At 40.7% G+C, this 60948-nt stretch overlaps 8 protein-coding genes, 1 non-coding gene and 1 pseudogene across 15 annotated transcripts; 4 read left to right on the forward strand and 6 right to left on the reverse strand.

Annotated features, from left to right (window-relative positions):
• Positions 1-9612: 9612 nt before the first annotated feature.
• LOC115740181 (benzoate transport protein-like) lies at positions 9613-13452 on the forward strand. Of its 2 annotated transcripts, XR_004015335.2 has the most exons (5): positions 9613-9950; positions 11088-11711; positions 11849-12021; positions 12372-13050; positions 13250-13452. XR_004015335.2 is itself a non-coding variant. In XM_030673625.2 (4 exons), exons 1-4 carry the CDS (start codon positions 9874-9876, stop codon positions 12968-12970), a joined length of 1473 nt encoding a protein of 490 aa, XP_030529485.1. In that variant the 5' UTR covers positions 9613-9873; the 3' UTR covers positions 12971-13452. The 2 variants fall into 2 exon arrangements, 1 of the variants encoding a protein (XP_030529485.1); XM_030673625.2 differs by having other exon boundaries at positions 12372-13452.
• A 440-nt stretch (positions 13453-13892) lies between these two features.
• Positions 13893-18085, reverse strand: LOC115740182 (NEDD8-conjugating enzyme Ubc12). Of its 3 annotated transcripts, none has more exons than XM_048274255.1 (6): positions 17867-18085; positions 16493-16606; positions 14845-14953; positions 14598-14676; positions 14399-14515; positions 13893-14299 (listed from the first exon to the last, which is right to left on the reverse strand). In XM_048274255.1, exons 2-6 carry the CDS (start codon positions 16599-16601, stop codon positions 14162-14164), a joined length of 552 nt encoding a protein of 183 aa, XP_048130212.1. In that variant the 5' UTR covers positions 16602-16606; positions 17867-18085; the 3' UTR covers positions 13893-14161. The 3 variants fall into 3 exon arrangements, with proteins under 3 accessions (XP_048130212.1, XP_030529486.1, XP_030529487.1); XM_030673626.2 differs by having other exon boundaries at positions 17816-18084; XM_030673627.2 differs by having other exon boundaries at positions 17769-18083.
• An 8290-nt stretch (positions 18086-26375) lies between these two features.
• Positions 26376-29089, forward strand: LOC115740158 (geranylgeranyl pyrophosphate synthase, chloroplastic-like). 2 transcript variants are annotated; one of them, XM_030673578.2, is made up of 3 exons: positions 26376-27333; positions 27830-28416; positions 28823-29089. In XM_030673578.2, exons 1-2 carry the CDS (start codon positions 26815-26817, stop codon positions 28409-28411), a joined length of 1101 nt encoding a protein of 366 aa, XP_030529438.1. In that variant the 5' UTR covers positions 26376-26814; the 3' UTR covers positions 28412-28416; positions 28823-29089. The 2 variants fall into 2 exon arrangements, with proteins under 2 accessions (XP_030529438.1, XP_048130208.1); XM_048274251.1 differs by having other exon boundaries at positions 28859-29089.
• A 5954-nt stretch (positions 29090-35043) lies between these two features.
• TRNAD-GUC lies at positions 35044-35115 on the reverse strand. Its single transcript has one exon. It is a non-coding gene; the product is annotated as a tRNA-Asp (tRNA).
• A 2647-nt stretch (positions 35116-37762) lies between these two features.
• Positions 37763-39846, forward strand: LOC115740190 (UPF0496 protein At2g18630-like). 2 transcript variants are annotated; one of them, XM_030673640.2, is made up of 2 exons: positions 37763-38307; positions 38339-39846. In XM_030673640.2, the coding sequence occupies exon 2, from the start codon at positions 38394-38396 to the stop codon at positions 39525-39527; it is 1134 nt and encodes a 377-aa protein (XP_030529500.1). In that variant the 5' UTR covers positions 37763-38307; positions 38339-38393; the 3' UTR covers positions 39528-39846. The 2 variants fall into 2 exon arrangements, with proteins under 2 accessions (XP_030529500.1, XP_048141136.1); XM_048285179.1 differs by having other exon boundaries at positions 37763-38300; positions 38332-39846.
• Positions 39847-40816: 970 nt separating this feature from the next.
• Positions 40817-43635, reverse strand: LOC115740152. 2 transcript variants are annotated; one of them, XM_048279997.1, is made up of 3 exons: positions 43433-43635; positions 42766-42991; positions 40817-41386 (listed from the first exon to the last, which is right to left on the reverse strand). In XM_048279997.1, exons 2-3 carry the CDS (start codon positions 42946-42948, stop codon positions 41111-41113), a joined length of 459 nt encoding a protein of 152 aa, XP_048135954.1. In that variant the 5' UTR covers positions 42949-42991; positions 43433-43635; the 3' UTR covers positions 40817-41110. The 2 variants fall into 2 exon arrangements, with proteins under 2 accessions (XP_048135954.1, XP_030529430.1); XM_030673570.2 differs by having other exon boundaries at positions 42766-42996; positions 43433-43634.
• Positions 43636-46192: 2557 nt separating this feature from the next.
• LOC115740301 lies at positions 46193-47086 on the reverse strand (annotated as a pseudogene).
• A 546-nt stretch (positions 47087-47632) lies between these two features.
• Positions 47633-49665, forward strand: LOC115740153 (60S ribosomal protein L6, mitochondrial-like). Its single transcript, XM_030673571.2, has 2 exons — positions 47633-47897; positions 49176-49665. Exon 2 carries the CDS (start codon positions 49210-49212, stop codon positions 49516-49518), a length of 309 nt encoding a protein of 102 aa, XP_030529431.1. The 5' UTR covers positions 47633-47897; positions 49176-49209; the 3' UTR covers positions 49519-49665.
• Positions 49666-50476: 811 nt separating this feature from the next.
• On the reverse strand, positions 50477-51725 carry LOC115740302 (putative F-box protein At1g67623). Its single transcript, XM_030673781.2, has 3 exons — positions 51622-51725; positions 50975-51137; positions 50477-50878 (listed from the first exon to the last, which is right to left on the reverse strand). Exons 1-3 carry the CDS (start codon positions 51723-51725, stop codon positions 50477-50479), a joined length of 669 nt encoding a protein of 222 aa, XP_030529641.2.
• Positions 51726-56659: 4934 nt separating this feature from the next.
• On the reverse strand, positions 56660-57945 carry LOC115740151 (elongation of fatty acids protein 3-like). The gene has a single exon (XM_030673569.2). The coding sequence runs from the start codon at positions 57714-57716 to the stop codon at positions 56745-56747; it is 972 nt and encodes a 323-aa protein (XP_030529429.1). The 5' UTR covers positions 57717-57945; the 3' UTR covers positions 56660-56744.
• Positions 57946-60948: the final 3003 nt, after the last annotated feature.

Here is a 60948-nt window from a genome sequence, read left to right on the forward strand (position 1 = left end):
TTCATTGTGGTATTTGACTCATCCAGATCTTAAGAGTCAAAACGCTACTCCTCGGTACTGATCATCGCCGTCAGTCACCTCTACCATCGCACAACCAAGCTCTGTTGTGCATTGTTTTTTGATCGAGAGAGCACGAATAGCTCGGGCTTTGCTCGAGACCTCTTCACTGACCAAGATCACCAGCGACAAGACCTCGGGAATCTCCTATTATTTTCCATCAGTCGCTTCTACCGTCACACAACCAACCAAGCTCTGTTTGTGATCGGTTTCTAATCGGAAGAGCACGAATAGCTCATACTTCGCTTGAGACCTCTTCATTGGCCAAGTTCACCAGCGACAAGACCTCCGAAATCACCTATCGTTGATTCACTCAAAGTTCGCAACTGTTAATCACGTCTTTAAGGTGAGATCCGCACGATCTGTCTCCGTTCGCTTTAATTAAAAACGTAGAACTCTTTTCTAAAAGAAGTGGTGCATGTATTGTCGAGATTGAAACAAAACAACAAATCACAGGATCCCAAGCAGGCCATAGAAGATTTCAAAATATGATGGATATGTTTCGGGCTTCTAAAATTAGAGAATCAATTCTAATGACGAGAGTTTTAGATTCAAAATAAAATCTGAACCGATTCTGAAATCGCGGACCCTTAATAGCAAACATCATCTAATCCGTTCGATTTATGCACGCGTGGAGAATCAGGTGCTCGGTTGAAATTTCTCTAATTGTGCATCTGTGACCCAACGTGGATCCCATCCCACGTGAGGAGAAGATCAGCCCCACGCGAGTCTTTCCCACTCAGAGCGACCGATTATCGTTTCCTTTGCTCTCTCACGGAGAGAGACGAGGAAACACAATCCCAGCCCTCAACCGCGTAGACACTACGGCCAGCGTGGATCGGACGGGCGAGAAGCGGGGACCGCGCGGTCCACCGTATCCGCGACGCACCCACGCGAGTCCCAGGCGCTGATGATGCTTTTGCCCAAGAAAGATGCTCTGCTCTGCCCTGCTCTGCCGCCTCCGGTAATTGGGGGTTTTCTGTTTCGGCCTGACGTGGATGTTCAGTTTGAACGGTCAGGATACGGCCAAACAGAGTGCGGGCCCCACCCCCACGCGAAGCCGCAGAGGTCTCTCGCATGTCCCTGTCGGCTCCACACGTGCGACCATTCTTTTTTCCAGGATAAGACACTACCCACATTTTTTTTTTCTCGCTTTTCGATTCCACGTCTCGGCATAATCAAAATAATTATCAAAATGCACACATCACATGCCTGCATTGAAATTCGAGTAAATAAAATTTTGGCGAAATAATAATAATAGATATCGCATTTTGAGGTAAGTATAATTTATTTCGAGTGACGTGGGATTTGAAACTAATACTTTAAGACAGAGCGGAGGAGGAGAAGCGGGACAACACAACATGTGAATGTGGTCCCCACCGGTCTCTCCCTTCCCTCTCCTCTTGCGTTTCTTATCGAACGACATATTGTTGGATTTCTTTTTGTTACCAAGTGAAATCCAATTTTGAAAATATGCGTCCCCTAAGGAAATTACTATTTACTAATAAGGTGAAAGTAAAAAAAATGTAGGCAGCGTTCCTCTGCCGAACTTTTGCTACGGTTTTCGTTAGGCAAGGTCGGCATGCCGGCGACCCATGTGTTGGAAATCCCCACCTAACTCCATTGAAACAGAACCTGCAAAAGGGATTTGATTTTCACTTCCATCCCAAATGATTGTTAGACTAGTTTCGTCGAGGAAAATAATGCCGATGATCCATCAACGTTTTTGGTCCGATGTGCACTGTGGCTCCCGACCTTTTGTTATGTGTTCAAATTAATCGTCGAGCTATACGAAAATGTTCATTGACGTCGTTCTTGACCTCGAGGGAAAAAAAATTGGAAGGACGACGTATAACTAAAGGGCTGCATTGATATTGACCAGATTCAAAGTCTAGGAACCGTATTGCACATCGGGTTAAAAGGTCAACGATGGTATCGAAAACATTAAAAATTTAGGGAGCACGTCGCATTTCGGATCAAAATTCAGGGATTAATTTGTGTCATTATCTCTTTCACCGATGTCCATAGTACAATGACCGATTGCCCCAGCGAATTGCCCGAGCATGTCGTCCAATGTCCAGCCTTTAATCCAGGAACACATCGTGCCGCTTCCGATGGCGATCGTGCCGTTGATGCTGTTAATCATGAGAAGAGACAGAAATCAGCCCAAATTAGCTGTGCGTGCTGGGAGGAAAACATGAAAGGACAGAGCATGTGCAGTGTGGAATGCCAGACCCCCGGTTTTTTTTTTGGGTCATTGGAATTGGCCCATGATCGAGCTCGACGCACGCACGCCATGCATTTGCATCCAGCTAAGATGGAAAGGGACGCCAAAACTAGCTGGCCAAGCCAAGCGGCAATGCTGGATTTATTATTATTATTATTAAACGATTCTTCATTAGACATACTAAAAAAATTAGATAAATAAACACTCCACGAGCGGAAGTATACGCGTTTAGGCTCCGTTGATTTCGCGAAAAACAAGTAATTTAAAAAATATTCTCCTAAAGATGGTTGCATATATCGCTTGGAATAATTAGTCGATGAAAAATATCGATATGGCCAATAATAATTTGTGTCCGAACATTTGGATAAACGATGGGAATATTTTCAGTTCATCCATTTTTTATAAGCGATATAAGCGATCATTTTTTTCGGAAAATACTTTCCGAATCTCTCCTTCTCTGCGAAATAAACGGAGCGACATTCTTTAGTTTCGACAACCGTATCTGTTTAGTGAGTAAATGATTATTTTCATGCCACGACCGCGTACGTAAAAGAAAATTTACACCAACGATGTTGAAATGGACCGGGCACGATAATTTCAATTTCATAGATAATAAGGCGTGATGGATTTACAAGGCGTTTCGGTGCTATTTCAACTTACCGGTGTTGTAGTTGTTGTCTCCATAAGGTGATGGTGCTGGAAACATCGAACTTAGGCGCGCACCAAACCTAGGCACACACTACCTTTTGGCAAAATCGTAGCTACTAAAAAAAAAAAAAATCTCGTCTTGCGTTCATCATCGATGTTGATGCGAGATTCGGCGATCGGTGCCGGTTGTGCTTTGATGCCACGACAAACCCCCTTTTTTTGAAATGAACGAATCTCTACAGGCTATACCAAGTTGATTTATCTTTAAAATTTACTTGTCTTGTTTGATTTGCATCTTTATCTTGCAATTATGTATCTCTTTGAAGTGAAATGAAAATTTTCCTTTCACCAAAAAAAAAAAAAAAAAGACCATGATGACAGCTGCACATAATTAGAGAAAGAAAACTGTCCATCGATGCTTGAACTTCTCGCATGTGCGAAATCACTCGTACATGTAAATCAAGGTTGCTATTGCTCTTAAGATGGTGTCAAACGGTCCCCCTTTTGTTTTATTATAACTTATCATAGCTTGAACATGTCGATAGGATTTTGGATTGGGAAAGACAGAAAGAGAAGTGAAAAGATCTCCTTTTGATTATGTTATCAACTAAGAAACCGAGGTCCCCTTATGGATTAGGCGCTGCTGGCGATCCAAAACTATGCAATCTTTTCTAAGTAGAGCGTCATCTAATATACCATCTCACGAGAATTTATTGTATGACCAGGATGACGAGGACCGATATTATCGAGAAAATTATCAAAAGAATCATAAACTTATTGCACTTGTGCCAATTCGGTCATAAACTTTTTAATTGTACTACTTGAGTCATAAATATTTTCATGTTTTGTCAATCGAGTTCATCCGCCAATTTTGACCTAAAATGGATGACATTGACGTCGATCGTCCTACGTGGCATAACTGGCACTAATGTGAATATTTTTAATAATATTTTAATATTTCTTTGAAATTTTTTTAATTTTTTTAATTTTCTTCATTCTTTTTCTTTCTTTTCCTCACTTTACTTTTTTTTTTTTTTGTACTTAGGGTCGGTGAGGGTTGTTGGCTGACCCTCGCCAACATACATTAGGTGAGGGTGTCACGACCCTTACCGGTCCTAGGCAAGGACGTGTCGGCCTTGCCCGATGCTTGCACGACGTCGACAAGGGCCACGATGCCCTCGCATAGTACCGACGAGGGTTGCCGGCCTTAATTAAAAAAATAAAATGAAAGAAAAAATAATTATAAATAAAAATTTCAAAAAATATTAAAGTGTTATTAAAAATATCTACATCGGCGTCAATCATGCCAAGTAAGACAGACGACATTCATGTCAATAATTTCCGATCAAAATTGACTTGATGAATTTAATCAAGAAAAAAAAAGAGAAGAGTTTAAAATTGAATTGGCACAAATACAATAGATTTAGAACTTTTTTGGTAATTTCCCCCTTTATTATATCAACGTTTATTTATCGGAGTAGGATTGGAGGGTTTATATGATCAACGGTAGAAATGGATGTGGTGCGCATGATTTGTTTACAAATCATGCAAATGAAGAAGATGAAGGTGTCTGCAGTTGCAATAGACATTGGGCTGGGGAGGGGAGGGGAGGGGAGGGGAAGAAGAAAAAAGAAAAGAAAAGAAAAGGGAAAGAGAAAAATAGAAAAAGAAAAAAAAAGTAAAAAAGTAAAAAGGTGAAAACGCCCTTCAGTCACGTCTTTCTTTGAAACAAAGAAAGAATCTTTAGACTTTCTTTGAAATAAAGTTCACTTCGACCTCTTATTTAAAAAAATAAAGATATTTCAGGCCTTTATTTATAATTTTTCCGTGGCCTTATTTTCTAGTTTAGGGACCACGGTAAGGCCCGGCTGGATGGGGACATGCTGATGAACGTGCGCATGTTCGGTATTTATTGTTGGAGCGGATTGATTTCATGGGTAGGGAGAGGAGCACGTGGGGTTTCAATCCGAGCAGGGAGGATTAATCCCTGGACAATTATGTTAGCAATACTAAACTCGATGATATTAAACAGATTGACTACACGGCGCGATATATTTTCTTTCGATTTTTTCCAAAAAAAAATCTCCTAATTTAAATAATCAGTCGCTACTTACCATACCATTTGATAAATCCATCCGATGCACAAGCCTCGATGTTCCGAAACATTACTCGGTTATTAGTCCTCTATCCATCCCTCTCTTTATGCCAAATGGTCCCCAAGGTCCTCTTCTCAAATCTCGCTTTCGTACCAATTGCGTTACCAGTGCATCATTCACCGAGCGAGACGGCAACGGACCGAATACTTCTCTACTTTCTCTCTATTTTGTCCCCATTTTTCCAGAACCACCACTTGGTTACTCTTTTCTTTTTTTCTTTTTTATTTCACCCCCACTTAGGTCAAAGGTTGTTTTTCCTTAAAAAAAAATCCGACATCTCCTCCTAGTATTTAATTACGAGAGTTGAGGATTGATTAAAGACTAATGCAACTAAAATTTGACCAATTCGTACAATTTTGTGGTCCTATCGTGGGAAAAAAAAAAAATACCCCTCTAAACATTGCTTTCTTCGCAAGCCAACGCGTGCTAACCCGACAAGGACCGGTCGCCCTATGCCTCACGTGGGTACGACTTTATACGAACGATGACGTATCCGATGACGATTTCGCAGGATGATTTTTGTTTTTCTTGCACTCGTGTACCCTTTTTTTTTTTTAATTGTAATTTTTTCATTTAATTTTCAGGATTACTGCTTTCGTATGTGTGTGTTGAGCAAAACTCACGTGTGTGCACAGTCGCACTCGGCTCTCGTGATTACTATTAAGTTCTAATTCCTTCGTGGAAATGACAAAATTAAGTTGATTAGGGTGTGGTGTTGGGAGTCGGCTCTTCCATGATAACTTACAAGATACTTCGGTGAATTATGGAGATTTTTATATTTTGTGATTCGAACGCTTGCCAACTTTTGGAAATGAGGCATTTCGAGTTTTGTATCGGCTTAAAAATGTTATATCAAGTGATTTATAAGTCAACATTCGCTCCCAAATGGTCAACACATTGTATTTTTTTCTCAAAATGTTCCATTTGGAGGTTTGGCTAGCGTGAAACAATCGAGTTATTACAACTTTTATCCAAATAAGACCTACTCTAATAGCCTAATAGGTACATGGTTCATGGATGGACTCGTTCCCTACCCGATCCAATGATGACAGAGAGCCATAAATTGATCGTTAGAACTGGAAAGCTCGGATAAGGTGTAACTCCTAGTATGCTTCTAAAATGGCGGAGGAGGTAAGAATAGACCGTACCCAACATGAATAGGATTGGCCAACGTGGACCAACATTGGCATGGATGTTGATTCTATGAGTAGGGAAGTTTGTGACGCTTCAAGCCCCATATTTTTGTTGGGAGAGGCCAAGTTAAGTGATTCATAAGTCCATCCGCTTCAAATGATCCCCTGCCATGTAATTAGTCAGATTATACGCGGAGCGGACCGGGTGAGTCGGTCCAAACGGCACATTAATAATAACTGTGGCATTGATTGATTAGTGATTCCTCAAACTTTCTAATTACTTGGTCATTTATTCTTAATCTGCTCTCTCGTCAGCCCAATGTTCTTAGACTAGATCCAAACCTTTTCCTGTCTTACCCAATGGAAGCCCAAGCAAGATTCCATGGCATTCACGAGAAATGGGCTTGGCCTAACAGGCCCATGACAACGAGCCCATTCGTGGCCCAAAATCAACTGCCGCTAGTTTTCTTTCGTTCTTTCTTTCTTTTTTGTCTTTTTTTAAACGTTCTTACCTGAATTTTGTTTTATGTCCTCGAGAAACCCCATTTGTCGCGTCTCTTGTTTTATTTTATTTTTCTATTTTAAATTTTGGCCTTTTTTATTTTTAACCGAGATTCTCTCGTCCCGACAAAATTTAGCATGTGGGAGCTTAATTATTGACTTAAGTACGCGATTATTAATCAACCGGTCCGTCGTGATGTGAACAAAGCTAACGTGCGAAGCCACACTTACCCACGTTCCAAAACTGTGCAATTTGATTTTTTTTTCTTTTTAATTTAATTTTACTTTGTTGTCCCCACAATAATTCAGCAAGCGGGGGCATAGCAGTCTTGCTAATAAACTGGCCTAGATGGGGAAATAATTATTACTATCGTTAATTAATTAATCTAAAGTAGGGGTGAGCATGATCTAGATTGATCCAGTTTTTTGGGACCGGACCGGTGGTCCCGATTTTCAATTTCCGGAATTGGGGATCGGACACCAGTCTGGTCTTGTTATCGGGTTGTCCAATGGAGCAGATAAAATAAAAATAAAAGAGAAACGTATTTAAAAAAAAAAAAAAAAGGAACTTGTTCGATATTCACATACCCACGTACAATATTCTCATGATTCACATGAGGATGTCCATGTCACAATGAATATCAAATACAATGTTCGATATTGTATGTTAGTTATGTGAATCTCGTTTCTACGTACAATATTGTACTTAACGAGAAAACATTTAACCAAAAAAATTTCCCCATGTGCGACTAAAATCTCATTTCTTCGCATACCAATTATATTTAAAAAATTAAAAAAATAAATTAAAAAAATTCGTCGGTCTAGGTGGACAGTCCATCGATCCGGTTCTCCCTAGAATTGGAAATCGGATCGGTGGCCTCCCGAATTGGACCAAATCCATTAGTCCAGTCCTATTCGAGAGATTTGCGATCCGATCAGTCTATTTTGCTCGCCCCGAATCTAAAGGTGTACGCAGATTTGTCAAGGAGTAGTGAAAATATCTAGATCTTTATAGCACTTCAAAATCACATGATGCAACTTGCACTCAGGCTAGACGGACGGTACCAAATTCAGCTTGATCCAAAGGTCAAGATTGGCTTTGCGAGGATCTTATTGGAATAGTAGCCACCCACCATGCTGTCTTTATCATGATGCTCATCAACGTTGACAAAAAACCATGATCTTGTACTTTACCCCCTTTTTATTCCCCCGGCTAATGTAGCTAGTTAGTGGGCGATAGACCGTTTCCGCGGTGCAAAAACAAAATAAGTAGCGCGTAAAGTTTAGTCGGGTAGCATTCGATTTTAATTAGGGATAACCTTTTCACGTTTTGTTAATTGAATCCATCCGCCCAATTATAACTGTAAATTACTATGGACTCATTTTATTAACATTTATAATTTTTTTGTTTTATTATTATTATTTTTTACAATTGTGGCCGACGAGGGCTTTTGGTCCTCGCCCTTGCCCGTATCTGAGGAAGACACCCTCATTCGTTGGTCGGCAAGCCCCTCGCCTATGGCCTACGACCTCACCATGGCCCGCCACAATTGTAAAAAGAAAAAGAAAAAAATAATAGAAAGATATAAAATATTAGTAAAATTTTGTTCATATCAAGATCGCTTGTGTCACGTGGGACGAGCGTAATCCACGTCAATAATTTCTGATTATACTTGGCTTGATGGATTTAATTAGCAAAATATAAAAATAGTTAGAATTCAATTGACAAAATTAAAATTAAAATATTCAACACTGAATTAATAAAAAATTAATATATTTATGACTTTTTGGACAGCTTTTCTATTTTTAAATGATCTCTCCAAGGATAGAACTTACGCATTCGATTCACCGTCGCCAATGGCATTCCTCTTCTATATAATATGTTTGTGGGCCATAGCGATGGACAAGCAAGCAGACCAAAATTGTAGCCTAAGATGTCAGTTTCTCATGGACAGCTCATATTATGCTTTGTTACTGCGACTCTTCACAATTTTTTTAAGGAAAGATTATAAAAAAATTCCTTAATCTTTTACAGTTTTGTCAATTCAATCTTAAATATTTTTAAATTTATCGATTCGGTCATAAATCTTTTCACTTTTTACCAATTTAGTCCTATTAGCCGAAAATCACTGACGTGGATGCCGGCGATCCTACGTAGCACCGCCAACACTAATGTGGATAATTTACAACAACATATTAATAATCCTTATTTTTATATATATTTTTATTTTTTTTTTCCGTTTTGGTTTTCTTTGTTCCTTCTAGCCTCAACCTCCGTCGAGGGCGGCCCTTGCATGACGCCGACGGAAGTTGAGGCCGGAGGGAAAAAAGAAAAGAGAAAAAAGGAAAAAGGAATAAGAGAAAAAAGGAATACAGATAATTTTTTTTAAATAAATTGTCCACATTAGACCGTCGATATCCACATCAGCGATTTCCGTTAGAAGGGTGGCCAAAGGTGAAAAAAGTTTTAAGACTGAATTAGCAAAAGTGTAAAATGTTTAGAACTTTTTTTAGAAGGAAAAAATCAATTAACATCCCCGAAAAATAGAAAGTCATCTTTACTGTAAGAGTATATATAATAAAATGATATGTCGCGGTGAGATTTTATGACCTATTCTAATTTTTTCCTTTATGCTGTTTGCTTAATCTAAGTTTTGATATTCAAAAACTTCAATTTTTTTTTTAATCCGAAACACCTGAAACTTTCATAGTATTTCAAATATTGACATGTAGATTTATGTATAATTGCTTCATAATTTTCTGAAATTCGATTGATGCTTTAAGTTTTAAAGGGCAAGGGGAAAAAAAAAACAGTTTTTTGTTCTTATTTCCTCGTACTTCGGACATTCAAAAGGAAACCCCGACTTGTCTGAAGAACCTCGTAGCCATTGAGAAAAGGAGGGGGGAAAAAAAACTCCGACTTGTCCCAATCCCAACATCCCAAGCGGCCAGCCTCCAGTTGACCCGTCTTCTTGATTTTGTCACCCTTTTGATTCAAGTTCAACCCACGAATGATATCTCTGTCTGAACATTCATCCTAGGTAGTAATTACCCATATGGAGAGTCCCGGGATGATCGAGCTTTTGAGCTTCGTCGAAGAAGCTGGCGACTTTCTCGGGTCGTGGAGAGGTTTCAGGATTCGGGTTCTTTGATGGGACGAAAGAATCACAGGTCCGGCTCTGATCACAGATCCAAACATCTCTTGCGTAGATTCCTGCAAGATATGAAGTAAGCCTCTCTGGACTTCTTCCTCTGTTTCCCTTTTCTTTCTTGAAAAATTTGTGCTAGAGTCGTTCTTTTATGCATAGTAAGTACTGTTTCATTTGGCGTGGATGAATGGAAAATGAAAAATCTCAGCTTGCCTTAAGTCAACTTCATGCTTCAAGTTTATGTTGGTATTAAGTAATGGGACATGTTGAAGAGAGATGGTCATGGAGGTTGACTTGACCAGAAGGACCCCGTGAGTTCTGGTTAAGGTTCTGCACTTCTGCTTTTGGTGAGAGTGTGTCGGTTTGCATTTTAAGCTCAGTGTGATGTGATAGTGTTCGGAGGATCCACAGCTGAAAAAAAGTGATGAAATAACCAGGAATGCATGATGAAAATGCGCTCCCGGAAGCGCAGAGGTTCTACCCCATTACATCTTCAACAAACACTTTTGAAGTGAAGCAGCAGGACACTTCACTATGAGACGATTGCCGATATCTTGTCTTATTTAATTGGATCCAGCTTCGGGGAACATCATAGGTTCGGTAAAAGTCACTGGTTTTTGGCCATCGGGAGAACATTTGGTTACCGGTAGCCCCAGGAACCGATGGGCCAGGAACCGCCTGGCAGGGGTGCAGAATGCGCTGCTTCTTTCTGTAATGTATAACTTGCAATGGAAGACAGATCAGAAGCTAATGCAAAATTCCCACAATAAGAAATAGCTACACTCAATAGAATGACTTGAGCTACATGTGCTTGAAATTAACCCTTCGAGTGCGGAATGTAGTTCCTCCACTTATTCGATCAAGGACGGCTTCTTCGCTCGTGTCTGGAAGTCATCATGGAATGTTAAAGGCTGTTGCTTGGTCGTTAATGCACATTTTTCTAACGACGCCTTCATTTAGGTTGAGCAAACCTTTGCCGCTTTGCTAATTATGCAGAACGATCATATCAACCTGGTGATTCCTATTTTTGGCGTTCCCGAGTTCAACTTCACAGCTTAAATGTCTCGGTTTTTTACAGTTATGCCGGTTCGGTTCATGCTAATCCATGATTGGCAAACTATTTTACATTTTATTGACTGTAATTTTCCCATTGATTCAACATCTTCCTCGAATATTAATCTGCAATCTCGTTTGTGCTACAATTCCTGTGGAACAGGACAAGAAGGATCTTTGGCTTCTCCATTTCCCTCATTCTGATCAACATGGCCTCAATAATGGAGCGAGCCGACGAAAATCTGCTCCCATCAGTCTACAAAGAAGTCAGTGAAGCCTTCAACATTGGGCCGTCCGATCTCGGTTACCTCACATTCATAAGGAACTTCGTGCAAGGGATAGCTTCGCCTTTGGCAGGTATACTAGCAATCAATTATGACCGCCCTACAGTTCTAACTATCGGCACTCTGTGTTGGGCACTATCAACTGCCGCGGTAGGCATGAGCGAGCATTTCATGCAAGTCGCATTCTGGAGGGCGGTTAACGGGCTTGGGCTAGCAATCGTGATACCAGCTCTCCAATCTTTCATAGCAGATAGCTACCCGGCTGGTGTGAGGGGAGCAGGTTTCGGATTCCTGAGTCTTATAGGTTCATTTGGCGGTGTTGGAGGCGGAGTTCTGGCAACAATTATGGCTGGTCAGGATTACTGGGGCATACCAGGATGGAGATGCGCCTTTATCTTGATGGCGACCCTTAGTTCACTCATCGGAATTCTTGTTTTCTTGTTCGTTGACGATCCAAGGGAAGTGAACAGCTTCGCCCCCGAGTCTAGCAAGAGCCTATATGGGTACTATTTATTCTGTAGTAACTCTTGTGAGGTCATATTTTTCTGTTTCCTGGGATGGTGGACCATATTTACACCATTGGAAATTGATTGTCAATGGTAGTACCTTGTTGTTTATCAGCATTATGTTTTCTCTGCAGAGGTGACTTAACAGGGAAGGGCTCAGATGCGAAATCGGTTTGGATGGAGTCCTGGGCCGCCATGAAATCTGTAATAAAAGTACAGACGTTTCGGATAATTGTATTGCAGGGAGTCGTCGGGATGCTACCATGGACGGCCATGGTTTTCTTCACCATGTGGTTCGAACTGATTGGTGAGTTCTCGATTCGGCATCTTCACCGTGCCTGTTTAGAATCAAGAATTGCAGTCTTTCTTCAAGCGGAGAGAGTCTCATCTGTGTGGAAATCAATGCTATGAGTCGTGCCATCTTCAGTAGGACCTGCAACAAATTTGTCTTGCTAATAAATCTTATGTAGCACAAGTTCCCGACAATAGTGAAGTGGACAAAGATTTTGATTCCCATATCCTCATGTCCTCTGCATTGTGATCCAGTTGTTTTATGCATATACCTAATCAACCGAGCATTTTCCATTTATTTATTAAATGTTTGTTCTCAGATCTTATGTGGGTGTCCTTCAACTGTTCAATCATCTTACTTTGCAGGTTTCAATCACAATAGCACAGCAGCGCTGCTCAGTCTATTTGCCGTGGGGTGTTCTGTCGGGTCACTACTCGGGGGCGTCATCGCTGATCGGCTATCATTGCCATTCCCTAACTCGGGTCGCGTCATATGCGCTCAGTTCAGTTCCTTCATGGGAATCCCCTTCTCCCTGATCCTGCTCAGAGTGATTCCGCAAAATACCGACAGCTGGTTCAGCTTCGCCGTCACCTTACTCCTGATGGGTTTAACCATCAGCTGGTGTCTCACGGCGGCCAATGCCCCCATGTTTGCGGAGGTGGTTCCCGCCAAACACCGAACTATGATCTACGCATTTGACCGGGCCTTTGAAGTTTCCTTCTCCTCCTTCGCTGCCCCGCTGGTTGGGATTATGTCAGAGAAGATATATGGCTATGATGCGAAGTCCATCAATCCAGTCGGGGGTTCCACGAGGGAGGCTCTGGCCTTGTCGAAGGGGCTCCTGTCACTGATGGCAGTGCCATTCGGTCTCTGTTGCTTGCTCTACACTCCCTTACATGTGGCCTTTGGGCGCGACCGCGACAATGCCAGGATTGCCAATTCGAAAGACGAAGAGATGATGTGAAGCACAGTCACGGAATTGGCATGGCATGATCTTCGGCACAATCGGTTGAGGTGAGGTTATCAGGTGGACACGTTCGAAGCCTGGAACTTATAGCTATGGAGCGATAGCACGGAACAAGATTCACGACTGGTTTCGGCTTTTCGGGAGGAATAGACCATGTTTGTGGTCTGAATATCTAGAGCATTGCAAATTTTTTACCGGAAAACGTCAGTGCAGTGAAACGCAGGAGAAAGAGGCTTTGGTACATGACAGTTCCGAAAAGTCTCTTAAACCTTCTTTTTCGCGGTCTCAGAATGACCATTCTTCAGAGGACTTGAGCTTGTAAATCAGTTGCCTGATATGCTCCTTATTAGATTCCAGGAGTTAGAGCTTGTGATCAAATCAAGATATCATGCAAACCCACCAAAAATGAAAGATGCAGGAACTGAATGTCTTTCTTGACTGCTTCGCAGCCCCGTCCTGCACTGAACATTCATCTGAAATTTTCATCTACGAAACTTTCCATGAACTTGTGGAGAATGTCAGAAGACAACATAGTTCCATTAGAAACGGTTCACCTTTTTCTTTTTTCTGTGACGATCTCGGGAGGAAAAACGAAATATGAACTTTACTGCGGCCGCATTGGGACAGCTCAACTGCTCATACAGGTCTTCCTAGGCTGCCTGCAGAGGTTTCTTTGAAGCTGGCGGGGTGGCAATAATGTCCGGCTCCATAAAAGTGCCAATTATGCATTTGGACATCAGCGAATCGATTAGAACGTACATTCATTCATACCATGTTAGGATAATCGTAAACCTGCTGATGCAAAGTAAAATCACAAGACAATTCATTCTCAAATGAAGACATCCTGTTCTAATCGCAGAGAGGACACACTACGTACGTATCACGCTAAGAAACACACGGGCGCCGAGAGAGAGAGAGAGAGAGAGAGAGAGAGAGAGAGAGCATTTTCCTTACAGCATAATGCCTACTGCTTATGAGCATCATTCCAACAGCATGACTGATATTCCGACCAAGGGTCACATAAGCTAACAGAAATCTAACCTCTTAGATTCACTTGCTTGTCCAGAGAAATTTCTGCCCCAATTCTTCTCAGCAAGGTGGATTAACATATGATTTATATGGCAAGACATGCATTCAGACACTGATACAACAGGTTCACAGTTAATGCAAGTGCATATCTGACAGAAGCTATATACACCTGGGGAAAAAAATTTGACCCACGTAGCCACCCGCCATAGCCCGCCTAACATTAGTCTCGAAAATCCTCGGGTTGTCCCTCAACACAGCAGCGGCATCGTGATTGAGGGGATCCTCAGAATTCGGTTCCTACATTTAATGGAAAAACAGAAACAGTGAAAAAAACAAAAACATCAAGTATCTTGAGGCAAGAACCCAGACTCCACATTCACAGGAAGAATTTGATACCGTGAAAAGGTGATACAATCCATAGATGACGGTGTTTATATTCAGCACAGGCTTCCAGTCTTCGCGCAAGATGTTGAGGCAAACATTTCCTTCCAAGTCAATATTGGGATGGTAGACCTAAAATTTAGATTTGCAAGGAAGGATCAACCGAGTTAATCTCCTATACAAACATGTGAAATAACACGTCAAGCTGCATTACCTTGGTTTTACACTTCACTTTCGGTGCCTCATGTGGGTAGATTGGAGAAACTTGAAAAGCGAACACAAAGTTGCCACCTCTGTACAAACCCAATAGAAGAAAGCTCAGAGAACAGTTTATAGTTCTTCATTAGAAGATCCTCAAAATGCAATTGCAGAAACCAGCAAAGAGAATGTCCTCATGAGAAAGAAAAATCCTGCACTTGTTAGGCGAGCATAAGACCGGGAAAAATGTATGGTCATCTTACGCATAATATCCTTCATCAGGCCGAATTGAGACCTCAAAGCTCATCAAGTCATCCTTTCCATTTGGAAAGGTTATTGCACATGATTTTGGCAGGTTCAGCTCACTGATATCTGTATGAACAAACCATAATCAAACAAGATACTTCTGGAGCAGATAAAAGGAAATGAAAGCTCAATATATCATATGATATTGATCAATGAGCTTATTAGCAAAATGCCAATGAACAGATAGAGAAATCAAAGAAAAAAATCATAGAAAAGAAAGAACTGTCATGAGTAGTTCCATAAGAAGCACCACTCCTATCTATGCCAATTCATTCTTCTGTTTTTTTTTTCCAAAATAGATACTTAAAACAATATAAGAGGACTTTTGTTTTACTACTTTGTCCTAAGAACTTCCAACTCTTGTTCACTGTTCAGTGTGCACAATTAGGAACTAGTTCTGCCATGGACCAAGGTTCACTTTCGTCCAAAGAAAAACAAAATAGCAGATCACTCGGTTGCGCTGATCAGATGTCCAACTATCAGTCAAACAAGCTCCCTGTGCAATTAGGAACTAGTTCTGCCATGGACCAAGGTCCACTTTCCCCCGAAGAAAAACAAAATAGTAGATGTCTTGGCAGCATCAATGAGAAATCAAACCTATTAGTCAAACAACAGCTAGTGTAGTAATGACAAGATGCTGTCTGTAATGTGTACAGCTTACACAACAAAATCCATGCCCTTATAGGAATTTTCAGATGTCCATGCACAATATAACACAGCTTCTTTCAGTGTACACAACCCAATCCATATCCAACCTAAGCTAGCCTATTTCTCTTTTAAATTACAGCAGAGCACTGTGGGCCTATACAATGAAGAAAAAAAATCAACTTTGGGCCATCAGATATTACACATGGATAGAAGAAGATGCTTTAATCAGAGAGAAATCACACATCAAAGATTCAATCTGTAGGAAAGACACACAACTTAAGAAGGAAATAAGATAGGGAAGCACAACAAAATAGCGTAGACTACTCCTAAATGTGAAGTCACAAGGAATACTGTTCTCATTGGAGAAGAACATCTTATGCTTGTCACCATCTACTGTTCATCCTACTTGAAAATATTTCCTCTTTAAGTATAATCCCTAAAGTTAAGTCAAAGAAAATCACAGGCAACTCCACATAAAGACAAATTTAAATTTAAGCTTCTGAGGGAAATTACACCTCCACTGCCATGGTATCCATTATTCACAAGTTGGTGCGACAGTGATAAAGTAAACGACCCATCAATGTTATGTTCACTCAGTGTAGTACTCAAATAACTTCTACCATAAGCTAACTGAAATGTTTTTAATGATATGTCTCCATGCAAGTTAAATCATTCAACTGATGGTGCCTAAAGAAGGAAAGAGGCTGTGTATAACAGGACAACTATATCGAACCTTCAGAGAAATTATAGTTTGACCAGCCATACAATCACACTATTCTTGAGCACCTAAATAGTTTTTAAATCCAAAGTACAAAGCAAATTCACATCTAGTATATGTTCTTCCCACTTTACAACTTCCCCATCACATCAACTCCATTCTGCCCATAAAAAGTTGCTCCTAAAAGAAATTTCAACAACAAAATGTAGATTATACAACTTAGTAAACTTAGACGAAACCTTTGTGAAGGCGCAACTCCCCAGCAGTTTGCTTCTTTACAGGTCCCCTTCCATTTGCATTTTCAGCATTTTCTCTCTGCTTTTCCTTTACTTTGAAGAGCTTAATCATGGTTCCTAGAATGTGAAAAGCCACAAACGTTAATCACTGTATCTTATAATATGAACCAAGTATGACAAGAAAACCAGGACATAAAAACAACCATGATGTTGCCAGTGTGTTCGCGAGTTTGCAATTAAGACATCAGGGACATGTTTCTGGTTCCACTGGTCACGGCTTTAGCCCTCTAGTTATCAAACTGCTATCCTATCAATTTGTTTAGTATCTTCACTTGATAAGAACTCATATGCCCCGATTCTGACTCACTATCTTGATCCAGAAAGGGTACTGGACCATCTGAATAGTCCCAACACCCTAACATACTGTCAGTAATTTTAGGTTTTTGCTGTATAGTCTCTAGTCATATTCCTTAATGCACGCCCCTTGCCCAGCAAGCATTTAATGGCCAAAATTGGATATCATCTCATGAAGCCAGGCTTGATATAGAAGTAAGTATCCTTTAAGAAAACCCACGTAAACAGAGGTATTGCAGTAAATCATTGATAAGTAGATTTCACATAATTAAGCCCACGGAGGCCTCCACATACATTAAAGTTCAAAATTATCCCAGCATTTCAAGCTTTCGCATGATGATAATTGTATAATGGCAAACCACAGAAAGCACCAAAGTCTCAGAGCTGTCTACGGTTGAAGAAACTTCCCCAAAATTTTCTCCCTTCTAGTAGCAGAAATGATTGAAACTGACCTATACTTCCGATGATAACTATCTTCCCTCCTAAAAAAAAAAAAAAAAGCAGTAGAAACTATCAAAATCAACCTATACTTCTGATGATAATGAGAACACCAACGTGCATGAAAACAAACAAGATAACATGTTTCAACAAAAAGTGACTACAGGCCATAAGTTGTCATCCCAATTTAACACTTGATCAGCAACATCCCGAGTAGCATGCTCACATGACTACATGAGCACGATAACTAACCAAAGACCCATTTTTTAGAGTCAGAAAAAGGAAGCGACAAGCAACCACCCGATAAAGCATCCATTTCGGTCAATTCCAGCAAGAAACCTTGAAGCCTCACGACCCAAGATCATGTCGCGAAATCAACCACACCCAATTTCGAGATATTGCATACACACGTGCCCAGCCCAAAGCGACAGATGGTCATGCGAGGCGGAGAATGATCGACAGTGAAGCTTGATTAACTCGAAGACGCCAAGAAACAAAATCAAGAAGTGTAATGGGCACAGAAATGACCCGAACCTGCTGGAGAAACTGAGCTGCTGAGAGATGGGCAGAGATAAAAAAGACAACTTTCGTCTTATGGGTCGCTTCTGATCTTCAAAAGGCACACCTAAAGCCGAATCCGATCAGCTTTGTGCGAGAATAACCTCTACAGAGAGAAAGGTTAGGCAGCAACGCACACGGATTTGTCACTGCGCCAGAAACCAAAAACAAATGAACCAGCATTGGATGGATTCTATCTTTTTGCCCTTTTCAGCTTCTTTCTGGTTCTGGCTATGGACAAGCGTGATCGCATCATTACCATACGCGACGGGTAGCTTTCTCTGCACGCTGATTAGTGAGTGGTAGGGGTGATAAAAAAAACCATCCACTCGAATCAGACCGTACCCAGCCGATTAATTTTGGATGATAATCAACAGATTAATCTAATTCCAGGTTCCAATTTTTTGAAACCGGCGAGTACCGATTTGATTTCCAATTTTGAGTAAAAACCATCCAATCGGACCAGTCTTTTTACATAATATAAATATATATTCTTTTAATTTGAGTGCATAACTTTGAATATATCTTACTTTATGAAGTATGAAACATGAAATAACTGCAGTGACATAGCGAGATTGTGGCATGTTAGTTTAGACTTAGCTAGATAGCTGCACTAAAGTAGATCTATGCCTTTTGGAATAACTTTTGCAAATATTACAATGCTTGTTAACTTGCATATTGAAAATTTTCCATTTGATAATGATGCTAAATCGTTGTCCCCATCGTTGTCTTGCATATTGAAAGTTTTCCTCCTTCAATCGCTAGGGACTCGTTCCCTTTTTGTTTTTTTAATTGATATTGATGCTCGGTAGAACTGTAACGAGAATCCAATCGGAAGTCGGACCGGACCGATGGTTCGGTTCACGGATGGATTCATAGAACGAACAGGTGATTCATGATTCGCATTTTGAGGAGTTGGTCCCAAACGGGCAGTTCTCGATTCTAGAGTGGGAACCAACCATCCTAGAATCGATCACCATTAGTGAGTGGTTGCCGATCGGTGGGATTTATAAATTCTAATTTCGCGATGGATTTCTTAGGAATTTTTAGAATTTTCAATTGATTGTTGCTTCCGATCCCCAATTCTTCTTTTGTTTTTCGGGGTACTGTTGACGTTAATCAATTGAAAGCACTTGTAATATCATCTTAATTTCGAAAAATCGCAATCCGAAAGTGTTGTGTTAGGTTAGTAATCTTTAAATACTTCAAGAACATCTAAGGGCACGCATAACAATACTTTTGGAGTAAAATTTTTGTTTTAAAAGTGCATCCGGAGTAAAAATCTATTTGGTAACATGCAATTTCATTTTTCTACTTCTGAAATATATATATATATATATTGCTTCAGAAATAGCTCTGGAACCACTTAAAGAAGTAAGAAAAAATATACTTCTCTTTAGAAGGTAAAAAAAAAAAATCAATTTTTGACTAGAAATTGATTTCTAGAGCAGAAATATCGTCATGCGTGTCTTAAGCTTATCTTTCTAATTTATGATATTTTCTTTTCATTTTATCCATTTAAAAAGTAATTTGTCTAGCGGATTAATGTGGAGCTCAGTACAATACAACATTTGATTTTAGTGGGATTACACGCGGGATCCACGTGTACCGAGTTCTTCACGGGGTAATCTCTTAGACGAGAGGGACACTGTTGCTCTGTCGGATCACGTCAGAAGCGCCAATTTCACGTTCGAATCAATAAAGACCAGAAGACAGCAGTTTGTTTATGCACTTTCCTGTCATGCCGATCCTTGTCGAAAGCTCGTGGTTTTCATACTTGATATCTATGTGATGTGAACCTTCACATGACCTTGTTCTGCATTTTCTTTTTGGGAAGACTATCGTCGTGTATTTTGTTGGCGACATTAGGGACATGACCTGGTTTTCATCTATTCTAGTCAAGCTTCCGTTTTTTGCGAACGTGGTAAATTGATGGATCGATTTTATCCGGGTGGAATACAATTAAGGATGAGGATGAGGGAGGGAATGCTTACAGTCCTGATGGAGGTCGAGATGCGTCTTCTCACGGAAGCGGCGACCATGGGCGACCGACCACCGAGTCCCATTTCGTTGGGATAGGTGAAGCCCTGGTGCTGTTCCATATTATGTGTACTTTTTGCGGCGCTAACTCAGCTTCAACAGGCTTTGCGGCTGTAAGTTTGATGTCCAGTATCATGTATGGTGCGACTTTCAATGATTGCTGGTATTAGAATGCAGTATGATCGGGAGAAGCCTAGTCGACAAATGAAATTGCTGCCTCGGAAGCACAGTTGGCTCTGGGTAGCCGTAGATATCAAGAAGAGCACAAACGACCGGTGATTTGAGAGCAGTTTTGATTTGGAGAAAGCGACAGCCCATTTGTTCGGCGAGTTCTTGGCCATATAAGTAAAGTCCCGATGGAGCGATGCTGATCGTCGAACAACGTGATGAAGTGACAGGATGGTCAGCAATGAAATGTTGCGGAATCGGGCCGGGGAGGGTGTCGCGGGTTCGATTCTTTTCATACCCATGTGAGCTCAAAAAGTGTGGTTTCGTCAAGTCGGGGTGGTGAAATGTGAGAGATGCAGAAAGGTTGATGCTATTGGGTCGTGGGACTATGGCTAAGGTGTTTGTGTTAGGAATCTAAAAATTAGGTGATCATCATGTTGGAGGGATGTTTGAGGACGAGCTTGGCCTCTCATGCACAAATTACTTTGGCGTTGGTTGCCGAAATCCGTTGTTGGTCCGGAGTGATCTATATGTCTCGCTTGAAGAACTAGCTACCCGAGTTATCATGAATAGAATAGCATGATAAAAGAGAGAGGGTCGGTGTAAACGAACATAAATAGCATAAAAGGGCCTTAACCTGGAAATTTTAAACGAGAGTTGTAGGAATTAGATTGGTCCCAAAAGTGAAAAGCTAGCTTACTTTTTCCACGTAACCAAACAAGATCGATGCGGTTGCCACGTCCACGAGAGCATTCTTAAGACAAAGTAGGCACTTTTTGTCCTAATCTCAACCTAGTTAGCGGCACGTGCTTTAGCCTCTGCTTATAATTAGAGTAATCTCAGCCTAATCACTACTGCCATGGTATTGGGTGTGTACTAGTGAAGGATTCTTGCAAAAATAAACGAAATGTGCGGCAGCTTTTTGTACATGGGAAAAAAAAAAAGGAGAATTAAAAAGCGTCATAAACCTATTACGGTTATATCAATTCAATTCTAAACTCTTTTTTTTTACCAATTCAGTCATAAACCTTTTGTAAATGTGTCAATTCAGCCCATTTGGTCAATTGGTGTTGGCATAGCAAAATTTCAACAATATTATAACACTTTTGAAAATTTTAATAATTTTTTCTGTCTTTTTTTAATGTTCTTTTTTTTTTTTGTTTGGGCCGACAAGAGGCTGTCAGCCACGGATGGGTGCTGGTGGCCCTCGCTTAGGGGCCGGCGACCTCCGCTGGCCCAAACCAAAAAGAAAAGAAAAGACATAAAAAAATTATTACAAAATTAATTAAAAATTTCAAAAAAATATTTAAAATATCATTAAAAATTTTTCATGTTAACGTCAGCCGACCAAATGGATTGAATCAACATAACTACAAAATGTTTATAATTTAATTGATAAAAAATTTAAAATTGAATTGACACAATTATAATAGGTTTAAAACTTTTTGGAGTAATTTTTTCGAAAGTAGAAAACTACCGGTTATTGAAGAAACCCATTTGATATCACCAACTTCACTCCCCAAATGCAAAGATGAAACCACCTAATTTTTCTTTTTTTGGTCGAAATGAAATCACCCAATTTGGCATGCAATGGAAAGTCACTCACTTTCCTTTTGCAAGTCATGGTTACCTACCTAAGCTGGAGTTTGCACTAGTCTACTCAGGCAACTCTTGATGTTTACACCCAGCAACCCTATTAATGGATTCATTCGCAACTAATGGTAGATTAGACCGGAAAAGTTTATTGGGCTCCACTATTGCGCCAAAAAAATTTAGGAAAATATTTTCCTCGTTTTCGATATTTGGATCGCTTACAAAAATGAGTCAACGATAAACGTTTTCCTACCCGAGTTTAAATTCAGGAAAATAATTTCTGCTTTAAAAAATTGAAGATCATTTTTCAAAACATAATAAGATATCGGTGCTTAGACCAAAATCTCTACTCTTGCCCACGAGAACCCCAATGCTCATTCCCTAGGTCCATCGAGGCCAAACCTAGGACCTTAGGCCGCTTAGACTCGGGTCCATTAAGGTTGGGCTATATACCTCGGCGCCTGTGCCTATGTCTCAATCCCTAGGGACCGTACCCAGGTGCGTCAAGGCTTGACCTAGTCCCTAGCACCCGCGTTTAGTCCATGGAGGCCAGGCCCAAGACCTTAGTTCCCGATGCCTGTTGGCCCCGAGTCCATCGGGCCCGGTTCCTCGGTGCTGAGCCATTAGTCTAGTGATGGCCGGTTCCGTGGAATCGCCGATTCTGGCGGTTCTGGGCGGGTTCATTCCGGTTCCTTTTTTAATTTTAATTTTTTAAATAATAAATAATAAAATAAACATAATAAATTATAAATTATAAAATATAATCAAATTGTACATTGTAATAAAATGTGGGGAAAAAAAAAGAGATGAGGAATGGGCTTGAACTTAATGAATTATCATTAAGCGTCTACATATCTTCTTGGGGATAGAAGAATCAAAACCCATGTAGTTCTTTTACCTTTGATAACCCTAATTTACCTCATCGTCAATCATCGCTACCCGTTGTAGTACCCGTGGCGGTGGTATCTCCAATATCATCGCTAAAAAATTCGTGTTCTCGATCCAACTCTTGGTGTCGAAAGTTTGCCCTCGTCCAATCGTTGACACAAACTTGAGCTTCCACGGACTCCGGGCTTAATTTTCCACGGACTCTAGGCTTAATCTTGAACGTCGAAAGTTTGAAATATTTATTGAATCTACTAAATATAAACAATCATGATAATACACATTCAAATAATCTAGTAAACCGTCTAATTTAATACGTGGATCAAAAACAATACCAACTAAATAGACAAGAGGAATTTGCAAATAATAATGCAACCATTTTTCTCGCATTACTAAAATAATTCGAGCTAATTCAGTATCATTTTCATATTCACTAAAAACACTACCAATGTTAACACACTCTATTAAAAATAAATGCGTAGTAGGATAATAAATACCAGATAAAGTCTTAGTAGCATCATTAAAAATTTTCAAAAAATCTAAAAAAATTTTGCAAACGTCCCACTGTTGTGGAAGTAAAGTAATTTCGGGAATATTTTGTGAAATAAACATACATAATAAATCTTTGTAATCAAAAGTTTGCCGAAGCAATTCGTACGTAGGATTTCAATGAGTCGGAATATCTTTTGGAAATCTTCTTGCCCTTCTCCCATTTTGTTTACAAAATTTTCCCCATGATTTCATAAAATGGGGACGACTCCATAAAAATTTAATTGCACCCTTTATTGGGGCGAGAGAAGTGTTAAGAGTTCGTAAACCATCTTGTACACATAAATTTAAAACATGGCAAACACATCTAATGTAAAAAAATTGTTCGCCAAAAGTGGGTTTGTAAATATTTTCTAATTCGGGAATAGAAGCGGTATTTGCGGCGGCATTATCAAAACCAATTGAAAATACTTTATTTATCAAATTATATTCTTCTAAAACTTACCTAATTATTCTATAAATATTATGAGCCGAATGTTTTTCATCAAAAACTTGGAATGCAATAATTCTTTTTTGAATGGTCCAATCGTCACCTATCCAATGACACGTGACACCCATATAAGAATGAATTTGCCAAGGATCACTCTAAATATCGCTACCTATATGCACACCTCCATTGAATTCCGTAAAAAATTTTGCTAAAGATTTTTTTTTATTTTTTATAAAGATGAAAAAGTTCGCGTTTAAGAGTATTTTTTTGGAATAGTTGGTGCTTGCGGAACCAACACAGTATTTATCAAATATTTCATATTAAAATTTTCACCAGTATTAAACGGAGCATGATCAAGGGCAACATATTCAGCTAATGTTTGTTTATAAAGTGCATCAATGTAACGGAATATAGGATGAAGATTAGAAGTGGCGTACCCGGAAATTTGTTGTTGCGTATTGTCGATCCCCGCTTGCGTTGGATGTTTTTTCGTCAAATGACAACGGAATGTTCCGTAGCCGTCTCCTTTCGTAAATTTATATGTTTACGAATAATATTTATATTTTATATTATACTTACCTTCGCCTTCATCACGTACTTTGTCGAAGTGTAGCCACAAGTCGGATGTATTATCTCGGCCCTTCCATTCCGGCTCATTTGCCGTTGACGTTTCTTCGACACCGGTGGGAGGATGAAAAATTTCTTGTGTTGGGATATGCTTAACGTGCGGAATCGGGACATAGTCGATATTATCGTCGTTGTCTTCCCAACATGCATACTCACGAGGATCATATTTAGGAATGGGATACTCGGAATCTCCCATAGTCATCTTGCCTTGTCGGCATTTTCGCTTCCACTTGCCATTTTTGAAAGAATTGATCGGAAATCCGATTGAGAGAATTGAGTCGGGATTGAGAGAATTGAGCGAATTGAGAGAATTTGAGCGAATTGAGAGGATTTGAGAGAATTTGAGAGAATTGTTGAGATGATTTGTGAGAAAAATGAAATGAAAATGATAAGTATTCATAGGCAAAAATTAAAAATAATTCATTTTTTTTAAGGCAACGGCTCTTTGGGCCAACGGCCCAAAGAGCCGTTGCATGGGGGAAGGGGAGAGCGGGCCCGCAGGGGGCCCCACTGGCACTTATTTTTATTTTCTATTTATTACGGGTCGGAACCGTGGGCCCGATCAATGGGCTGGTTCCGGGCCCACGGTTCCAAATGGCCACATCTACATTAGTCCACTAAGGCCAAGGTTAGGATCCTAGTGCGCATGCCCGCCTTGATGGACCCTAGCGAACCTCGACGACAAGGTCTCGAGCTCTATCCTATGCAATGGGCTCCCTGGGCCGACCTCGATGTTCTTAGGTTAGTGTCAAGGTCCCGGGCATGAACTAGCCTTCGATGGACGCAGAAGCCAAACACATGCCCGGGCATCGGAGACCAGAGCTTAGTACGTGTTTTAACGAAATGATTGGATCACGAGTTTGAGGTAATTTTGGTAAATAGAAAGAAGAAAATGGGATTGTTGCTCTTATTTCACTAAACCAAGATCTCCCCTTCCGCTTTGGTCTTGGAGACTGTGATAAAGAAATCTTCCCTCTTGTCTTTCTTGAAAATCTGGGTGTTAAACAACTCTAAAGAGAGTAAGTGCCTAATGAACGGAGAAAAAGGCTCCAGTCTATGACGCAAATCTTTAGAACTTAGGTAGGGGCGTTAAGGACTCAAGCAACAATGCCAAGATTCTAGGATCGATCTTAATGGACCCGGTCCCAAGCACTGCAGACCCGGTCTTGGGTTCAACCACGATTCATCGAAGTACGAGCAAGGACCTAGGCCTAGTCTTGATGACCCATGCTTGAGCACCGGGACAAGGGCATGGCCTCCCGGTATCCGAGGCCGGGGACATGGGTCTTACCTCTATATACCCTGGCCAAGGCGCCAAGGAGCCGGGCACATGCATCGAGTTCTCGGGCTCGATTTTAGGGGACCCAAGATCGGTGCCCATACTCGCGCCCGCAGTCGGGGATCCGGGCTTGAGACCCTAGTATCTGTCTTGAATTCCTTAGCTACCTATGCGCAAGTCACTAGCGCCCCAATAGTGTACACTTATTTAGTAAAATCAAATGAGAATTTTCTTACCATTTCAGTTCATTTTCAAATTTCAGCCACACACAGAAAAATGCTATGATTTTCTTGGAAAACGACTTCCCATTTTTTAGAATTATCCTTATTTTTCACGAAACAAATAAATAAGTAGTAACTAATCGAAATATTTTGGAGAATGTGGTAGTTGATAGGTGATCAAATCCCCTCACAAGTGTATCATAACATCCATCGAGTCGGACGTACGAAAGTAACTCTATTTTTTCACTTGAATCAAACTTTGATTAGTTACCAAAAGATCAAAATACACCTCAACGATCAGAAGATGAAACGGATTAGAAACTTAGTTGGGTTTTGTGTTCTTAGGCTTCAAAACATTATGATCATGCTGTGTCGTAAATTGCCTCAACATATGGATATCTGAGAAGTTTTGGACTCCGAGACGAGATTTACATGTAGCAATAGATTTCTGCAAGAACACGGGTTTTGTTTTTTTTTTTTTTTTTGGGTCGACAAGGACAGGGGTTGAGAAATGCAAATTTGAAAGGTTCTGCTCGTCAAAACCTCGTTCATCACGCCGCCGACGCTGCATGGACCCAAGAGATCGTGGAACATGTGGCATCGACTAGTTCATATGTTCGTGTGTTCACGAGGCATCTGTTTGTCCTTAACAAAAAAAAATTCCTTGTAATACTCGATCTGCCTTAAAAGGCACTGGAGATTCCCATTATCTGAATGCCTTACCCAACTCGCAATCTCTTACCCGTGTCATCTGGTGGTTGGTTGGCCCTGCAGCGCCCACGGACGACTCCCTCCCTCCACCCCCCATCGCCGGACCTCCTTTTCCAGTCAGCCTCGTTCCATTTCATTTCGCTTGGAATTTGCATGAACACGGGGACATTTTGGTAGTTGGTTCCGGTTGTTCAACGCGATTTGTCCCGGAATTCTGCGAGAACATCTTCCGTTTCTGTTTGGGTCACCTTTCTCCGTCAATGGTGGACGGAAGAGAAGTGGGATTGCCCAAAACTCTCTTTAGTGGAGCTCGTGGTGGATTTTCCCCTTTAAGCACCATCTGCACTATCGCAAGATCCTCCTGAATCTTGCTCACTCGTCTCTTTCTTTTCGCTCTCTGTTTACCAAGCCCCTCTCGAGACTCAGGTCTCGACACCCAAGATCAGATTCTTCGTTCTTTGGCATCCAAAACATGAACTGCGTCAATTTGAGCACCACCTGTTCGATCTTTAACCATGCAAGCAGATCCAATTTGCTTCATCCCCTGAAAGGTCCAACCTTTCCTCCGATTTCTCCCAGACCCACCAAACCCATTTCTCATTCCTCTCCCAAGTTCCGGTTCTCTGTCTCCGCAATCCTCACCAAGGAAGAAGAGGCTATCGCCAAAAATAAAGAAGGCAGACCCCCTTTCAATTTCAAGGAGTACATGCTCCAGAAGGCGAATTCTGTGAACGGGGCGCTAGACTCCTCGGTCTTGCTCCGGCCGCCGCTGAAGATTCATGAGGCCATGAGGTATTCGTTGCTGGCCGGCGGAAAGAGGGTCCGCCCGGTTCTGTGCATAGCAGCGTGCGAGCTCGTGGGAGGGCAGGAGTCAATGGCCATGCCATCGGCTTGTGCCGTTGAGATGATCCATACTATGTCTTTGATTCATGATGACCTTCCCTGCATGGACAATGACGACTTGCGCCGCGGAAAGCCCACGAACCACAAGGTCTTATGCGTTCTTGTCTCGCTTGTTTATAATGATGTGATGCTAGGTAGGATGTTAATCGTGCTTATATTTGGCCAAATTGAAGTGGATCTTTGCTTCGTTTTTGCAAAGTATTGTCCCGGGAGGTAGGGGCTTATTTTGGCTGCTTTTCTGCAACTTGTTTATGTTGAGATTAGTAACGTGATCAGCCTTATCTTGATAATTGATTCGTGTATAAGTGATGGCCATTGGATATGTGGATTTCATATAGTACGTTAGCTCATGAAGTTGGTTTCACAGGAGAAACCAGAATTATGAATATGAGTGAGATTGGAGAATTAGTCCAGTTGAAGTTCTGCTTGTTGGCTAATTTGAATGTGCTAGTGAGCTTGCTATGCTTTATTAGGGGTAACATGCAAGGTTCGTGAAAACTTACACTGTGAAGCTTTCTGTTGTGCAACAAAAATAGTAATTATTCTTCTATGATTTATTAGGGGTAACAAACTCCATCTTGCAGGTTTTTGGCGAGGATGTTGCAGTTTTGGCTGGAGACGCCCTCTTGGCGTATGCATTTGAGCACATTGCAGTAGAAACCAAGGGGGTTTCATCCACAAGGATAGTCAGAGCAATCTTCGAATTGGCGAGGTCGATTGGAGCAGAAGGCCTAGTCGCTGGCCAAGTGGTGGATATAAGTTCTGAAGGAATTGCTGGTGTAGGATTGGAGCAGCTTGAGTTTATTCACATCCACAAAACTGCGGCGTTGCTTGAAGCGTCTGTTGTTCTTGGGGCAATTATGGGAGGCGGGTCCAACGAAGAAGTTGAGAAGTTGCGGAGTTTCGCAAGGTGTATTGGGTTGTTATTTCAGGTGGTGGATGATATCCTGGACGTGACCAAGTCTTCTAAAGAACTGGGTAAAACGGCCGGCAAGGACTTGGTGGCCGACAAAGTCACATATCCAAAGCTAATGGGCATTGAAGAATCTAGGGAGTTGGCCAAGAAACTGAACAAGGATGCTCGAGAACAACTATCCGGATTTGATATAGCAAAGGCAGCTCCATTGATTGCTTTGGCAGATTACATTGCTAACAGGCAGAACTAATTGTTCCAGAAAAGGTAGAATTAAATTGTTCAAGGGGGGTTTTGGGTTATCATTTACCGTAGATCTTGCTGGGAACTCATGAGTTAGAGGACATGAAGATACTGGGTGGTAGATCCTCTTAAGTGTCCAGTAAACATTTCTCGGTGTGGTTTGAGGGCTAATCACTAGTCTTTCCCAAACCAAAACCCTTGATTCTTTTTTTTATTTTGTGGAGAAAGTGATACCATGTGAACTTTTAATACTGTCAGTGTTGTATCTCGTAATTGGATCTCAAGAATGAAGCATGTTTCCATCGGGTTGTTCTTAAGACTGTCAATGTTGTGCATCGTAGATCGGTTTTTTTCAGTTCTACCCTTTGTCAAAAGCTCTTAGTTTCCATACTCGAGATTAACGTGATGTGAAGCTTCAGATGACCTTGTTGTGCATTTTCATCTTCGGCACTGTCAAGACTTTTCTGGGTTTCGGAGTTCTTGCTTCCATTGCCAAGGGGTCAGTTTCTTTCTTTTGCATACCCTGTGCCTTGACCGAGAATAACAGCGACCGATGCCGTGATTAGCAATGCGTGATCCCTCTGCCAAACCCCTGAACTCATGTTTTCGGCGTCTAGGTCATCATCCTTTTGGTTCTCCTCTCAGGATTCAACAACTTGTGATATAAACCGGATGGGAAGTTATGTCCGAATTCAGATTGTTAAAGTGATTAATGTTCATATCACTCTCATACTGCCCTACTAGCAGGATGGGGAACTTGTGCACTGTTGCATTGCAGCTGAACAGCTGTTTGGTCCTATCAGGCATTCTAGTTCTCTACGAAAACTTTTTTGACATTGCTCTCCCAGATGAACTCATCACAGAATATTTGGATCAATGACGGTGTTCGTGGGAGATTGAATATGTGTCGCACGATCCACACCAGATTATAAAATCGTTTTGGTTTTCCTTTGTTTGATTTGGTTTCTTGCACTCCATTGCCTTATGATTTCCAATCGGACAGCACACCTTCCAGATCCCGGTGTCTCAGATTGTTGTTGATGTTTGGAAAAACAATAGTGATTTGACTATTTCAATTTCCGCCACGGTTGCTTATCGAAGGAGGGAAGAGAATAATAATTGCATTAGACTTGGCCGATATTAACTATTATTCTTTGATACGATGATAAACTAGGCGCAAAACTTGGAGTATCAGTTGGCGTGCTTGACAATAATTCTATTTTCCTATTTTTTATTTTCCATTCTTGGGAAAAGATTTGAAATAGAAATCCGTTTGGTAACGTAGTTTCATTTTTCTATTTTCGGGATAAATTTTTTTGCTCATAAATAGGTTTGAAACAGAAAAAAGAAGTATAAATTTCTTACTTTTCTATTTTTTGAACAAAAGTAGAAATAAAAATTCTTTTCATTGCTCACTCTCTTTCTCTCACGTGCCCGCCGCCAGACGCGGGTCATTGGTCGCTCACGGTCAACCTCTAATCCCCGACTCCTGTTTGCCCTTCGCCACTCACCATCCGCCGTTCACCGTCCACCCATTGCTGTCTGTCGCCCACCGGTCTCCATCCCCCGATCATCGCCCAAGGCCCGGTGATCGGCCATCGTAAAAAATTTATGTTGTTATCAAACAAATTTTTGTTTCGAGAACAGGAATTTTGTGTCTTTATCAAACGTGTCTCTGCTAAAAAACTCGTCCACGAAATAGAAATAAAAAAAAATATTTTTAGCTATAAATAGAGCCCCGAAAGAGAATGATTGTCATTCACCCCTACTTTTTATTTTTGGCTTGTGCTCAACTAGTTTTAGGGAAAGTGATTCCCTTCTTACTAGAAAGGGAAGTTATTTTCTCAAAATTTAAACTAGTCGTTTCAACATATAAATAACATTTTCTATAGATTGATTAGTTTTCCGAAATCAAACACTGGTAAGTTGGAAAATAATTTTTCTTCAAACAAACGAACCCTCAAATGAATGATTTGAAAAATATATTTTTAAAGATGATTGATTGTATTGCTTGAAATAATTAGTCAAAGAAAAATATTATCACTACTGACAAAACAACATGTTTTTTTAAAAAATATACATCAAACCATTCATTATAGCGAAACAAACACATGGTCAAAGCTAAAGTCGTGGCAATTTCAATTACTAAAATTGGGTTACATGACTTGTGCACTTAGCTTTCGTGATTTAAATTTTTGTAAGCGTCAGAAAATTACTTTTGCTACTATTGAACATCTAAAATTCCAGCATACATATCCCTATCATCTTTTAAGTTATGTTGTTAATTACAGTAAAAAATGTCATATAGCCTAAATTAAGAGTTCAATCTAGGGGAGCAAATCATAACCATTTTGTTTATCTATTTCTTTTCCAAACCTTTTTTCTGGAATAGGTTTGGAATAGAAATTTGTTTGGTAATGTAATTTCATTTTTCTACCAAAAATAGTTTGGAACAAAAATGAGAAGTTAAAATTTTCAGCTTCTCTATTTCTGGAACAAAAATGAGAAATAATAATTTTTCATTGCTCACTCCCTCTCTCTCAAGTCCCGATTGTCGATCGCCGATCTGCTGCTCGTCGGCTACGGCCTCGCCATTCGCCGATTCACCAATCACCATCTCTTTCGCTTCCCGGTCACTCGGTTTGCTAGGCCGCGTCGCCGATTGTCCATCCGCCGTTCGCCTATCATCAATCCACTAGTCTGCTGGCTTGCCAATTGCCAACAAACCTAGAATTTCTGTTCCTAGACTAGAAATTTTGCATCGTTATCAAACACGTTTATTTGTTCAGAAATTTTTCTAGAGACTAAAAATAAAAAAAATCTATTTCTAGCCAAAAATTGATTTTAGAAACAGAATGATTATCATTCGCGCCCTAGGATACTAATGGCCCTTGGTCAGTTATCCATCACTCTCATATAATGTAGTCAAATCCATAAAAAGTATCTAAAATATGAAAAAGTGTCGCGTGTTTAAATTGATTTCATAAACATAATAATTATGATTCACACCTAGATCATCAATGGCCCTTGGTCAGTCATCCATCACTCTCGTATAGTGTTGTCCAATCTATAAAAAAATTATCTAAAATATGAAAAAGCGTCACGTGTTTAAAGTGCATGTTCGTTTATGCTCTTCAAAAAGGGAAAATCAACTCTTAACTTTCTCGTGGAACTTAAGATATTATCTTGATTTCTATAAATTATGAAAATTATAACATATATTCAAGTGCCAACGTCTTTATGTTATGGAAATTTCAAGCGTTTCATGTTAAGGAAATATTTAGAATATTTTAAAACAGTTGACAATGACCCCATGTTATATCTGGCCCAAGTTATGCCCCCACTTTACTAACCTTGTGTGTTCCCATCATTAGTTAATTTCCACGGGTTAATCCTAATATGGCTTAATTTTTAATATGATATCAAAATAGGAGGCCCTGAATTTAAATCTTTTCATGCCCTTATTTGTCTCATCTATTAAATATTTCTACACTTTTGCCTCCATTTGTTTCACGAAAATTAAATGATTTGACAAACGTCTTTTTTCTAAAAATGATCGTTTGTATTGCTTAAAATAATAGTCAATAAAAAATGTTCTCCTTGTCGACAACAATTTATAATTTTAGGCTAAAGTCCAGATTACAAATAGGGGGAGGGAGTTGGAATTTTCAGATATTAAATTACGCCATCATGCAACATAGGACTTGATTAAATCAGTTTTTTGTTTTGGTCCGGACTCGATTAAATCAGTTGAAAGGTTTAAAACTTGATTAGATTCTATATGCGAGATTTAAGACTAGTAGTTCACTTTTTCCCAAAAAAAGAAAAAAGAAAAATCTAGACCTTTAATGATAAAAAAAAGTCTATTTTAAAATTTAAATTTTCAGACAATTTGAAAGCATAATTTATTCGGGTAGGCCTCATAAAAAGTTAATATGTTTTTCCTCACTCTTGTCCACTCCTGTCCGATCAACAGGAATTACATAAAATAATAGAAAAAGGAAGTCATACCGCCCCGTAAGAAGTTGGTATGTTTTCCCGAATCGACTTGGCCCAATTAGCTCAACTGTGAGACCAAGGGTATATTTAGTAACTGGTTTATTTCTTTGTTTGTTTGTTTTTCCTCAGAATAGAAAAAAAAACAGAAATTTATTTCTGTAAATCAGTTATTTTTTTTATTCCCCGGAATAAATAAGTAGGTGAGTGAAATTGCAGATTTTATTGTAGATATGCTGACTCACAAATTTGGGAGGAGCCGCCCTTGCCGAACTGGCCAAGGGTCGCCCTCGCCGATTTACACAAAGAAGTGGTTGGGACTTTCCAATTTTCACACATGAGAGATTCCATGACATCATGTTTCTGACTTTTGCAATGTTTTATTCAAATACTTGGCACCATTTCTGTTAATCATATTAAGGTCATCCAATTCTGTCTATTTCTTAGGCCATGCCACTCTCTCATAATGAGCCAATGACAGTATCTCTTTTTTTTTAATTTAAAAATAACGAGTTTAGAATTCCAATTCCACCTTCCTCTTTCAAAAACTTTACATAATCAACTATAACTGGGACATGAATCTCGAAGTGCTCAAACTAATTGTTACGTTGGATTTTTCGAGGCCATCTTAGAATATTTTGATTAGTTAAGTCCTTACAAAAGTTTGATTTTATCCCAGTAAGAGTTGTTAAGTCTCTACTGACATTTTAATAATTAAATGAAAAAAATTGAGAACAGAAATTTTTTGGGTAGTACCAAATGCATTTATGTTCTTTTTCTATTTCAGAAACATAAATTTTGTGCAATTATCAAAAACATTCTTCTGTTCAGAAACTCATTCAGGGAACAATACTAGAAAAAACTATTTCTGAACAGAAATTGTTCCCGAGAATAGAAATATTACCAAACGCGCCCTAACATGCCAAAAAGATTGTTCAGCAAGAAATTATTTATAAAGTTCATTAATTTGATAATGTTGGAAAGTTGCAATATTCATGAAGTTCTGGGTTATCATTTACAGTAGATCTCGCTGGAAACTCTTGATTTAGAGGACATGAAGGATTCTGGGTGGTAAGTTCGTCTCGAGTGGATCGGAAATGCTAATGTCCTATTCATATCAATGAAACTAGAATACCACAGTTTGTGTCTGCACTTTTTGCTGTTAAATTGATCCTTGTCTAAAGCACGTAGTTTCCATACTGGAGATTTGTGTGTCGAGAAGCTTCAGATGACCTTGTTTTGCATGTTCCTCTTTGGCTCTTTGAAGACTTTCTGGGCATACTTCTCGTTTCCATTGCCTGGGAATCAATTTCTCCTGTACGCCGTGCGCGTGACGCCGATACTGAGTGCAACATGAAGTCGGGAACTCATGTTTTCGGCTCGTTTGGTTCTTACCCCAGGCTTTAACAAGTCTTGTGACTCGGGGGCCGTGGATTTTACGCCCTATGTACTTTGTCAATGCGATTAATGTTCGAGATAAAGCTCTCAAGCCACCTCTTAATCAGGATGGGGAACTTGTGGACTGTTGCCGCAGCAGAACTGTTCGGTCGTATGAGGCATAATAGTTCTTCGCGAAATTGTCTCCGAAACTTCATAGTACAAACTGATGACAGAATGGTTGGAGCGTCGTCGCAGTTTGCAGGGAGATTTAATACTGTAAATCGACTGAACCGAGATGGGGCCACAGATTACTGATTTCTCTGTGGTTCGGTTACAAGTAAATGTGTCTTTTTGGATCCGCCACGGATAGGGATCGGGGAGAATCTTAAGCCAGACGATGAACTCTGAGCAAGATCATCAGCAAATAGGTTCAGATGTTGTTCGAGGTGTGCTGGACTTTACTTGGTATATCGATTTTTGTAAACCGTCCTTAGCATGCAAAGCATTAGTCCATCGCTTTAGGTTCAATTCCTGAGTTGTTCTTATGATTTCTGCTTCATCAGAGCAGATAGTTATTTTCCGCTCGATCTGCGCCATGCACAACATGCGACTTTCGCGACAGCATGATCCCTGTCGATGCAAACATTCCTCCAGCAAGAATAACGATGGTCGGTATCCGGTCAATACACGAACATCAAATTTCTTGCAAGTGATTCAACCCTCATTCAAACTCTGCTCGATCATCTTTGAGTTTGAGTAACTCGAGTACTTAAATCAGTTGAGCCCCGGCTAACTAGCATATGTTTGGACCAAAAAAAAAAAAAAAATGCTAGCTAACTAGCATATGCGAATAATTGCACCAGGAGTCAGAGCTCGAGTAACCAACTGGGTCGACTCGATTCTACTGCATCCGTGCTTCAAGAACTTGAACACCAAAGGCAAGTCAAGTTTCAAACTCCAAAGTGAAAGAGGAAAATAACCAAATCAATGGAAAAATGAAAGTAGACTCTGAACAAAAATCAAACAATTCATGCTCTCTTCTGCCAAAAATAATAAATAAAAAAAACCAAAAAAAAAAATGCTTAATATGAATGCGTCTTCAGCAGGAAGAAGCGTAATCTGGTTTGAATGTCTAGTAGCAAAAATCCACACCAGATTAAAAGATGGGACGATCTTCATTTATCAGAAATCTCAGATATCAAGATCTGGAAGGTTCAAAAAGGCAAACGGGAAGCAAACCAAAGAGGAAAGTGTTAAAAGGAAGGGCGCCGTTGCCGGGGATCGAACCCGGGTCTCCCGCGTGACAGGCGGGGATACTCACCACTATACTACAACGACCTTGTTGCTCGTCTACACGAAATTTTTGATTAAATATTTATCTGTTTGACAACTAAGTCGTCGACGGGATTCGAAACCCTTTCACGGGTACATTTCGGAGAACGGAAGAGAATGACAACGAGGGAGAACTTCTCTTTCGAACAAAATTTAATGAATCTGTAGATCTGAACAACAAAGAAACTTACATTTAGTTTATTCTACCATTTTAGTTCCGTTTCGATCGGTTCAATGTAATCAAGCAAGCTATCTTAATTTTCCCCACGACATTTTTCGAATATCCAATCATTTTTTTCTGTTGAGTTTATTGTACAGTCTGCCATGTTGTTTTTAAATTTTACATCTATTAGTACACTAGTATATTTCAAGTTAAAAAAATTTAGACTTTCAGTGCAGGATTTTATTTTATTAACAATGGATAAGTGAGTACAATGCTTAATTTTTTCACGTGAATTTCAAGCAACTCCAATTCTTTTCTCCGCAGAGGTGATAATTCGAGTGCTTTCGTAATGAATCTCGAATCGGGTGATGGACAAGCTCAAACCCTCGAAGTCCTCGGGGACCTTAGATGTCAATCCGGCGGAAACCCGATCAACGTGGACAGAAGCCGACGAGGTTTCGAAGCGAAGGAAGCTGTTCACTTGTCGACTACCTTCTCGTCGCGCACGAGAGAGTTTGGAGCCACCCATCAACTGTGGCATAAGCTGGATGTAATGGGGTAGTTTTCTTTCTATCTCATCATATGAAAAAAAAAAAAAACTGCAAAGAATACTTTTCCAAGGACGAATTATCCGTCAAACGTTACTTTCTCGTGAATTATTTGGACGAAAATGTTCTCATTGCCACCAAACAAAAACATAAAATCTATGATTTGGTTCGCTTTTGTGGAGGAGCAAATCAACATTAATTTGATCCGACGATCGCATATTATATAAGTAAAAGAATTGAAATCCACGTTGCCCTGTTTGATTAAACTTAAAATTCCGCTGTTTTGTGGGAAAACTTATTGGCAGAAAACATTTTCCACGTTGCCCCGATAATGATTTCCATATATCGTTCGTGAAATGCAGCCAAACATAAGAAAATGAAATCGACATTCATTTTTTTTTAATTACATAAACGAAGCGAATATACCTTTGGCGTTGCCAAGCCAACATCACCAATTGCCATTGCCAATTTTGCCCCACCAAACGGATTGGCTCTCGATGTCGAGGCCATTGAAATGATTGCCACCTCCAATTTTTATTATAACAGAATCATTAGCACCCTATAAATTATTGTGATATGATTCATACTTCTCATCAATAAGAAAGCACATCGGTCCCATTACTCGGTAAGCAGGCGGCAGAGTCGAGGGCTGCCCCAGCGAAGGTCAAGGGGGCAATGTCCCCGAACCGCTAGAGGACTTTTATAGTTTGAGTATATATTGTTACATTGGTTGTTTAGGCTTGAGCCTATGAATATTACTTCTAAATATTATCTATTTTTCTTACATTTGAGAGATGTAATAAAGAGGTGCGATATGCTAATTATATTGGAACCATCTATTAGATGTAACCCTTGTTTAAGAGTGAACTATGATAAATCTCGTGTCTCGATTTTCTCTCGCTTTTACGCTTTACTTTGTTGTGGTTTGTGTACTAAATTCTAACATAAATGATATTGTCAAAAAAGTCGCATTTAAAATACAATATGTCACTTCGTATTTCATAAAATCAAGGAAATTTTTTAAATAAGAGCCGAAGTGCTTTCGTTTTCTCAACTAAGAGCGTGAAGTGAATCTTATTTTAAATAAAGGCCAAAATTGCCCACATTTTCTTTAAAAATGGTTTGAAGTGAATTTTGTTTCAAATAAGGGCATGAAGCGCCATAAAAAATAAAAAAACGGTTTGATATCAAAGGCATTTTCATCATTTCCCTTTATTTATTTTTTAATTTTTCTTTTTTAAAATTAAAGAAAATACACGGATACATGCGACCGTCACCCCGCCGTTGGTGGGGGGTCGGCAAAGGCCGCAGGGTTCTTGGCGGCTTGGCGAGAGTCGATAATCCCATCGACCGCAGGCAGGGGCCAGCAGGGCCCCGGCAAAATTGAGAGAGGGTCGGGCCTTGTCCCGAATCTAGTTGACTAGGTTAGGGCGGGGGTTGCCGGCCCCCCTCCGGTTTTGGGTGAGGGCTCAACCCTCTCCCAGTTCCGGCGAGGGCCACGACTCCGCCGAACCCACACCGGTGGTAGGGCGATAGCCACAAGCGGGAGGGACGGCTCTCTCGCTTGTGTCTGTTCTTGGTTTTCTTTAAAAATTATATATAAAAAAAGGGAAAATGGACAAATAAAGAAAAAAAAATCAAAAAGGAGAAATGACGCAAATGCCCTTTAGGCCAGTTTTGAGATTCTATGGCTACTTCAGGCCATTATTTAAAACAAGCTATGTCACTTTAGACCTTTTTTTGAAATAAGATTTACTTTGGATCTTTATTTGAGAAAATGATAGCATTTGATGCCCGTATTTAGAATTTTTCCTACAATTAATTTCGAGAGAAAAGAAAAAAAGAAAATGTGGTATCCAAAAAGGGCATCGCAGTAATTGTGGTCATTAATAGTTAATTGGCGAAACTATTGAGAACGAAGACTAAGGACAAAAAAAGATAAATAGAATGGCAGAGTTGAGTCAACCTCCTGCCCGGAAGAGTTTTCTTGAGGTCAGTGGCGACCGCATTGCTCTGCCGCCTCTTATCTCCTTCCCCATTTCCGGGCTCCTTCTGGTTCTCTCCTGGACTTTTCTCCTCTTCCCCCAAGCCCCCCTCGCAGCTTCAATCCTCCGATCAAGCGGCCTCAAGATCAGCCTCTGAAGCACTTCAACTTCTGGGTTCCTGTCATAATCCAAGTCCCCTTTTCTTCTTGTTTTCTTAAAGTAGATCTCAGTTTCTGCAGTTGACTCTCGGTGTGTGCGCGGTCATTGAGCTTGGTTTGGTCCTTTGGAGGAGTTGAAGTGAAGGCAAGATCATCTTCTCTTTGCAGTTTCAGCTGAAACTGAGGTAAGCTCTACAAAAAGAAGAGCCAAAAAGGAGAAGGGGGTTTAGCTGATCTGCGAGTAATCTGTGGAGTCCTGCATTTTTTTTCCTGGTAAATCTAAGCACAGATATTTGGGCAATTTTCAACTGTAGCCCACCGTTAATAGATACAATTCGAGCGCTGTGCTTGATTAGCAAAACTTGTTGAAGGGTTTGGTTTTGGAGTTTTCTTGGGCAATCCCCACTTTTCACATTGTTCGATCCAAACAATGGGTGGGAAATTTAGTAAGAACAAGGAAGTAGACTCTTCATCAATGGAAGACAGCAATCCTAGGTACCAGTCTGACCTGACCTCTTATGAAGCTGCCTGTGAAGCCGACCCGAGCTTGCAAAATTTTGACAAGACCTTGCATGACCGAGCTGATAGAGTAATCAGAACACTAGCAGGTGGTGATGTAGCTCAATCACTAACATTCAACTCTCTGGGAGAGGTGACCACTGGCCTTCTTGAGATGAACCATGAAGTAGCTAAGATGATTCTTGCATCCAAAGAAGACATATGGAATGACAAAGAGCTGTCCCATTTAGTGGAGTATTACTTCAACCATGGCCTGCAGATACTAGATTTCTACACTTCCCTCGAGAAATGCCTGCGGCGGGCCCGCGATAGCCAGTTGAGGATTCAGCTTGCACTTATGCGCTTTGAGGAAGAGAGAGCAGAGGATGTGGGAGGGGAGAGGTATGTCAAGACATTGCAGGAGCTCCAGAAATTCAAAGAAGCGGGCGATCCGTTCGCGGGCGAGTTCTCCCAGCTCTTTCACTCGGTGCATAAGCAGCAGGTGGAGATGTTGCAGAAGTTGCAGGCTCGCAAGAAGCAGCTTGACAAGGATCTTAAATCTTCACAAACTTGGAGAAGGGTGACCAATGCCATATTCGTCACCGCCTTCGTGGCCACTTTGATCTTCTCGGTCGTGGCGGTCGCAATCGCTGCGCCGCCTGTCGCAAGCGCTCTAGCCGCTGCTCTGGCAGCTCCAATAGGGACAGTTGGCAAGTGGTGCGATTCTTGGTGGAGGAACTACCGAAGGGCGCTAAAAGGGAAAAAGGAGTTGATAAGCCTAATGAAAGTGGGAACCGAGTTCTCGATTTATGACTTGGAGACGATTCGGTCGCTTGTGAGTAAGCTGGAAATCGAGATTGAGTCAATCCTGCAAAACGCCGACTTCGCTCTTGGAGAAGAAGAGGAAGAAGCGGTGAAGCTTGTAATGTTGGAGACCAAGAAAAGGGTGGAAGTCTTCATGAAAACTATCGACGATCTCAGTAATCAAGCTGATAAGAGTAGCCGCCAGATACGGATGGCGAGGACTGTGATACTGCAGAGGATAATTGGAGAATCCAGCCGTTAGTTCTTTTTTTATGCTTAGAAATTTAACGGTTAATGCAGTTCACCGTCTTAGATGAACTTTTATGTTGCAAAGATCATATCGCTTTGCTCCTTTTGGTTGAACTTGATTTGGCTAATGTGCCTTCAACCAATCCATGCAAATACTAGGATTATGGAGGTCAATAACAATGAAGCAGTTCTTCATAGGTGTGCTTCCAAAGTGCAGACGCCTCTCTCCGGGAGAACTTTTACCTGTTTGGCTTCATCCTGTTAATCTAGCTGTAATGCCATTGCCGATTTGTTTGCTTGCTTCACTGAAAGAGAAAAAAATTTGATTCAAGCGTTACAGTAATGTGGTTTTCCAATTCATTCTAAACATGACATACTAACAAAATTTGGTCATTCTCCTCTCTCCAGTAATAAGGTACGGGGGGACATCGTAAACTTCGGAGTTTCAGACCACATTCTACTCATGAAGTGCCAAGTAATGTGAGAATGCCGAAATATTGGGGTTGCTGAGATGCATATCCTGACAGTTCATTCACTGTGTAAAACTATATATGAAGCAAAACTCGCATATATTCTACAATGACAGGATGAGGAATGGTATCATATATATAAGCTGCGCGGCTGCTGTAAAATCTCTTGCCTCTTTTTGGGTTTTAGTTCTTCATGTGTAACTATCAAGTCGCACAACCGCTGCACAAAATACCTTAATCCTTAATCCATTCTCATTGGTTCATCGTATTTACCATAGGATTGTGTTCATCTCAGAGCCTGTGCATAGCCTGCAGCTCTAGGAAGACACCCAATCGTTATTCTTTAGATTCGAATGTTCTCAGTGAAAGTATTAACTACAAAAAGATGTCAGAAATGCATGGACTGATTGTTCCTCTCATCTATCTCCTAAACCATGCACTCCATGAACTACAGAATTGTGGGGACCGAATAAATTCGGTCGCATATGCGATATTCATTCAGAATTTCCTACAGTTTCATGGATTAAAATGGAAAGAATTCCTGCGGCACCGTAAAGATCGGTAACAAAATACCATGTCATTCTAAGCTCAGCAGCGTCACTAATGAAACACTGCTGGAGAGCGACACGTTGGCAATACTCGAAAGATCCGGAATTTCTTCCTTCTGGCATCACGTTGAACAAGATTCACACCAGCTGTTGAAACTGCTCCCTGATTGGATTGGCTTTACATCTAAGCTAGAAGCGAAGAGAAGACAAAAGTGGCAGCGAAACAAAATATGCCAAACTTCAGAAGTTCCAATAACCAGATGATCTTGAGATTGACCGGATCATGAGACACAAATCCAGCATGCAGTCATGCAATAGTCTCTCTCATTTAGGTATATGTTATTATTAAAAGTTTGATACTTCAAACCACTCACCGACAAAAGAAACCTGCAAAAAGCAACTAAAACCTTCATTCTCAAAGCTACTTTTCCCGGAAAATGGCAGAAGCACATAAATCAAGCACATTTTGCATTTGAGAGATACTAAACATGAGTACGAGCATCTGCTAACACTGAAGCAGGACCCAAAAGCCCATCAAATCTACAAAATCGGTGAGCCCAGACATGACGATTTTCTCTTTATTCTTCCTTCTTTTCCTCTCGGTCCACCTCATATTCATCGTCATCGTCATCGTCATCTACATCTTTATCTGCATTCTCACCATCAAATATAGAGCTATGAGGAAATTTGCTAAGTTCATGCTTCTCTTCTTCTTCAGTAAGTAATTCTAGCCCAAATTTTGTGTCTCGGTGCTTCACAAGAAGCCATCGCAACAATCTATCTTCCCTATTCAAGTAATGCAGCTCTTTGTTCATCATTGGTGTAGCCATCATGGTCAACTGCATCATCTGACCCTGCATGACGAGCAAGAGAAACATAAAAGCTATATATATGTTTAGACCAAAGTAACCAACAAGAGAGAAATAGTGAGAGACCTACAATCCTCTTTCCTTCACAAGGTAGAAGTGCAACCAACCAAATGTCATCTCACTGCTTCATCAGAGCCCATCCAAACAGTACATCTTAGAGCCAGAACAAGGGTAAATTACACTAGACATCACTTGGCTTTTAACTTTCAAATAGATCACTCAACTTTCAATTTCAGCATATAGATCACTCAACTTAGGTTTTGTTCTCCATAAGGTCACTTTGTTGACCAGCCGTTAAAAATCTCATTAGAAATTTTACCTATTCATATGGAAGGCATCTGCGTCTTTAGTAGTCTTCCATTATAGGCCACTCAACTGTAGATAATTTTGCATTGCAACTCACTCAACTTTAGATAAATTTCATTTTGGTCACTTGACTTTCCTTTAGTTTAATGAAATACTATCGAACTCATATTGACGTGTAAAATTAATATTAAAATCACATTAAAATTATACAAACCAGCTGTCGAATCAGGTTTCCAGTGAGTTTTTCGCCGATGGATCACCAAAGTTACTCGATTCAAAGCAAAATGAAAGTGAATGAAAAGTTGAAAATGAATAGCCACTTCGAAAGTAATTAAAAAGTAGTGAACACTAGTGTGAATTTCCTGCCAGAACAACTTGGCAAAATTAAATCTTCCATCAATTGCTATAGTAGTCATTGATTAACTTAGATTCAAAAGAGACTATAGTAAGTATTAACAGCAATAAGTTAGGATGGTAAAGGCAGCTGTGCAAATCCAAACATACAACTCAAATCCAGTATGGGATTTGCTCATAAGCTAGTTAGTTTTTATTCCAACATATCTGCCGGCATAATTTCTGTCTCCCATGGCTTTCACTTCTAACAGAAGGCAAAAAGCCAGCCGAATATACTGTCACATTATGAGATACTCTCATAAGCTAGGATAATTTTGCTTGACACATGTGCCAACATAATCAATTTCCCGCACCTTGCTACTTCAAACATAAGGCAAAGAGCCAGCCAAATACATGGTTGTGTTAAGCATTCCAGTCGTGAAGCCTAATAGATTCAGCATCTCTTTGTCATCTTCTGTTATATTCAATTGAATTATCTTGTTCTAGAGAGTACTCTCAGTCATTCTATCAAACCAGATAGCTCCTTTGTAGCTTCCAAGTTACATAAACCCGGGTATTTTAACAAAGGAGATGGTCAAGTCTAACTGCATATCACAAGCACAACACAAATTGACAAGCCAAGAGAATTCTCTGTCAACGGAAATTTTGAGAGACAGAGAGAGAAAGAGCAAGCAAAAGGGCTAGAATTTCAACAGAAGAATCACCTGATAGAACCTCCCATCAAGCTTCTTGATACCATAACCCAATTGGACCGTCCCGAATGATTTCATCTCAGTGACGACCCCGTTTTTCACGTAGACGTCTCTTGCTATCCGAGCCACCAATTCCATCAATGCTTCCTTCTTTACATGGGGTTTCAGCAAAAGCACACAGTCATACAGAGGCATCTTTTTCTCTCTCCCCAAACCCCTCTTCAGCTGAGCTTATCTTCCAAACTGTCAAGAAGAGTCATTTCATCAAATCAAACTAGTGGACAACCCGCATATTGCCCATGAACCGCAAGCACTACAAAATCTATAGCTATCAACGCTAGAAGAGAAAAACACGAGTAAGTAATCATACAAAATACAGACCCAGGTACCCGAGAGAGGTCGGAGCTGGGTTGCCGCGGCCTGGTAACGGATAAATTTATTCCAAAGCACTGCTATTAAAATTGCAGTTTCACATTGCATAAGCACAACGACATATACTATCGAAAGTCTAAAACACAGGAGGGAAACAAGAGATCAAGCATTTCCGCAGCCCCGGTAACTCAGACCCACTTTCGAGAAAAGATTTCAAGAAACACGCAACAGCGAACGGAACGAGCATGATTCGAGACCGAGAGAACAACTGAAAAGGGAAAAAGACGAGCTTTCGCCGGAACCGTACCTCGGAGAGCGAAGGAGGAGGGCGCGGATTGCGGAAGTAGGCAGTTCAATTGGGGATTGCAGAGGGAAAGAGTGGGTAGAATGGCGAAATCACATTCAGGAGGGATTGGGGGATCGCTGAGACGACATGTAAAGACATCTGTAGGAGGAGGAGGAGGAGGAGGGGGTTGCATTCAATTCCGAACCCTAACAGCGACACCTCGCTGGAGGAGAGAGAAAGGTAACTCTTTTCTTTACTCTCTCTCTCTACTGAACTTTTTTTTTTACTGGAAAACCAGAAATTGAAGGACGAGATTTATTTTTTTTTGGTCGAAGAACGTCAAGATAAAAAGGAGAAAATTGAAGGAAAGACTGCTGTTGTTGTCAAACTTTAGGGCAATTAATATTAGAACTTAGGCAAGTTTACTTATTTTTATGATCGTGTAACCATATCGATTCTGAAACGAGTTTTAAATTAGAAATACGGGACTTCGAGATAATTTTTCTTTCCGATAACCTTAAACGTAGCTTTACGAATCTCTATCGATATCGTCTAAAAAAATATTAGGGCAATTAATATTAAAACTTAGATAAGCTCACGTTCTTTTTTATCGATTTTTGTCCCAAAAAAGAAAAACAGAAATACGAATTTTTTGTCGAAATCTAGCTTTGCTTGCGAAGTTCAAATTACTGTTTTGTCCCCGTGGGTGAGATTTCTATCACAAGGGACTTATTTTTAATCCTGATTTTTGGTAACAATTGCATTGAGTGAGACCAACTTAAGTAATTGATAGATAATGAACGAAAAGAAGAAGAGAAAAAACCAAGACGTTTATGAAATTTTAATTCTCAATCGAAATTTGACAACGTTACTAAGGGCATATAGGTGTAGAAAATGAAAACATAAAACATTTTAATCTCGTGTCTTTTGTATTAACTAAGGAATGGAATGATTTTTACCATTTCACCACTTACGATTGAGGTATGAATGTAACACCATCGCACGATCATGCAAGTAAATCTCTAAGGACCTATTTATTTTGCCGAAAATGAGTGATTAGGGAAATATTTTCGTTTATATTGCTTACCGAATGAATTAACGAAGGATGTTTTCATTTATTACGAAAATATTTAGTCCTAAATTGCTACTGATAATTTAATTTTTTATTGATTAATTATTTTAAGCTATATAAACGATCAATTTTAGAAAAATATTTTTGAAGTAATTTATTTTATGCGAAATAAAGGGAGCCTAAAGTTAAGAATAAAATTAAAAAGCTAAAAAATGTCTATTTAGGAAAACGAAGTTTAATTATCTAAAATAAAAAATATTCAAATCAAATTTGAGGAGGTATCAGAGACTTAAGGAACCAAATTATCCCATATTAGTATTTTGTCCCTTGCTTATTAAGGTGGAATTGTAATTCATATGGAGATAAATTTGAGCTTCCATGGAATTTTGGGAGGAAAATTTGAAAAACTATCCAAAAGGTCCTAAACTTATTGTATTTTTACCTATTAATCTTAGACTTTTAAAATTTTGCCAATTGAATCCTAAATATTTTCACGTTTTGCCAATTAAGTTCATCCGATCAATTTTGATTTAAATCGCTAACGTGAACGCCGGTCGTTTTACGTAACACCACCGGCGATGGCGAGAATAGTTTTTACTAATATTTTATTTTTTCCATTTTTTTTATTTTCCTTCTTTATATATATATTTTATCTTTTTCTCCCTCTCTCCCTGCTTAGGCCTCATTTATGGCCGGCAAAAGAAAAGAAAAAACAGAAAAAAGTAAAGAATGAAAACAGGAAAAAATAAAAAAATAAACAAGGAGAGGTACTTATCATGATCAACATGATATTTATGTTGCACATCAGAGACAAAAGATTGAATCTCCTTCCGTCCTTTTGATGTTCGTGGATATAAAAAGAAGAATGGACCATGGAGGGATAATAATTAGCATCGTCGTAGTCCGAACTGTTTGGGCTATATCTCTTTCTCTCTTGTAAGCACGCAAATTCATCACATAATCATGATCCTTCAAGTGATACGTCGAGACATTCGGTTCACCTGTCGCGTTTCTAAAATTGAAGCTTTGCGCGTGAAAGAGATGCATCACATAATCGGTCTTTCCTTCAATTTTCTCTTTTTTTCCTCTTGACCTTAAAACATGTGCAAGATGAATAAGGCCTTGTACATTCAATACACTTTTTTTTTATGTTTAAGTATTAATTTAAAATGTGTATTTAACGAAATATTGCTTCTAAATAGGAAATATTTAGGTAAATTAAAAATGAATTAAATGTTTCTATTGTTTAGGGAAAATTCCAATTAAGGGCCTCAAGTGCCCTGATTTTTTCAAATAAGGGCCCAGAATGGATTTTGTTGCAAATAAGGGCCTAAAGTCCTTTATTTGTTTCAAAGAAGGGCCTGATTTTTGTCTTTTTCTCTTTTTTTTGCAATTTTATCTTTCTTTTTCTGCTTTCTTTTTCATTTTTTGCTTCCCCTTTTTCTTTTTCTTTTTCCCCTCCCCTAGCCACTGTCCAACATTGACGTCTGCTTCTGTCTCTCTCCCTCTCTCTACTCGTCCACACACTCTCTCTCTCCAGTCTGATCTCCAGCATTACCGGCATGTGAAGCCGAGCAAGAAATTGCAAGAATGCATTTGCATACTCTGCATTGGATTAGTTTTTCTGCTGGGTACACTTAAAATTCTCTCCATTTTTGTTCTTCGTTTCGCCGATTTCTTGATTTCTCCTTCTCGATCATCAAATGTTCAAGGACTCAGTCATTCTTAGGCTTGAGAGTCACTCTTCTCTCCCACCGACCCCTCTCCTTCCCTCTGCTCCAGCAACCTCCCGACCTCCCCCTCGCCCGCCTGCGCCGCCACCTTCTTCTGCGCCTCCTTCGCCTTGAGCGCCTGCAATTTCGAGTGGTTGTAGTACGCGACGCGAGCCCGTACTCGAACAGGTTCACCGACGTCACCGTGTCATTGATCACCGACCACGAGAAGGCGATCAGCAGCTAGTCCTTCACCACGCCCGCCACGTTCATCGTCAATGCCGAGGTCTTCCCAACGAGTAGAAACACTGCCAGGTTGAGCGCGAACACGCAGAGCGAGTTGGTCCCAAAGACCAAGAGGTCGGGCCGGAAGCTCAAGGACTTGACGAGCACCAGGTGCTCCATGAAGACCCATGACACGAGCAGGAAGACGAAGCAGCACAGCGCAACGTAGTATAGAGATGTGATGGGGTTCAGTTGGATCCCCTTGGAGGTGAGTAGGATCTGGATCAGGACCAACCTCGTGGCCTCGAAGGCGATGGTGCCGAGCTGGAGGGTCACGCCCCGGGCGTCGAATTGGCCTCGCTATAGGCGGCTATGCTGAGTGAGATTGACACCATGTTCAGCATGGTTTGGGACTTGAAGGTCTCTCTATTAAGCAAGACGCCGATGGAGTGGATGGCGACGGGCATGAGGGCCTTGAGCATCTGGATGAAGGAGACGGTCCACCATTGACGTCTGACCTCCGGACGCGACTGAGGTCAAAAACAACGACAGCCACAGTCTCAAGTTTCTGTTTCCGCCAAATATTCTTACTCTCAGCGATGACGTGAACATGGTCAGCGTCTGGCTGTCGTACTTGCAGTACTGGTTGGTCGTTGCGTCCTCCATCTTCTTCCTGTACACTGACAGGAAGAACGTCTTCAGGGGCGACGGCCGGCGTGTCTGCTCTCTCTCTCTCTCTCTCTCTCTCTCTCTCTCTCTCTCTCTCTCTCCTTCTTTGATGGTTTTCTTTGAATCTCAAACAGGTGAAAACGAAGAGACAGAGACTTGCAAGAGATCAGACTGGAGAGAGAGAGTGTGGATGACTAGAGAGAGCGAGAGAGAGAAGCAGACATCAATGGTGAACTGTGGCTGGGGACGGGGAGGGGAGGGGAAAAAGGAAAAGAAAAAGGGGAAGGAAAAAATGAAAAGGAAAGTAAAAAAAGAAAGATAAAATTGCAAAAAAAAAGAAAAAGACAAAAGCCAGGCCCTTCTTTGAAACAAATAAAGGACTTTGGGCCCTTATTTGCAACAAAATCCATTTTGGGCCCTTATTTGAAAAAATCAGGGCACTTGAGGCCCTTAATTGAAATTTTCCCTATTGTTTATGAACGAAAAGAAAAAACTTATCCAAACCATTTTTGCTCTTTTTGGCCGGGACCAGACCGAGGAAGGGACAGAGAACCTGTTCCACCCTAAAATCGACGCCGCTCTTCGTTCCTCATCACCGTCGCCAGCCGCTTCCACCGTCGCCGGCCGCTTGAACCGTCGCACAACCAAGCTCAGTGGTTGTGCACTTTTTCCCCCGCCGGGAGACCACGAATAGCTCAGACTTCGCTCGGGATCTCTTCGCTGGTGGCCAAGATCACCAGCGAAAAGACGTCGGCTCCTCCTATTGCTGGTTCGTTCGCCGTTCGCAGCTGTTAATCGCGTCTTCAAGGTGAAGTCCGAATGATCTGTCTGCGTTCCCTTTGATTAAGAACAGATTCCTGGAGATCTCGTTTCTGTTTTGAGCAAAATCCGGTCGAGTCTGATGTTATTGCGCTGATTCTCAGTCCATGTACGGCGAAAATCTAGAATCTCTCCACTTGCTTTGATTATATGAACACCTTCGTGAAACTGCTCACCACACGTTCGACGAAATGCACAAACCAAGTGTATGTGAGTTTCAGTGGTCATCTCTCGGAATCGTGCTCATGTAGTTACTCTGTATCACTTGCTCGTGCTCACATCCACCCCCTCCATTCTCTCGCTCTCTCTTTAGTTGGTCCTCATTGGTTGGCATGGATGCCAATTAGCATTTCTGGTCATTTATCTGCCAATCTTTAATCTGTTACACTATGTTTGTTAAGTACTTCGGGAGGTAAAGAAAATTGTGAAGAAAATGATTTTCCTCATAGTTGTCTGGAAGAATGGATATGTGGGGTGAAGCAGATCTGGAGAAATAGACTTCTGTATGCTAAAGATGAAACCAAAGTGTTTGTATGAAAGATGACGCTTTACCCTTTCATGTGAGCTATGAATATGGGTGAGCATGATCATAAAATACTGCTTAATACTACAACTACAGGCTCTTTTGGTTTGTTTCTCTCTTTAATTCCTGGTGGTTTTCATTTCCATGTTAAAGTTTTCGTTCTGTTGTCAGTAAGTACGTTGCTTTAGTATTCTGAAACCTCACCTGAAATTCGAGGCTTAAGCTTTTCACTTTCTGGTAAAGAGTTGGGGATGATCTAATTCAAGCAAAAACATAGGAGTATTTGTAGAATAACAATGGGCACCGTGATGGGAAAGAAAGGTGTAATGACCTATAACTTCTTGATTTGATCGATGAAAGCTGAGAGTCATGATTAAGTCATGTTACCAATGGAAAAATATCTTGCCGTGCCATTCCTCCACTGAGACTGGATGATAGGGTTTTTTGCTTTTCCACTGTGAAAAGCTCAAGTTGAAAGAGGGCCACTGTGGCTTGAACTTAAAGAATCCAGAACATTGGAAGGATGTGTGATATAGATTTAGAGTAAGAAATGATGTCAAAGTCCAGAGTGCTCTGGAGTCTGTAGTATACCTTCCCTGTTATAGATTTCTGCTCCTCTGGGTTTTGATGTTTCCAATTAGTTCTTCATCGTCAGTTTTGTGTATGCTGGTTTTGCTTCTCATTAATTGACTTGTTGGAAATAATGATTGGAGGATGTGCTTATTATGGTTGTCTGATCTTTAGGGGAAATTGAGGCAATCTGTTTTCTTTGACGGCAATGGACGCCAAATTCTTTCGCTTTCTCAAGATTGTAGGTGTTGGGTTCAAAGCTAGAGCGGAGGCTGAGGGATGCCTCTTGTACCTAAAATTAGGCTACAGTCACGAGGTAGAGCTGACCGTTCCTCCTGCAGTGCGTGTCTTTTGCTTTAAAAACAATGTGGTCTGCTGTACTGGGATCGACAAGCAAAGGGTGCATCAATTCGCTGCTGCCGTTCGTAGTTGCAAGCCTCCTGAAGTTTACAAGGGCAAAGGTATAATGTACATCGATGAAGTTATCAAGAAGAAGGCAGGGAAGAAGTCGAAATGAGTGTGCAGATGCATACTACTTCTGTAGAATTATTTGTAATAAGATGGTGAGGCAAGAATTGCAGTTTGCTCTGTAAAACTTGAAGGGAGGTTTGTAGCTTCTTACCATCGAATATTTTTGCAGTTGATTGGCTACTTCAGAATAGAATTAATGTTCTCTTTCTCGCTGTTTTTCCCTTTTTCTGGTAAGAAAACCGCGTGCTCCTTTTATAGCTATTAGTGACCGAATTTACAGCGGTTGATAATTTATCTACTATCTATGGGATGGCTTGGACGAACTGATTTCTTTTGTCTCTCACATTCCTTGCATTTCCTGTGACTTCCTTATCTAGACACAAATCATGATCTGTAGCACATTCCATCTTCTAAGAAAATCTGAAGATGCTTGTGGCCGAAAGCTGAAGAATGGTGTTTTCGCTGGTCTTGTGGTCATAGTTTAAAACGAAGTGTTACTGTGATCGACCTTACGAAAACCTAAAGCAGACATCATTCGGAATGACATCCACCATGCTTGTGCAACACAGTTTTGATGCAGGTGCGTGGAGCGGGTTGGGCGCGCCTGGCATTTCAAAAGCTTATGCGACACGGCAGTCCGTGCATTCAACACGGGCTTCCCAAATTTCATACCATCCACGAAATCCTTGCTATACATTATAATGAACAATCAAAATAAGGATAATCCCCCAACGAAGGAAGTCTTTTAACGCCAGGAAAGTCTATGGAAATTTTCGCACAGAAATTTCTCGCACGTTAGCCTGTTTGAAATGGCACAACCTGTCGTGGATGCTCAAAATCACAAGTCGGAGAATCACAGATTATGGGGACGGTCGAGGTGTTGTCTAAAATCTTTCTAAGAGTTTCTTAAGGTGCGTGCAGTTTCTTCCTTTACAGTGGTATCCCATATAAGAACTTTTGTTCTTGATTTATGGACCGCATTGATAAAGAAAATTCTCTCGCGATTACGGGCGTCCGCCATACTTATAAAGGATCTCTATCTCTGATCGGCAAATGCACTGTTCGCATTCGGTGTTGTCATAGTGGTCGATGTCGCGCACCCATCCTCTCCTCTTGCAGTGCTCGTTTTGCACCCGACGGTCGTAGCGAGGAGGCTCTCCTCCGAAGATAGCCACGTTGTTCCACCACATGTCGCGCACGACGTCAATGTATTTCTTGCGGCATTCCACTACTCGCCCACTTGCGTAGACTTGTCTCAACAGTCGGACTCCTTCCTTCTTTAACTCACCACCCTCGCAGACGAGGAGGAGCCCGACAACATAGGAAGCTCCAACGGGCCCAATCTGTGCTGCCCTCTTCAATAGCTCCATTCCTAGCTCAACCTTCACGAGGCTTACACACTCATACTGCAACGTTCACGAATTGCGGATTATCAATTTTTAGCAAAGAACAAGATAATAGCGAATAAATTATAGAGATAAATCATGTAATTAAACACGTACTAGTCCTTGCGTGTACAAGGCCTCCGGATTATTGCATTTGATGCACCTCTGAATGAAGGCTTTGCCTTCTTCGGGATGCCACCATAGTATTTTTGAAATTTTGTCGAATGATATTTGTTGATAAACGTAATCTTCTTCACCTAATTTATTAAAGATTTTGCAACTGCGGGGACAAGAATAAAGTATCAGCATATCATCAAACATTCTCACGTTAGTATAACAATTTCAATGGTTCTTTGTACTAGATAATTGACAATATATTACATCTTCTAAGGTCGGATTCCCCGGGGCCAAGATAATTATGAAAGCATAATTACGTTTCTACAGCTAAATTGAGTTTACAAATCTTAGTTGCGGTAAATTCATCTATCTATTGATGATGGTTGATTGAATAAAATTACATTACAACAACACGATACAAAGCTGCTACGTACAACTAAATTAGTTTTTCTTCGTTATGTAGAGTGCAGGATAAGTAAATTAGGAAAGGGTTAAGTACTAAAAATATCAACTAACCAGGATTGTTAAAAAAAATCTGAATGAACCCCGGATTGTTAAATTCTCTGCGATCACTAATCCTTCAATCAATTGACAATTAATCACACGTTAGAGAGTTAGCTTTTCGAAGGGAAAGCTGAGTGTGATACCTTATTTTTGCATTGAAGAAATCGTCCATCGAGTTGGCGGCGACCGAAGCAAGAATTTCCACCACCATATCACGAGGAAGAACATCGAAGGCATCGATCTCCATAGCTCTCCGGCAATGCTGATGCGACTTTATTTCGACTGTGAGAAGATCGCGTTTCTTTAATTTCAGTCTTCAATCGTACGAGGCAAAAGTCGAGGAAAATACACCAGTATTGATCTAGTGACAGAACAGAAGGAGAGGAAATTACTTGAAACTTGATGGATAACTGAAACGTGAATTACATTGTGTGTTTTTGAATCCTTGTACGATTGATTATATATAGGGCAATTAGAATTTTCCCAAGTTCCGTGTACCTTCAGTTGTCTATCTCCTATTCTGATTAGGATTCACTTCTATTTGCCAATCATCAAACTAGAGTCTAGAAAAGGAAAGTGAATACACGAAGTGCTAACAAACTATAATTTCTTATTTTGCTTGTTATTACTTTCTTTTCAAAATTATTTTTTTATTACCGTAAAATTATCGAAACCTCTATATGTGTGATTTTACAGATTAACATGTGAAGATTTTGAAAGGTTTCTTGTGTTTCGGGTCAAACAAAAGCTCAAATTTATATTCAGCGGATAACAATTAATTAAAAATTATTGTTCGGTCCACTTTTTAAATAATTTATGGCTTACAACGTATTGTTATTCTCGCAGTGACCCAAAAAATATTATACTAGCAAAGTCCAAATTTATATTCAGCGGATACAATCTTTTGGATTTATTATGTGATATACAGCATTGCGTTGACGTAGAAACTCGAACTTATAGAACATTCAATGCCTTGTGTTTATGCTGATTATGAAGAATTAAAAGCTATATCCATCTTATTAAAAAAACTAAGGAAGCTGCTAGCCCGATAATGACAGTATTGTCGGTTATTTTTTACCACACGATCTTTCAATTAATGAGTGCTTTATCGAAAACATGCGGTGATGATGCGTGGATTTACGGTTGAGATTGTATCATCCTTAACAGATCTGTCAATGAAGCATTTTTCAAAAACTAATATGAGAAAAACTAATGTAAGCAATTTTGATTAGCTTGAATTCAACAAAGAATGCATTATATACGAAAAATTATGTGCCTACTACTCTAACTTCGAGTCGAGGGGGGCAATATCCAGTGCTCGCCTCTGCATGGCTCTGTGGACGTTCCTGTGTGATAAGACAAGTGAAAAAACAAATATAAGAGCCCATTTATTTTGTGGAAAATGAATGTTCTAAATAATATTTTCCTAAAAATATTTATTTATTTCGTTTATAAAATAAATGAACTAAAAATATTTTTATTGTTCGTAAAAATATTTAGATATAAATGAACGTTGATAAAGTTTTTTTTATTAGCTGATTATCTTAAGCGATACAATCGATCATTTTTATAAATTCATGCGTCGTGTCGTGTGTGAAATCACGCAATGGCATGAACGAAAAAAAACCAACATATGTCCCCGTGATGCGAGATAAAGACGAGTGATGCGTTGTAATGATGTGCAAACAGTTAGCAAAGTCGCCCGTGATGCGAGATAAAGACGGGTGATGCGTCGTAATGGTGTGCAAACAGTAACAAAGTCGCCCAGGACAGGATTAGCAAATGAAACGGCAAGAACGAACGCACAAAATGGCCGACTTGATAAAGGAAGCACGATGTAACAAAAAAAACCTTGGGCAGCCATAGCTAGAATTTCTCTAGTTGATCTACAAATCTTCTGGTGTACCGTGTACAGGCCCCTAAATTCAGACGACGATCTCAAAGATCCATCGCGGTATCAATTAGGACGAGTGCATGCATGGTGGTGCATAGATGTGATCATCAGACGACCTTGTCTCTGTCCAGGTCAGAATGGCGAGCTCTTGCGGCGGCAAAAAAGTGTCGCTCTTCCTCTGTCTCAGACGTCGGTAAAAGAGCAGTCAAACCTCGGACGGGGACAAGGTTCCTCCCATGCCAAATGGAGGACAGCGGAGTTAAAATCTCACCAATTTACTATGCAGGATCGGAACTTACACACACTCTCTCTCTCTTATCGAAACTTATCACTTGCACGCGAGTTTGATATGTCTTCCTCTTGGGAACAGAGAACTGAATCGCATAGTACCAATTCCTAAAAATATGAAACCGGAACTAGATGGGTTCCCATCGAAACTTGAAACCTAGAACCGGATCAGTTTCCATAGCCGATTCCTGATCCGATACGGTTCTACCTAAAATCATGCCCACCTCTATCGAAATCTGGCTTCGCTTAAGAAGTTCAACTTAATTAATTGATCGATAACATGAAAAAGGGAAAAACCCAACACATTTATGAAAGTTTAACGTTCAATCATAACGTGAGAAAAATATTAAGACCATATATGTGCTAAAAATGAAAACATAAAATAACTTAATGTCACATCATTCATTTATTGTAAAATAAACAGAGCCTAAAGTTAAGAATAATTTTTTTTTTTGTTCAAAAAGTTAAGAACAAAATTAAGAAGCTAAAAGAATGTCTATTTAGGAAAACGAAGCTTAATTATCCAAGATAAGGACAATTTAAATCAAAATTGAGAAGGTATCGCAGCTTAAAGAACCAAGTTTTCTAAATAACTATTTGTCCCTTGCTTATTAAGGTGGAATTGTAATTCATCTTGAGATAAAATTGAGCTTCCATGGAATTGTTGTAGCAAAAAAAACAAAAAAAAAAAAGACGTGGAAATGAAATCAACCACATTTGCCTAAGGCTAGAGACTTCCTTCCCTAGGCTCCTATTAAGCTACAATATTCATTCTCTTCAATATGCTTTCTCAGAGTAGTCGACTATCAAGAAAATTACCGAAAAAGTACTAAATCTATTGCAATTGTACCAATTCAGTCATAAATCTTTATTTTACCAATTCATTTCTAAACTTTTTATATTAGTGTCATTTCAATCCTTCCAGTCAATTTTGATCAGAAATTGATCACATGGACGTCGACGTCCTACGTGGCACTAGCGGCACCGACATAAAATTTTTTTCTTATTTTTATATTCTTTTTTTCTTATTTTCTTGTTAGTGGCCGGTAGGAGGCCGCTGGCGACCTTTGCTAGCTATTAATAAAAGGAAAATAAAAAACATAAAAAATACTAAATATGTTAAAAAATTCCACATCGGTGCCTACATTGCCATAATCGATGGAAAACCAGCATCCATGTCATCAATTTTCCGCCGAAATTTGTCGGAACGACTAAAATAACATAAATGCAAAAGGTTTGAAATTTAATTGGCAAAAAAAATAAAGTTTAGGATTTAACCAGCACAATTATAATAAATTTTGGACATTTTGATAATTTTCCCCTCAGGTATCTGCTTAAGAAGGAAAACTTGTCTTAAGATACGAAAAAAAAAAAAAACAACTGAGGTTGAGGGTTGAGTTACGTGTCGGGATTCTAGTTACCGTCCTCGTGCCCCTCAGTTAAATACTCTCAGGCGGTCAAAAATATCGTTATCGTTGCTGTGAGTGATGGCACCTTAACTGCGCTTGGACTCCATTGAGCAATGCTGTGTTAGTGAACTTTTGAAAACTTGCAATGGCATGAACGAAGAAACCAACATATGTCCGAGCGATGCGAAATAAAGATGAGTGATGTGTCGTAATGATCCACAAACATAAATTTGACAAGATAACAAAACCAAGTGACACGACATGATGAGAAAGCACGACGTGACAAATCAAATGAATACGATGCATGACAAGATAATCAATAAACTCGACACGAACTTCACTCCACTCGCTTAACTCGACCCGACATGATAACAAGCGCACGACACAAACATAAAATAACTGCGGGCGGGTCATAACTAAACCTTTCCCTAATTGATATGCGAAGTCTTTCGGTGTACAACCCCTCTGGTTATAAACGAAGATGTCAAAGATGCATCCTGATATCAATCGGGGACGAGTGCACGGTGGTGTGTTGTAGATGCGATTATCGGGCAACCCTGTCTAGGTTAGAAAGGCGAGCTCTTCCGACAGGAACCAAGTCTTCCTTCGACTCGCCAAACCTAGGACACCTTAATTAACCCTCACCAATTTACTATGCAGGGTCGGAACTTGAACTCCCTCTCTCTCAGGAATCCAAACTCATCACTTGCACGCAGTTCTTGACAGAAACACAATTATTGCTCGCTAGGGTTTTGACCTTCCTCGGACGTTTGTCGATCATCGCTGTCGTACGCCTCACATCTGCATGCAAAGGTGAACGGTAAAGATCGATTCGATGCCACCGCAAGGTCAAGTTTGTTTTCTTTGGTTGCGGAGGGAAGAAGGGATATTCCTTTATCCCGTTTCGGGAGACCCCTAATGAGAGGGTAAACAAGCTCTTTCCCTAGACAGAGAATTGACTGGTGGAAACAGAATATCTAACACGACTGTTCTTGTCTCAATGCGCGTTTGGCGATCAAGTGGGCACCTGTTGTTTATGTCTTGGGGGGAAGATTGGAATGATTCCACGTTTCCCGGTACGAGGAGGGACCATTTGGTATGAGCCGGGTCAATATTGATCATAGGGTGGGGGGGGTGGTGGGGGGGTGATCATTAAGTCGAAGCATGCCGACCATGACGGGTCATTACTTAAAGATCTCTTTAAAATCTCGTAATCTGTCGAGATCGCTTCGAAGACTGAAGAGTGTTAAAAGGATTATTCCTCCTAGTATACAGCCGAGTTCTCTAGTCAAAGATCCAATCGATACGACGCATTCTGCGTCTTTCTTTTAACGCCTTGAACTTTTGGAACAAGTTGGCACCTCACTCGACTCAAATGGGGAGATCAGAAGCGTCGATAATGATCGGAAAATTCTCTAGCAACAGATGAAGCAACCATTTCAACAGGCTCGTCCGACTCCTATTGGAAAATCTATTGAACCATCTCATTGTAGTATATATAAATATATCGATTCCTACATTAAGAAAAGGAAAAAGAAAAAAGAAAAACTTAAAAGAGAGGGAGAGAGAGAGAGAGAGAGAGAGGGGTCACCAGCAACCTTTTTGCTTCGCCAAAAAAATTTAAGAGCTAACAAAAAGAAGTCACCACCACGGTCAACCACCCACCATTCAATCCCTATAACGCCTTCTCTTTGACGATCCTCTCCACATTTGCCTCTTTAATTACATCTAACCCACCGTACAAAGTAGAAGACGACGCTTCACGATCTCGATCACGGGCCTCGCTCGCACCCCCAACACCGACGCCGTGGCGGCCGCCGCCGCCGCCTCCGACACGCCTCTTCTTGCCCAGATGCATCTTCACGTAGAAGTTCAAGAACAGCATCAAGACCGCGCCGTTCAGCACCGAGTTGAACACCCACGCGCCGATGCCGTTGCACCCGCCCTTGGCCAGGTGCAGCGCCAGCACGCCGACGTGGCACACCAGGTTGCAACCCAAGAGCACGACCTGGCAGTGCGCGACGAACGGGAAGCACGCGACGGGCAGCCCGATGGCGGTCCAGAAGCGGTACCCGTACACGGCGGCGTAGACGAGCGTGGCCGAGAGGATCGCGAGGACCTGGAACGACTGGGAGTACTCGAGCCAGAGGAAGGCGACGCAGGTGAGGGCGGCGTTGTTGAAGAGCTGCGCGGAGGAGAGGCGTCGGCGGCGGAGGATGGTGAGGAAGGTGCGGAGCATGTGGAGGAAGCGGGAGAGGTAGAAGGCGTATGACCAGAAGAAGACACGGCCGGAGGGGCGGGTGCCGAGCGGGAAGCAGAGGAACCACTGGAAAGGCGTCGTCCGGGAGCGGCGCCACAGCCACCGGGTGTCGCGGATCTCGGCGGCGGAGGAGAGGAGGGCCCCGGCGAAGATGGTTGCGGAGAGGAGGGCCATGAGGAGGCTGTGGAGGGCCGGGGCGGGGCCGACGGGGACAGGGCGTCGGCAAAGGAGGAGGAGGAGGTGGAGGAGGAGGGAGAGGGCGAGGTAGAGGGAGACGGAGGAGACGAGGAAGGACCAGGTGGAGCCCCACGACTGGGTGTGGCTCCACCGGAAGTTGACGATGGCCGGGTGCTCGGCGAGGTAGTACGTCAGCCAGTTCGCGGCCATGGCCACCACCGTCGGTCGGTCGCGCCGTCTATCGCGGTGGTCTCATCAATCTATTTGATGCCGTGGAATGGTCGGGAAAAGGGATCCGGCCTGGCCTCCGCAGCAACGTTGAATTCTCAAAAAATCTTTGGAGAGGTTCCAAATTTGGGTTCTGTCCTTTGATTATTTTAGAGAGAGAGAGGGAGCTGAGGAGAGAGAGGGAGAGAGGCAAGAAGGGCTTTGGCCCTTTTTGGGGGCTTAAATTTAGGGGACACTTCAATTAGGGGGGGTGGGGGCCTTCTCCTTTGTGGGGGGACGTGAACGTGAACGACTGGTCGGCATGAAGCGCTGGCCAAATGGTTTAAATGACACGTGTGCTGATCCTAGTGGTCGCGCGTTTGTTGCGGGGCAACTCACGAGTTTTTCTGTCGTTAGTCGCACGTGCGGCTTGCTTTTGGTCGACCTTTGGTGGATTTCGTTTTTTCTTTTTTGTTTTTCTGAGTGGGAGGGGAAGGATTTCAATCATGGACTTTGGTGGGAATTTGGCACGACTATGGGACTGATGGCCTATTGGTGGTGGTAAACGTGCTCGTTTCAGTTATCTTGAATACTAACTTTTGCTGCGTGGTACATCCTGTTTGTCCTAAAATTGCCCTCGAAAACATTAAAATAATTCGAATCCTAAATTGAACATACACAAAGAGTTTACAGATCATATTAAATAGATTAAAAATTCATAAATCACATGGCACGTTTCAACCATAGTTTCGATAGCCATTTGTGTCATTTCCGAAAACTTTTAAGCTGTCTAATTAAAATTTTAAACTTAATCATGTCTCTCCGACTTCAAATCTGGCTAGTTGGAGTCGACATGAATTTTATCGTGGAAAAAGTTTAATGCGGTGCTGCCGTCGAGAAATCTCATTACTCAAGGTGCGATTGAGAAATGGAACTACACGGACGAAGCTGAGGAAGGAGACAACAAGGGGATGGGATGGAAGCATACCCTCAAGGACATGAAACTAATGTGAGCTAACATACGGGCGGAATCCCGTTCTGGTCATGTAGAGTAAGCTCGAAACCGTTTCGATAATGTTCACGAACCAAAAGCAAAGGACGTGTGAACATAACAACCAAATGCGATTTCGAAACTAGCGTTAGTACGTAGCCTTATACTTTACGCTTAAAATCTATCACTAATCACATTTTACACGCGTGTTGGTAACGAGAAAATTACCAAGAAAGTTATAAATCCATTATAATTATGCCAATTTAATCCTAAACCTTATGCATTCGTGCCAATTCAGTCCTTCCAGTCAATTTAGGCCGAAAATCATTGACGTGATCATTTTTAATAATATTTTAATATTTTTTATTTTTTGATTTTTGAATTTTTTTTCTTTCGTGGCGTGGTCGGCATGCCGGCACTCGGCAATGGTGAGTCCGGCCTCGCTAGGGGCGAGCTTTGCCGGGCTTCGCCTATGGCCAATCGCGGGGCTCGATGGCCTACTTGAGGAGGAAGAAAAAGAGAAAATAAAAGATAAAAGAAAATAAAAAAATAAAAAAAATAGTAGAATGTTCTAAAAAATTGGCCACATTAACGATTTTTAATCAAAATTGATCGGGAAGATTAAATTGACACAATTGTGATAGATTTAAAACCTTTTTGATAATTTTCTCGATGGGTAACTTGACACAACTTCTCGCGTACCCTACTTATGGCGATATGTCCCACATGCACCATGTATCCACACGAGCTAGAATTCATGCATTTCAAATGATTTCAACATCAAACCTATGTCATCTATCTGAATTTAGTTTTCTTTAGCAAAAATCTGGATTGAGTTTGAATAGTCAACAAATACTTCGAAAATCGGAGCCATTAGTAGTAAGTAGTAACTCGTCACTAATCGTTTTCATTGCCTTCAGTTTATTTAATTACTTCTCTAAAGTAAGTAGAGAAGAGAGAAGAAGGCGGGACCCACCGTCCTTGACCGACCACTTGCCTCCGTCGTCGTTTTAATATGCACGTTTTCTGGGGCCCTCCTCGCATTGCACTCTTGATATGGACGCCATGGGAAATTTGTGGCGGCAAATCGATGGTCCGCTTTAGTCAATTGAGTAGGACTCCAGGAGGAACAAGGGAGCTTTCTTAGATGAGATTAGCACGCTAATTAGACAATTAAGTAAAAGATTCTTCTTCGTAATTCGGGCCCGCATGTGGGTCCCAAATGACAACTTCCCCTTGATTCAATACAGAAAGACCATGCAGCGCTGATGACTAAATCTTAGGGGTGTCAAAAAATAACCGAACCGGCCTGCAAATTTCGGATTTTTCGGGGGTCGCATCTTCCATCGGTTCAGGTAATAGGTGAACAAACCGGACGTCGAAACAGTTTCGGTTCGGTTCGGGTACTCGGCCGAACTGAAGCGAAACGGATCAAACCGCATACGAAAGCGAAAAGCGGAAAACCCGAACCCAACTGTGTCTTCGGTTCCGGTTTTACGCTGTTCAAGTCACAATAAAGATATAACAATTTTTTTTGGATCGGGTCGGACCGGGGCTGTGTAGAAAAACACCTGAACTATTAACACCTCTAGTGATCATAAAACATGACTCCAACTTAAAGCCCCGTGAAATTTACAGGTGTATATTTTACAATTTTTTATGCAAATTTAAACTAACTTTCGACTTTAGATTTTCATGAAAAAAATCTCATGAAATCAAATATGACCGCTATTATTGAGCAATGGACGAAATCTTAATGTCACAAACGCCGGACAATAATCCCATAATTCTCTTTATAAACAATAAAGACGATTTCCAATTTTTGAGGGATCGAACTCAATTTTTCTCCTTTTCTTTTTTCCCAAAATGAGGAGCTGTTGAAGGTCCCTTTTAAACGACTCCGGATCGGTTTTAAGGACTTTTTGATACGCGATAAGTCGAAAAATCGACGACAATACTATTCAAACAAGAAAGAGAAATTCAGAAATCCCGACGCATCCCGAACGCCTATCGGATGAATAAATAATTAACAGTCACGAGTTAAGCAACTTGTATAAAGAAGTACTACTATTCAAAATTAGGTAATTGAAAGCCAACTTCTTGTAGCATCATTTGTTGGACCGACGACTTTGAAAGTCTCCGTTGCCTGTATTCATGTCCACTTTAATGATTGCAGTTAATACACGATCCTTCCTAATTTGCATGGCCTCTATCGAGTTTTTTTTGGTCGCATGGAGGGGAATG

The sequence above is a fragment of the Rhodamnia argentea genome, chromosome 1 (assembly GCF_020921035.1).
Source record: "Rhodamnia argentea isolate NSW1041297 chromosome 1, ASM2092103v1, whole genome shotgun sequence".
Classification (NCBI taxonomy): domain Eukaryota; kingdom Viridiplantae; phylum Streptophyta; class Magnoliopsida; order Myrtales; family Myrtaceae; genus Rhodamnia; species Rhodamnia argentea.

What these genes read in the sequence shown, in the direction of transcription:
- LOC115740158 (XM_030673578.2), top strand. Translation starts at nt 26,815, where the DNA reads ATGAACTGCGTCAATTTGAGCACCACCTGTTCGATCTTTAACCATGCA. An exon ending in GAAAGCCCACGAACCACAAG is followed by an intron (nt 27,334 to 27,829) that starts GTCTTATGCGTT and finishes TCCATCTTGCAG; the next exon opens with GTTTTTGGCGAGGATGTTGC.
- LOC115740190 (XM_030673640.2), top strand. Translation starts at nt 38,394, where the DNA reads ATGGGTGGGAAATTTAGTAAGAACAAGGAAGTAGACTCTTCATCAATG.
- LOC115740182 (XM_048274255.1), bottom strand. Translation starts at nt 16,601, where the DNA reads ATGATTAAGCTCTTCAAAGTAAAGGAAAAGCAGAGAGAAAATGCTGAA. An exon ending in AAGTGAAGTGTAAAACCAAG is followed by an intron (nt 14,516 to 14,597) that starts GTAATGCAGCTT and finishes TCTAAATTTTAG; the next exon opens with GTCTACCATCCCAATATTGA. An exon ending in GATTGTATCACCTTTTCACG is followed by an intron (nt 14,300 to 14,398) that starts GTATCAAATTCT and finishes CATTAAATGTAG; the next exon opens with GAACCGAATTCTGAGGATCC.
- LOC115740181 (XM_030673625.2), top strand. Translation starts at nt 9,874, where the DNA reads ATGGGACGAAAGAATCACAGGTCCGGCTCTGATCACAGATCCAAACAT. An exon ending in TCTAGCAAGAGCCTATATGG is followed by an intron (nt 11,712 to 11,848) that starts GTACTATTTATT and finishes TTTTCTCTGCAG; the next exon opens with AGGTGACTTAACAGGGAAGG. An exon ending in CATGTGGTTCGAACTGATTG is followed by an intron (nt 12,022 to 12,371) that starts GTGAGTTCTCGA and finishes CTTACTTTGCAG; the next exon opens with GTTTCAATCACAATAGCACA.
- LOC115740302 (XM_030673781.2), bottom strand. Translation starts at nt 51,725, where the DNA reads ATGGAGATCGATGCCTTCGATGTTCTTCCTCGTGATATGGTGGTGGAA. An exon ending in TTCTTCAATGCAAAAATAAG is followed by an intron (nt 51,138 to 51,621) that starts GTATCACACTCA and finishes TTGTCCCCGCAG; the next exon opens with TTGCAAAATCTTTAATAAAT. An exon ending in CCTTGTACACGCAAGGACTA is followed by an intron (nt 50,879 to 50,974) that starts GTACGTGTTTAA and finishes TGAACGTTGCAG; the next exon opens with TATGAGTGTGTAAGCCTCGT.
- LOC115740151 (XM_030673569.2), bottom strand. Translation starts at nt 57,716, where the DNA reads ATGGCCGCGAACTGGCTGACGTACTACCTCGCCGAGCACCCGGCCATC.
- LOC115740153 (XM_030673571.2), top strand. Translation starts at nt 49,210, where the DNA reads ATGGACGCCAAATTCTTTCGCTTTCTCAAGATTGTAGGTGTTGGGTTC.
- LOC115740152 (XM_048279997.1), bottom strand. Translation starts at nt 42,948, where the DNA reads ATGCCTCTGTATGACTGTGTGCTTTTGCTGAAACCCCATGTAAAGAAG. An exon ending in TTGATGGGAGGTTCTATCAG is followed by an intron (nt 41,387 to 42,765) that starts GTGATTCTTCTG and finishes CTCGTCATGCAG; the next exon opens with GGTCAGATGATGCAGTTGAC.